General features: G+C 41.5%; 1 protein-coding gene and 1 long non-coding RNA gene across 2 annotated transcripts; both read right to left on the bottom strand.

Annotated features, from left to right (window-relative positions):
* Positions 1-9,146: 9,146 nt before the first annotated feature.
* Positions 9,147-26,816, bottom strand: LOC307119304 (NXPE family member 3-like). Its single transcript, XM_079805509.1, has 8 exons — positions 26,722-26,816; positions 26,577-26,635; positions 16,553-16,918; positions 15,961-16,373; positions 15,772-15,842; positions 13,449-13,652; positions 11,345-11,685; positions 9,147-9,796 (listed from the first exon to the last, which is right to left on the bottom strand). Exons 1-8 carry the CDS (start codon positions 26,756-26,758, stop codon positions 9,599-9,601), a joined length of 1,689 nt encoding a protein of 562 aa, XP_079661635.1. The 5' UTR covers positions 26,759-26,816; the 3' UTR covers positions 9,147-9,598.
* A 13,183-nt stretch (positions 26,817-39,999) lies between these two features.
* LOC307119451 lies at positions 40,000-40,631 on the bottom strand. The gene is made up of 4 exons (XR_013815643.1): positions 40,604-40,631; positions 40,484-40,525; positions 40,240-40,393; positions 40,000-40,073 (listed from the first exon to the last, which is right to left on the bottom strand). It is a non-coding gene; the product is annotated as an uncharacterized lncRNA (long non-coding RNA).
* Between the last annotated feature and the right edge of the window lie 20,317 nt (positions 40,632-60,948).

Raw genomic sequence — 60,948 nt, 5'->3', positions numbered from 1 at the left:
TAATACAAATGAGCAGGGTGTAGCAAGCTTTTCAAAAGTGTGGGGGATGGATGTGGTTTGTTTGTTAACCATAAAAGCGATGAATACAATGACAGAAGGGTACAAAAGATTAACTGTCACGGTTCATTAATTCACAGTCTCATATCATATGTGTGTTTTACTCTTTGTGTGTTTTATCTTACTCTTTGTGTGTTTTATCTTACTCTTTGTGTGTTTTATCTTATGTGACATTTTACTTGCATTTGAATCCTGCCTGTATCATTACAGAACGCTCTGACCAAGATGGATTCAGCGAGTACAGAGGACCTTACTGAGTTTCTGTCACACAGAAGCTCCAGACTAGATCAACAGGAGGAGAACCTCGCCTTCACGGGACGAGCAGTTCAGGCCTTGGTAGCACAGGTGTACGAGCTGACCCAACGGATTCAACATCTCGCTAGTCCAACTGTGCCCAGCCCACCGCCGATTTCCCCCACTCTGTCTACAACGAGCCGCCAGCCCGAACCACGCCTACTGTTGCCAGAGTGTTATGCGGGTGAGATCAACTACTGTAGAGCCTTCTTGACGAAATGTTCCATGTTCTTTGCTCTACAGACTCTGACTTTCAGTACGGAGGCATCTAAGGTGACGTTTGTCCTCACGCTTCTGACGGGGAGAGCGGCTCTGTGGGGGACGGCGGTGTGGGAGAACCAACATCTCTGCTGTTCCTCGTTTCAGGCGCTGGCGGAGGAGATGAGACATGTGTGGGACCGAGCGGTGGCGGGAAGGGAAGCAGCTCGCCAACTTGCCGAACTTTGCCATGGTAACCGCTCTGTCTCTGATTATTACATCGACTTTCGCACCCTGGCTGCCGAGTGCAAATGGAATGAGGAAGCACAGTGGGACATGTTCCTGCATGGGCTGGCTGACCGCATCCAGAAGGAGATTTTCACCCTGGACTTATCAATTACAAAGTATTGCTACTGACCTATAAAGCCCTAAATGGGTTAGCTCCAGTGTATTTAACTGATCTTTTATCGCCCTACAATCCATCGCGCTCTTTAAGATCACTAAACTCGAGGCTTCTGGTCATTCCTAGGATATCTAAGTCCACTAAAGGAGGGAGGGCTTTTTCACATTTAGCTCCTAAACTCTGGAATAGTCTTCCGGATATTGTTCGAGGTTCAGACACGCTGTCCCAGTTTAAAACTAGATTAAAGACGCATCTCTTTAGCCAAGCATTCACATTATAATTAAGTTTTATACTACAGTTAAATCGCACCAACAGCATTAATATTCTGAACAGCAGCTATGCTAATTATTTCCCATCTGCTTTTCTGTTGTTATCTCGGGACACTAGTCCCGAGGTAACTAGTTCGTCAGCTCCAGTTTGTATCCAGCCTCTGATGGAGACTTCAGATGCCCCGACACCTGTGATGAGACGACTCGACGCCTGTGAAGAGACGACTCAACGCCAGCGTTGTTATGGCCTAAAATAATACATGATTGATTAACTTATCCTAACATTTTTTCTTTAACATTCTCTTTTCTAACATTTTTCAATGTACATTTATGAAATGCACTTTCTGTGAAGCTGCTTTGAAACAATGTGTATTGTGAAAAGCGCTATACAAATAAATTTGAATTGAATTGAATTGAACTTACCTGAGAAGATCGATGGCCTCATTGAGCTGGCTTTGAGGGTGGACGCCCGTCTCAGCCGTCTGGAACAACGATCCAGGATGGTTTTTCAGTCTGGGAATGTCGAATGCCCTCAGGCCAGCGGTTGGGATGCGGTCAGCCCTGTCTCGGATCCTGAGCCCATGCAGGTGGGTCGTGCTCGGCTTTCCCGGGAGGAGAGAGAGAGACGGAAATCCCGTGGTCTTTGCATGTACTGTGGCGGAGCCGGCCATTTCCTTAATAGCTGTCCTTTAAAAGACCACGCCCGGCGGTAAGAGGAGGGCTACTGTCTAGCGGGATCTCCGTGGATAAGACCTCATCCTCTACTCTCCTTCCGGTTAGACTGCTGTGGTTGGCCCGGACTCACACCTGTCAAGCTCTTCTGGATTCCAGCGCAGAAGGTAACTTCATGGATTTATGTCTGGCACGAACTCTGGGTTTACCCATCACTCCTCTCAAGAACACCATATCTGTCAGTGCACTTAACGGTCAAGAACCTCCACCCATCACGTTCACCACTAGACCCCTGACACTAGATACCAAGAACTATATTTCTGATTCTCTAGCCTCCAAATTCATCCGCCCTTCCTCTTCTCCAGCGGGGGCGGGGTTCTTTTTTGTGGGGAAGAAGGATGGCACTCTGCGACCTTGCATTGACTACCGAGGGCTGAACAACATCATGGTGAAGAATACCTATCCTTTGCCGCTGATGTCTTCAGCTTTCGAGAGGTTGCAGGGAGCATCTATCTTGACAAAATTGGACTTGCGTAACCCTTATCATTTGGTTCGCATCAGGAAGGGGGATGAGTGTAAAACCGCATTTAACACCCCCAGGGGCCATTTTGAATATTTGGTTTTGCCGTTCGGGCTATCCAACTCCCCAGCGGTTTTCCAAGCACTCGTCAATGATGTGTTGAGAGACTTTGTTGACCAGTTCATATATGTTTACCTGGATGAGATATTGATTTTTTCTTCGTCTGTCCAGGAACACATTCAACACGTCAGACGAGTGCTTCAGAGGTTGCGAGAGAATGGGCTTTTTGTCAAGGCGGAGAAATGCGCTTTTCATGCATAGTCTGTTCCTTTCCTAGGGTACATCGTCTCGTCTGAGGGAGTGTGTATGGACCCTGACAAGGTTAAGGCTGTGGTAGATTGGCCAAGTCCAGATTCCCGTAAGGCCCTACAGAGGTTTCTGGGGTTTGCCAACATCTATCGGCGTTTCATTCACAACTTCAGCCAACTAGCCGCGCCTCTGACCGCCTTGACCTCTCCCAGAACGAAGTTCAGATGGTCTAATACAGCTGAGGCTGTATTTTCTAACCTCAAGAGTCGCTTAGTTTCGGCTCCCATTCTTGTTGCCCCTGATCCCTCACGTCAGTTCGTGGTAGAGGTCGAAGCGTTCAGATAATAAGATGCATCCTTGCGTGTTTTTGTCCCATCTTCTGTCACCTGCCGAATGTAATTATGACATTGGTAACAGAGAATTGTTGGCCGTCAAGTTAGCGTTGGAGGAGTGGCGGCATTGGTTAGAAGGGTCGGGGGTACCTTTTATTGTGTGGACCGATCACAAGAACCTTGAATATATTAGATCTGCCAAAAGACTCAACTCAAGGCAGGCTCGGTGGGCACTTTTTTTCGGACACTTTGACTTTTCTCTCTCGTACCGCCCCGGGTCCAAGAACATCAAACAGCAGCACATTTCATTCCCTTGCCCAAATTACCTTCGGCCAAGGAGACAGCGGTGTCTGTTATAGACCACGTCTTTTGGTTACATGGCCTCCCGATGGACGTGGTCTCTGACAGAGGTTCCCAATTTGTGTCCAAATTCTGGAAGGAGTTCTGTAAATTACTAGAAGCGACAGTCAGTCTGTCTTCGGGTTACCATCCCCAGAGCAATGGTCAAACCGAGCAAGCCAATCAGGATCTGGAGAGGGTGTTGCGATGTTTGATCTCCAAGAATCCTTCATCCTGGAGTCAACAACTTTCTATGGTAGAGTACGCTCATAACTCGTTACCAGTGTCATCAACGGGCCTTTCCCCTTTTGAGTGTAGTCTAGGTTACCAGCCACCTATTTTTCTGAGCCTGGACTCCGAAGTCGCGGTCCCCTCCGCTCACACCTTCGTCCAGAGGTGCCACCGCACGTGGACCAGAGTGGGGGCGCGCACTAAGGCTAAAGCCGATCACCACCGGGCTAAGCCTCCCGTATACGTCGTGGGTCAAAAGGTGTGGCTTTCTACCAAGAATATTCCGCTCCGCTCCGTGTCTAATAAACTTGCTCCCAAATTTATCGGGCTGTTCACTGTCACCAAGATTATTAGTCCGGTGACAGTCCGCCTCAAACTGCCTCCAGCGTACAGGAGAATTCATCCCGCCTTCCATGTGTCCAAATTAAAGCCTGTTTTTCATTCTCACCTTAATCCGCCTGTCCCGGTTCCCCCACCTCCGCGACTCGTAGATGGGGAACCAACATATTCGGTCAATCGTATTCTGGACTCGAGACGGAGGGGACACAGATTCCAGTATCTGGTGGACTGGGAAGGTTACGGTCCGGAGGAGAGAAGTTGGGTACCTGCTAGGGACATTCTGGACCACTCCCTTATTGATGATTACAATCAATAGGTAGGTTCTCCTGGGAGCATCAGGATGCGCTCCTAGGGGGAGGGGTACTGTCATGGTTCATGAATTCACTGTCTCATATATTATGTGTGTGTGTGTTGTGTGTCTGTGGATGGGGCGGAGCCACTTCTTTGCTGCTGATCAAAACACCTGTCGCAGCTGATCAGCGCACCAGCTGCAGTTCATCAGCGCACCATATTTAGTCTTCCTGTATTCTCCTTGTCTTTGTCAGAGCGTTGTTAGATGTTTCCCGTGTTCTCGCCTGTTCCTGTGTGTTTCCTGCCGTTGCCTGTGTCCTGCCTGTTCGTCGTCATTCCTCACCGTCTGCCTTCTCTCGCCGGAGGTCTGGGCTGCCTGCAGTGTCCCTGTGCTGCCAAGTTACATCTTGCCTCCTGTCATCGTCTGTGCTGTTGTCTGAGTAAAGACATTTTACTTGCATTTGAATCCTGCCTTCATCGTATCATTACAATAACATGCAATATATAAAAAGCTTCCCATTTAAATGAGTGATAGGAAAAGTATAAAAACATTCTTGGAACACACAGAAAATTAGTCAAAACTCTGTTGTGAAAATACACAACAGTAGACCTGCTAAACATATAACTATATACATATATAAATTAGGGCTGGGTATCGATTCAGATGTTCCAAATCGATCCGATTTTCGATTCTCGATTCAACTCAATGGATATAGATTTAATACAAATTCTATAGGTATATTCAGTTAAATGACATTAAGTTCAATTTCATGTATCATTAATCAGAACTGTGCGTATGCATTTTAGGCACTTACACAAACGTGTTTGCTCCGTCCATGCAATGCATGTTAGACCATCCTTGAATAAGCAGGTTTTAACTTCAACTGCTCAGGTAGGCCTACTGTATTTCCGTAAAACTTAAATATTTTATTTTATATAAAATAACGGTGACGTTCCCATGCAATGGAAGCGTTTTATTTCAACAGTAGTGACCGCGGTGACTTGGCAGTTGACAATGGCTTGCGGTTGGACTCGGGACAATTCCTGTCTCGATAGAGAGCGGTCATCTGCTCATGTGGTCGCAGTGGCCATCCTGAGGAGAGCTCAAACATGAGCTGCTCAAACATGTGTCAGTGAGCGATGGACGGAGCGCGAGAGCAATCCAGTGAAGGTGGTAAAGCGCGTGTCTGTGAAGGCGGTAAAGCGCGTGTCTGTGAAGGCGAGCTGTGAGGGCGCGGATGACGCAGCACAACGTCTCTATTAATTCACGCATTTAGTAGATATAATCTAAAGTTAATTTTAAAGCACTGAATCACTATTGAATCGAGATTCATTCGATTCTTAGCATTTTAAATCGATTATCGGCCAAAATAAACGATTCACGATTCAAAATGCACGTTTCAAGATCGATGCATATGCATCGTCAGGATTTGTTATCGATGCATCGAGAAAACGAGTGAATCGTTACACCCCTACTATTTTGATATACAGGTGCTGGTCATATAATTAGAATATCATCAAAAAGTTGATTTATTTCACCAATTCCATTCAAAAAGTGAAACTTGTATATTATATTCATTCATTACACACAGACTGATATATTTCAAATGTTTATTTCTTTTCATTTTGATGATTATAACTGACAACTAAGGAAAATCCCAAATTCAGTATCTCAGAAAATTTGAATATTGTGAAAAGGTTCAGTATTGAAGACACCTGGTCCCACACTCTAATCAGCTAATTAACTCAAAACACCTGCAAAGGCCTTTAAATAGTCTCTCATTCTAGTTCTGTAGGCTACACAATCATGGGGAAGACTGCTGTCAAGTCAGTTGTCCAAAAGACGACCATTGACACCTTGCACAAGGAGGGCAAGACACAAAAGGTCATTGCAAAAGAGGCTGGCTGTTCACAGAGCTCTGTGTCCAAGCACATTAATAGAAAGGCAAGGGAAGGAAAATATGTGGTAGAAAAAAGTGTACAAGCAATAGGGATAACCGCACCCTGGAGAGGATTGTGAAACAAAACCCATTCAAAAATGTGGGGGAGATTCACAAAGAGTGGACTGCAGCTGCACTGTCAGAAAAAAAGGTACATTGCTGTCACTGGGGCGGTACCCTAAGGTACAAAACATGTCCTTAGGTACAAAACAGGTACAAAAGGTACAAAACAGGTACTAATATGTACATGAATTCACTGTCTCATATATTATGTGTGTGTGTGTTGTGTGTCTGTGGATGGGGCGGAGCCACTTCTTTGCTGCTGATCAAAACACCTGTCGCAGGTGATCAGCGCACCAGCTGCAGTTCATCAGCGCACCATATTTAGTCTTCCTGTATTCTCCTTGTCTTTGTCAGAGCGTTGTTAGATGTTTCCCGTGTTCTCGCCTGTTCCTGTGTGTTTCCTGCCGTTGCCTGTGTCCTGCCTGTTCGTCGTCATTCCTCACCGTCTGCCTTCTCTCGCCGGAGGTCTGGGCTGCCTGCAGTGTCCCTGTGCTGCCAAGTAAGACAAAACATGTCCTTAGGTACAAAACAGGTACAAAAGGTACAAAACAGGTTCTAATATGTACCTTTAAGGTATTAATATGTACCTTTAAGGTACTAATATGCACTCTTAAAGTACTGATATGTACCTTTTGAGGTACTAATATGTACATGTCAGGGGTGAGTAAGGTACAAAGATGTACCTTTTCACTTTTGTACCTTAGGGTACCGCCCCAGTGACAGCCCTGTACCTTTTTTTCTGAGAGTGTGGGATCAGAGCTTCAAGAACCACTACGCACAGACGTATGCAAGACATGGGTTTCAGCTGTCGCATTCCTTGTGTCAAGCAACTCTTGAACAACAGACAGCGTCAGAAACGTCTCGCCTGGGCTAAAGACAAAAAGGACTGGACCGCTGCTGAGTAGTCCAAAGATATGTTCTCTGATGAAAGTAAATTTTGCATTTCCTCTGGAAATCAGGGTCCCAGAGTCTGGAGGAAGAGAGGAGAGACACACAATCCACGTTGCTTGAGGTCCAGTGTAAAGTTTCCACAGTCAGTGATGGTTTGGAGTGCCATGTCATCTGCTGGTGTTGGTCCACTGTGTTTTCTGAGGTCCAAGGTCAACGCAGCCGTATACCAGGAAGTTTTAGAGCACTTTATGCTTCCTGCTGCTGACAAACTTTATGGAGATGCAGATTTCATTTTCCAACAGGACTTGGCACCTGCACACAGTGCCAAAGCAACCAGTACCTGGTTTAAGGACCATGGTATCCCTGTTCTTAATTGGCCAGCAAACTCGCCTGACCTTAACCCCATAGAAAATATATGGGGTATTGTGAAGAGGAAGATGCGATATGCCAGACCCAACAATGCAGAAGAGCTGAAGGCCACTATCAGAGCAACCTGGGCTCTCATAACACCTGAGCAGTGCCACAGACTGATCGACTCCATGCCACGCCGCATTGCTGCAGTAATTCAGGCAAAAGGAGCCCCAACTAAGTATTGAGTGCTGTACGTGCTCATACTTTTCAGTTGGCCAAGATTTCTAAAAATCCTTTCTTTGTATTGGTCTTAAGTAATATTCAAATTTTCTTGCTTTTCTTGCGATACCATATCCATAAGTTCCTGCCTCTTCAGCACAAGCTGGACAAGGCGGGACTTAAGGCAGAGCAGCCAATCATCAGTCGGTCACACTCAAAGCCGGTGTCATGTTTGAGAGGGAGGGGAGAGGAGGCAGCCGCAGCGAGCGCAGACACAGAGCGGCCAGAGAAATGCAGGAGCGACTGCTGTAAGGAGTCTGTACAAAACTGTGGAAAAACTGCAGAAAAAGTGTGGGTTTTGAACCCTCTCACCGGGAAAAGTGGGGATCCCCCACGTGTGTATGGTCCCTGCATATGATCTAGATCCAGAATATATAGAATTCTCCGGTTCATTCAGTTCTGAAGCTGGTAAATACAACCAGGTGCTCCATCCAATCTAGATTATTCAATAACAGAGTCATTCCAGCTAGATTTGATTCAGATTGTTCTATGCCCCGGTTGAAAATAACAGCGTCTCGACGACAAGGCGACAAACACACTCTACGAACGCAACACTTCCTCTTCTCCACGTGGGAGAGCAACAAGACCACGCCCCCTTTTTTGCGTATTCTTGTGGGCGGAGGTTAGTCAACAAACTGTTCTACTGACGTCATTAAAGCAGGGAATACAGGGATGTAGTCCAAACCGGCCGTTCGCTGTAGGCTTTGAAAGGCAACTTCTGTTAAATAAAATATCTCGCTTGGCATTTAACTTTGAGCTTTATAATTTTACAGGTATTAATTATGCTCTAACAGCAACATTAAACACTAACTAAAGTTTGAAAAATGGGATCACGAAGACCTTTAAACTTGTCAGTGGAATTGCCCGATTTAAAATCAGGATATGGTGTCACATCGGAAGACATGGGTTTCAATGGTTTTCGTATAAAGTTCCTATGCTTTTAGAAATATATGGATGAAAAACATTATTGCCATTCACCTAAATAGATATGTGTAATGTCTGAGGTATTTATTAACATTTTTATGCTTATAAAACTTGTAATTTATTGAACCATGCTTGAGACAGTCACACCATAGGACAATTTTGAGATTTGGCTCTAAAATGTAAAAAAAGTTTTTATGTCAACAGGTCCATAATACAAACATTTTTTTAACCATTTACTGCATTTTAAATAATGACAATACCAATTATATTCATTTTTATCTTGTTGTTGACAGTGTCAACAACCCCTTTCCAAATAAAATGTTAATGTCTTATGACATAGACAGCTTATTATAGTATTGTGGTTAACTTTTCTACTAGTTCAGTAAATTGAACACAGTATCACAGTGACAGCAGTAATGAAAAGACGACGAAAAACATACTTTTGGTGGGTATTTACTGTACAAACTTCATACATTAATTGATACAAAACAGTTATAAAATGATCACTTTACTTACAAATTATTATATTCACATATTTTTATGTTTATGAATTTATGTTATTTTCTAATAGAATTCATGGTTACACTTTACAGTGTCCTTGTTACACGTTATATGTACTATAGTAATGACTATAAACAGTGCATAATAACATGCCCCTAAACCAAATCCTAACCCTAAAGTGTGTACATGTAGGCTAGTTAATTATACTTATTTACTTTTATTTTATTATTATTATTATGTATAATTACACTGTAACACAGACACCTTAAAATAAAGAGTAATACAATTCATTTTCTAAAAAAGTTCTAGAAGTTTGTTTGTATGACCGTGTTGACATTGTCTCACTGTATATACATTGTAGATGATGATGACGAAGCAAGGTTGTGTCTGATGGATCAGACAGGACAGATATATGAGAGCAACATTTGGATCTCATTGGCAATGATAACAGGACCTGGGTGAATACTTTCACGTAGATAGTGACAGGAAGTCATCTGCCAGACATCGAAGTAGATTACTCCATCAATATCTCTGAACATCTCCTGCATCACAGTGTTCAGCTGCATTGCATACCAATCACTTTGAAAAATGTTCTGTAACAACACAGATCAGAATCACGATCATCAAAAAGAGCCTGCACAACCATTTTTTCAAGGTAAATTAAGCTTCCAGTGCACACATACAAATAAAACAAGACACAGAATAATACAATTAAAGACAAAAATATAAACATGTATTAGAAATAGACGGTTTGGAAAAACTACATTAATTCTATTGTTTGAATGTAATGCTACTGTGTGTCTATTGGACGTAGAGCCCTGTACTTTTTTGTACTTTTGTGTGGGTTACACTTTATTTTAAGTTGTAATTATACAATACTGAATAATAATGATTAATTAAAGCTGCAAGCAGCGATGAAAGGGCGCTCGCAACCAGGACCACCGCCATCCGGTGGCCCCAGGAAAACAGTGAATAGTGCATTTAAGCACTATAATATAAGCACAAAAATAGCAAAGTCATTTTGATATGCCACACTTCCTGCTGCCAGCAGGTGGCACTTTGACTAACTGAATATTGGCATGTAAATGTCTTCTGGTCAGGACTATTATCAAACGTGTAGTTTGGGGCAGATTGGACATTGTATGCCTGAGTTACAACAACTTCCTGTTTAGTGGCGTTAATCGCATACATTAGCACTTAGCCAAGGGTTGCATGATTTAACATGTTTTTAACATGTTTGGCACTTGATGGCATATTTGAACTTCATATTTCACCATATTTGAACATGAATATATTTCTGGGAGTGCATTAGATGTCTTCAGGCCAGGACTCTAATAAAACATGTGCAGTTTGGGGCAGATCAGACATTGTATGATCTCAAGATCTTTGCAATTTAACTTCGCCAAGGCCTTTAGATTAGACTGACCAAATAGGAGTTTGTTAAAGTACAATGCATGCAAATGTCAAAAACTGCAAAACGTTTGCATAGAAAATTGAAAATATCTCACTTCCTGTTGGGTTTTCAGGGACTTTTTTTTAGGTATTGGGATGTTACATGTGTCTACCGAATTTCATACTAGTACGTGAAACATAGCGCAAACAACGTTTAATTGAAATTTTGTAGGTAACGCTATCGAGCCATTTTGCCACACCTAATTCTGAAACCCATATCAGATGTAAATTTTCACCACTTCTGACACCTGTGCAAAGTGTTATGAATTTTTGAGCATGTTTAGGCCCCCAAAAATGCGATTCATTTTGAAGAATAATATTAGACTGAGCAATTACAATAGGGTCCCCACACCATCAGTGCTCGGGCCCTAACTACATGTACTTACTATTGGGCAAGGGTTTAGTTTGGGGATAGTTGCATGTAATTATGCACAAAAATAGTAGAATAAAAAAAAGCATACTGCATATTTTTCATAATTTAAATTTTTTGCATACTGTAGTTCACTTTATGTAGGCTTGATAAGGCTAAAATGAAAATGCTTCAGGTGGCATTTAATGATGCATTAAGAATCTTCCAAAGTGGATAAGTGCTTCTATACTTTCATTAAAAAGGCAGCAGAACAAATGCACTATATTTTCTTGTTGAACATAAAATATTATCACAAGAAAACTAAAATGAGCAATTTTACCTTCACTCCTGCAGTGTTTCCAGACTTGATGATGACGGTGGTCTCTGGGGCACGTCTCAGCAGTGCAACAACAGACTGACGGATTTTGGTCACTTCATGCACGTAAAATGTTATTGGGTGAAAAACCAAGTGGGCAAAGAATGTGAAGACAACGACTGCATGAGGACCACCAGCTATTTCATCAATATCATTGCCGATATAATGCAGATCGGTAATGAGCATTTTATAAAATCGCAAAGGAACTCCGTGTGGCCTCCAGTGAACAATGATATTATTTTTCAACTCTACAGCCATTAGGGGTCCACCAGTACGAGGAGTGTGGAGGTCCATTCTTTTTAAGCCTAAACAAGATAAGTGAAGATAACATTAGAATCATTGCTTTATTCATTTATCAAATAGCTTTACAAAGTTGCTTTTTATTGTACACAGCAGCCCCCTAAAACATATGGGCATCATTTTCTCACCCTCATGTCATTCCATACCCGTAAGATTTACGCTCATCTTCAGAACACAAATGAAGATCTTTTAAATGAAAACTGAGAGCGTTCTGTCCCTCCATTGACAGTCCATGCAACTACCACTTTGACACTTCCAAAACTTCATAAAGAGATTGTAAAAAGAATCAACCTCATTTTCGCACATTAAGCATGCTTGAGCTTTCGTTTACCATAACTTATGCGTGCATTGATGAATGTTTATATGTGAATAAAAGTCTAAATCCACTCTGTTCATCATATAAAGCGATCGTGTCACTTCAGAAAATTTGGACTAAACCGCTCAATTCATATGGATTCGTTTTATGATCTCAATTCCCACCTTCATCATTTTATTGCTTCTGCAGAACACAAAAATATATTTTGGCAAATCTTTTAATTGTCTTTGTCCATATAATAAGTGTCAGTGAGGTCCAAAACAAAATTTTCTTAGCTTATTTTTTTCATAACATCTTCATTTGTGTTCCAAAGAAAGAAAGTCACCCAAGTTTGGAACAACATGAGGCTTAGTGATGACAGAATTTCCATTTTTTGTGAACTATATAACTGATTTATGTGTCAATCAATCAATCAATCAATCAAAAATGTATTTATACAGCACATTTAAAACAACACAAGTTGACCAAAGTGCTTTACAGATTCCACAGTTCAGTAGCATTAAACAGACATCCATAGACACAAATCGTTCAAAACCAGATATAACTAAGGACAGTTGAAAGCACGGAAAATAAATGTCTTTAACATAGACTTAAATGCCATGAGCTTTTCTCAGAACTAAGATCACTTTTAAGACATATTTGTAATGGCATTTTGCAAGTTTAAAACCTGATGAATGTCTTTTGTATGTTTTGCTTGAAAGGTGTGTCAATTAGTATTTCATCTAATGCCAAGATATTAATACATCTTTGGATTAAGTGTCCGAATACTTGTGGGGCCTCTGTAGCTCAAGTGTGTCCAACTGTGTCCCGCAGTACTACGAACCACACCCTTACAAATTACACCCCCTACCTCAAGTTACACCCCCTATAACCAAAAGCCATGCGTGATGTCATCAGAGCCCTTCCCTCTGGATTCGCTGATGTCATCACTTTGATCACTTGTACTTCTCTTTTTCTGCTTTACTTTCCACACTTTTTAAGCTTCACTATCACCACCAAGTGATAAGGCATACAGATTGTATAACATAAATCAACCTGTTTGTTTTCCTTAGTTTTTCAATTATTTTTTAAAATAAAACTAAAAAAAAAATTGTTTGTACATTTTTATTTTTATTGAAGGTTAGGTTTTAATCTGGTTGTATAGCTAATTTTATGTTTCAATAATAGCTGTTATTTCATACATCATAAGATTCAAAAGCAATATAAGTTAGTCTTACAAACGTTTCATACATAATTTACTTCAAAAGATTGTTTTAGTCAATGACATCCACGCTTGTTTCTTCACGGGAGGAGTAACTTGTTGTAGTAGGTGTAACTTGGAAGGGTGTGGTTTGTAGTACTCCAGGACGCAGACAGACCCATGTTAATTCCTTATTTAATATTATACATTCATGCTATCAAGTCTTAAATTAAATGACATTGACAACAAAGTCAAATCACTGAATAACTTACCTGGAACTTTTCTTTCTAAATACTCAAACCACTGCCTTGTGGTAGAGTCTCCCATCATGTAGACTATCTTGTTTTTAAGACAATTTCCCATTTGTAAAGAATTTAATTGCTGGGTGTGGCATATAAAAGAATTCCAGATATCTTTCAGATAAAACCCTGCAGGAACGGGTGTTGTCATGCCAGATGTACATCTCTCTTTTGTGCCTAAATCAAATAAACATTTACTGGAAAGACTGTCATAGTTATGCAAATTCAATTCATTCCATTCATTTAATATCAGTTTATATCTGTGATCAGAATATGTTTTGACCATTTCCTATTTGGAAAAAAGAAAGAACAAGTCTATTGTGTCTATTTTTTTTTTTTTTGTTGTCTATTGTGTGTATAAATATGCTCTATGGCCAGCTTCGGCTCCAAAGTGTTACCGACTTTTGATATTTTTCCTATTTAAAACCTGACTCTTCTGGAGTTACATTGTGTACTAAGACGTAAACTGAAAAGTTGTGATTTTCTAGGCCGATATGGCTAGGAACTATACTCTCATTCCTGTGTAATAATCAAGGATCTTTGCTGCCATACCATGGGTGCAGCCGGCGCAATGATATTACGCAGCGCCTGAAAATAGTCCCCAGAACGCTCCCTGTGCAAGCAGGTTGTCACGTTGGTTATGTTGATGGAAGTTATATATTTGCGTAATATCATTGCGCCTCTGCACCCATGGTATGGCAGCAAAGATCCTTGATTATTACGCAAGAAAAATCGCAAATTTTCATTTTCCGTCTGTCTTAGTACATGATGTAACTACAGAAGAGTCAAGTTTTAAATAGGAAAAATGTCAAAAGTCTTTGGTCATTTTTGAGCGAGATGCTAACAGCCTAATCAGATTCAATGATTTATGCTAAACACATTGGCAGTGCTTTACTAACTCTGCCTAACACAATAAAGGCTGTACAGAAGCACTTTGACCAATAAGACAAAAGGCCGCTGTCAGGGTTGCCATGTCTGTGCAACAAAAGTAGACCAATGGCCAGTCAAAAATAGCCCAATGCGATTCTCCATATGTTGGAGCGCTGAAATCATACGTACCGGGGTTTTCGCCTAATGGCAAGTAGTTTATTTTGAAGACTTGCAGTTCAACATGGGGGTGGTACTTCTGCCTACATCTAGCGTGACATTTGAGAGCAGCACAAGATGAGCAATTTAGATTAAAAAGATTAAAACACTTTTTACGGCAGTCATATCAAACGCTCATTGGATCTCACCTGTTTCATCACACTTCATCATATAGGTTTAGAGGTAGGAGTGGGATTAGCAAATCAAAATATCTTTTTAATGTTATATTGTTACTTAAAGGGTTAGTTCACCCAAAAATGAAAATTCTGTCATTAATTACTCAACCTCATGTCGTTCGACACCCGTAAGTCCTCCGTTCATATTCGGAACACAAATGAAGATATTTTTGTTGAAAGCTGATGGCTGAGAAAGGCTTCAGATAGGCCTCCATTGGCATTCAGTACATTTACACTCACAAGACCCATAAAAGGCACTTAAAACGTTGTTACAAAGTCCATCTCACCACAGTGACTCTACAATAATTTTACGATGCGACGACAATAGTTTTTGTGCGCAAAAAAAAATCAAAATAACATCTTTATCCAACTTGTTATTGTCTTCCGTGTGTGCCTCCACGACGCATGTGCGAGAATATGACGTAGCGCCGGGGTTATTAAAAAGAGTAATTAATGACAGAATTTTCATTTTTGGGTGAACTAACCCTTTAAAGTGTAATTTTCCTTCACATTTCTATCCATTAAATGTTATTCTTTTGATATCCTCTATAAAAGGGTTATGTTTGGATTTTGGGCTAGGATTAAGGGATTTACAATTTATCTATAATATGGTAAAAGGGCAATTATACAAATATATTTATGATATAAAAGATTTGTAAATACTTTACACTATGTTTTGCACCTGAACATGTTACATATTTATACCCAAGTATTAACAAAGAGACCAGGCTGAAAAGGGGCATTTCAGTGCCGCCCACTGAATATTAAAACCAATTTAAACAATAAACAAAAAAGCTGAATACTCATTTGTAGCTATATATATATATATATATATATATATATATATATATATATATATATATATATATATATATATATATATATATATATATATATATATATATATATATATATATATATATATATATATATATATATATATATATATATATATATATATATATATATATATATACATTTTCCAAACAGGAAATGAAATGGTCAAAACGTACACGGATTATATGTAAACATACCAATGGTTGTGGTGTTGGGAAGAACATTTATTAATTTTTTGTCTCCAGTAATAGCCACATTTGTTAATTTCCTGTGAAATAATAATATTTTCCTTAGAAATAATAATGATAATAATAACACTAATACTAAATAATAATTTACATTTCTACAATTCTTTTGAAATTCAATTGGAATCCTTTCCCACTTACTTTGACAAAAGTTGCGTCTCAAAATGATTTAATGGGCTTTCCAGACCTCCTCTTGAGTGATGAACCAGGTTGTCACAAGAAAGTTTCTTCGGTCTCTCACACTGCCACACCGTCCCTGTTTTTACATCCTTATACTCACAGCAGCAGTCGCCTCTAATCCAACTTCCATCTGCACCCCACTTCAGATTACATTGTACTATTTCACTGATCGTTTTATTGGGTCCTGGCCCTTCATAGTGGCCATTATAGTGGCTGCGTGGGAATGAGGACTCCCTGTATTTTTTAAGAATCTGCACAACCTCACTGGAGTGCTCTAGACGTACATAAACTTGTGCCTGACCTTCCCAGGGCAGAAGAAGAGCAACAGAATAAGTCCCATTACGGTGATCCACAACCTCCCCGTACACACTCGCCTTCAAGAAGAATGGAGAAGGTTAAAGTGTAATGCAAAAAACTAATGTCTGTAGGTAAAGCAAGCTTATAAATCTAAACATAATATGTATTAGTAATATATTTTAAATAAACCAATTCACAATGTTAACATTTTATACAAATTGAATATAAAATAAAATATGCTATAAAATAAACACACCTTTAGCTTTGAATTGAATAGCTTTGCTTGGAAAAAATCTCCTCCATATCTTTTCAGGTTCTTGTTGTGGTCTCTGGCTGTGATGGTAACGGAGATCTTTTCTCCCACTTTGTAACTCTCCTTGAGTCCCACAATAGAGAATGTTGAGTGGACTGGACTTGTGCTCTGATCCAACTGAGTGATTTCTTGATCTGGACCGGGCCAGTCCAGAACCTTATGTAGCCTTTCCCACTCCACTTCACTGATTCCCATGTCAAGTGCAGATATTGTGGATGAAGAATGATTATTTCGAGGAACTGGTTTAGGTCTGGGGGGTTGAATTATTCTTATTTGGATCCCACCATTCAATCCCCATAGAGATAGAGCCTGGGAAAGGACGAGGATATCAATCACACCAAATTCCACTTTTTCACTTTTTAATGTTCATTGTGGATAAAGATACTTTCTGGATAATACTAAATGTGGATCTGTAGGCAGTTGGTGAAATCATGCACAAAGTGTGAATGGGTTAGGTCCTACTATATACAGTAGCTCAAACAGGAGACGCCAAGGTCATGGATTCAAATGCATCAAGTAAAGAGTTGCCTTAACACAACAAGTCAATATGGAACAGCAAAGTGAACTGAGTTCTCATCAAGATGGCTGTCTGTCAGACATTTAACTCGCTTTCCCGCCACTACTAAAATAATTGAGAATACTTCCACCAATGAGAGAGCAGCGACAAGCAAAACGTGCTAAAAGAGCTCTATCTCCATCCATGAAGCACTGTGAGTGACATAATCGAGTCGGTCTCCTTCTTCTCTCTGTAACCTCCATACACTAATGTGAATAGACAAGAGAGTGTACACAGCCGCCAAACTTCCAGTGAAAACAACTTATAGCATCTAGCACTATATAAAAATTATGTTGCAAACCAGCCAGACATTTAAGAAATCCTGCTTTTTTTCTTCTTGTTGGTTTTTTTTTCCATGGGAAAAATAATAAGAATGTTTCTTGTTTGCTCACTGGCTGCTGATAAGCTGCGTGGTTAAAGTTTGAAAATCTAATTTGTAAAGCGTTTAACACACACATTGGCGTCGGAACTATTGAATGTGGGTGGGACAAGACTCACCCACTTTTTACGATCAATGATATTGGACCCACTCACTTTTATCGTCTCTAACTCAGCACATGTCTGTTTACCTACCCCTAACCGATAAACACTTATTATTAAACACATGTTAGACGCTTTATTTCCACTTTTCTAATATATTCTTCATTTTTATTGAAAATAAATGCCTTTCCGATCTGATATGTGATGGGAAAAGGGAGTAGAGCGAGTTTGGTAAAAGGTGGATTCGAACCTTGGGTCGATTTACGACAAAACTTGATGCCATGCGTCTTACCCCTACACTATTGCTGCTCTCATTGATACAGTGATTTCCATTATTTTGTCTTGCCCAACCAGACATTTAGCAAACAAGGCGGTATATTTGTACTTAATGTAAATGGCATCTACTCCAGTAAAAATTTACCAAATTGAAACAGGGAGAACTAAAGAGGCTTCAAGAGAAAATGAGATGCACAACTGAAAGAAATGATTAACTTAATTAGGTCACTATGGTAAAAAAAAACTCAGGCAGGGAAAACGTGCAAACAGAAAACCAAGTCCAAAGGTGTGTCCCAATTTTGCATACTATCCATCCTAAATAGTATTCGGAAATAGAATTAGTACGTCCCAAATTGTAGTATGTTGAAAAGAGAAGTCCAAAGATACCCGGACGGTCTACTTTTTCCGGTTAGAATCTGAAGTGCAGATCTACACACACTCTAACGGCTGATATTGCCCACAAACCATTGTGAGTTGGACGGGATTCGATTAGAACTACAAACACTGATAAAAAGTGTTAAAAAACTACAAACATGACGGACGTGCAAGTCCAATGGTTAGATGATTAGATAAAGGGGTTTGAGTGATTAAAAATCAGTATCTTTTTGTAACCTGACAAAAAGATAAATATTCAATGTTATCCACATTACATTTTTATCTGCAACAGCATTGTGAACTTTTAAAAAGATACACTATATTGTCAAAAGTATTGGGACACCTGAGATGTGACAAGTAAACAACGCGAGATCACGCGGCGCGTGTCGGACCGGAGTTTTCACGCAAGACTGGAATTGTTATTAAAAATTACAAACTGCAGAAAGTTTGCGATCTAAATTGTCTATGCGCTGATATGCAGCGAAAAGGAGAAGGGGAAAAAAAGATTATGGAGGAGGACATGGTTGGGGAGACACAGGGAGCAAGGAAACTCTGCAAAGAGAGTTTGAGGTAAATAAATAATTTTGAAATGTGCTGTTATTGCGGCTGGTCAAGCAAATGTTTGTGCTTTGTTTCTGTTTGATAGAATTAAAAATATATATATTAAAACACTTATATTCTGGTCTATAACTCCTCCCAGAACTTCCTGCTGCCCTATATTTTTCAGTCAGAAACCATTTCACACAGCAGGATTTTTAATCGATTCATCTGCGAATCTCTCTGATCACGTCTTTGATCATTCACACTACGTGATTGTCACTCACGTGCATGAGCACCGATTTGACTATGATTTAGGGCATTTGTCGAAACCTGTCGGCGAGTCAAAATCGGGCCTAAAATCGGGCAGTGTGAACTCTGCATTAGAAAGTTCATTTTGGCCCAGATTGGCCCAAACGCGTTTGGGACAGAGAGAGTGAAGACCTTTCGTGATTACTATATCTTGTGCAGTATTGTGTGCAATAAGAAATTGACTTAACTAATGTTGTTAAATAATAATGTATCTGTTATCGTTAAGTTCTAACTGCTATAGATGCATGACTCATCACAGCTTCACTACTGCAATAGTGTTCAGTGTGATACTAAACTTATTGCTTATTAAAACTAATTTTGATGTCACTGTATTCTGTTTGCACCTTATTGTGCATATTTAAGACACCGTAAAATATGGCGTTTTAAACAGTATTTACGCCGCAAAATACGCCGTTGCGATTACAAATGCCGTAAAAATCGCGCGAAATACATCAATGATGCCATATTTGACGCGTTTTAGTGTGCCTGAAAAGCGCCGCTTTTTACGCTGTTCAGCTTGTCATATGACGGCTTAAAAAACGCTGTTTTGGTTGCACAGAGCGCATGTTATTTACGGCGATTTGCTTATAGTATAATGAACCACTCCCACTGATTTTCACAGCCAGTAAGTTTGAACTGTTCTCACCCAATCAATGATGAACTGAGTCAGACCAGACAAATTCAGCACGGATCATTTTAGTCAAAGGAGTGCCTATATGAACTAAAGGGTGTATTTATCTACAATAGCCATACTTTTTGGATATTTTAATCTCTACTAACCATATTAAAGATCTCACCTCTTTATCATAGCCTACTTTAATGCAATTGCTAAGATTTCATGTTCAGCAATTATCCTACCTACATTCAACTTATTACACATATACTTTTCACGTTAGTAGCCTAATAACTGGTCAAAAGCTTTGAGTAATGTTTCCAAAACGAGAAATCGTCCCTAATATAACAAAACAGTGTTTAAAAGCGGCGCGGCATGTGGTAGTCGATAGGCAGCTTATTAGTGCCTAACTCCCATACCGAAATGATCGCTGGTTCATGTCCCGCTCTTAGCAGGTCTGGTTTGAAAGAATATTTGCTGAATATGATAGGCCTAGCCTAAGCTATTTTAGTTGACCCTCACTCTTGAACTAATCCTTTAAAATGAATGGTATTCAGAACAAAACAAGAATGAAAAATTTAGCTATAGGCCTAAACAAATTAATTTAAAGCTGAACCAAAACAGAAACCCGCGACCTCTCTCATTTGACACACATCCAAATATTTCCATATTTACGATGTATTTGGATGTATTTATTTATTTATTTATATTTATATAGCGCCTTTAACCAAGGCGCTGAACAATTTTTAAACTAAACGGTACATTGAGAAGAAAAGGTTTAAGGAAGAAGGTACGTTTATTGGGTAAGGGTGAGTAAGTAGAGGGGTGCTACAATGAGAACAGAGGCTAGGACAGGGTTGGGCAAGCAAGCAGGGTCCTGACCGGGGGTTAGGGGCTAGGGGCTAGGGCACACAGTGGGATGGGCTAGGGTGAAAAGATGAGTTTTAAGGGAGGAGCGAAAACTGCGTAGTGTAGGGGACTGTTTTATATGGAGTGGGAGTTTATTCCAATGAAGGGGAGCCAGAAGGGAAAAGGAACGGAAACGGGATTGGGCACAGGGCGAGGGTGGGACCGAGAGGGACAACAGAGATTGAGAGCGTAAGGGACGGGAGGGAACCATCGAACTCCCGCGGATGCTAAACCATTTATTATTTTAGTTTTGTACTTTGTGTTCCCGTAACGGTGATGCATTGCTGCCACACATATTTTTTCCACTCAATTATGTAATAATAACGAGATCTTATGCCGTTAAAACAATATTATTTTCTCCTAATAAGGACGTAAAGTGATGTGGACAAAATATGCCTTTATCCACATTAGAGAATTTATATAGCCTATGTGCCTTTGTCACACTTCCATGTTAAAAAAAACTAAAGCAGAAGCAAGCTCAGCGTAAATCCGCTGCCTGTGTCAGTGGCAGTGCCCATAGCACGAAATGCTAACATGTTTTTCATTTAGTCTTTTCAATATGCACACCTGTAAATAAATTCATTGTCAACCACATTACAGTAGTGAGTGCAGTTGTTAATCCAAACTTTTTTATTTAATATTTAATCATTTATTTAATTCCTTCATAATATGGACTAGGCTAAAAAATGTAATGGCACTGCTCTGATGGTTCACTGGGCAAAACATGGTGAAAAATGATTTCATAGCCTTGAATTAGCTTTTGCCTTGCATTAAACCGAGGCTATTACTTCCCAAATAAGAGACTTAAGAATGGCACAACCACAACAGTGTAAGGTACAAATATTTTATTAGGCAACAGATACAATTATTACGATTAATTCTGTATCCTACTTTACTGTGAATGTCAATGTGTGTAACGTTAATCATTCATGTTTGTAATCAAGACAAACGCACAGAATGAAAAAAAAACGTTGCAAGCAATAAAGTGTTGAACAATAACAGTTGCACTAACGTTAGTTTGTCGCTGAAACCTGATTACCTTTTCTCAATAATTGTTTTCTCAGTAATCCTAAAACGTATGGAGAATGGAGATTTGAGAAGTGTTGACTAAAATTTTCAGTTTCAAGCGCGGCGCGCATGCGGACGAATCTTATGAATATTCATGTAGGCTCCGCCCAGTAAAAACGAAAATCCCAGAAACCGTAAATCTCGTAACACCGGTTACACACTGCAAGCGTCGCGTGAGCGTCTCAGCTGCGTGGCGTGTCCGTTTTTATTTCGGCTCCCTTGTTAACAGGTTCAGGTCAAGCCTGCAGTCAGAAACTGAAGCTTCCGCGCCTCGATCTCCCCCCGGTGGTTGTTCCCAGTATGGCTCCTAAACCCCACCCCTCCATGTATTAGAATGGACTCGAGACACACTAAACAATTCAATTAGACTTCAAAAAAATTTTTCCTAAAGATGGTTTCTGTCATTTTAGGCAGTTTTTATTACGATGATTTCATTTCAAGTGTTCGTTTTTTAAATAAGTTTAGTGTTAGTTCGTTATTTGATGCTATAAAAACGGGGGGTGTGACGTCATGGTTGACAGCTGAGATTGACGGCTTCTCTGAGTGAAGTTGTCACTGAGGCACTAACAGACTTTTTTCGGATTTTGGGGAGGAGATTGGAGCTTTAGCTTTAATTTCTACATTTCTATAACTGTTTATTTCACACCAACATAATTAATTGTTCTGCATCTGTGAGAGTGTGGGCGGGCTTTTGATAATCGCGCCTCTACTTCCTGCTCTCTACTGCGCAACTCCGGTCCCGAGATCGCTAATGCGCAGACTCGGTCCCAAGATGTCAGTGCCGTGTGCGGGCATACGAAAGCTTCAACTATGGTAAGCGGAAGTCAATGAAGTCGCGTCGTCCATATTTTTTTACGGTCTATGGTTCAGGTCGCCGCTAGCTTAGCTTAGCATAATGAATGGAATCCTATGTTGCCAGCTAGCATGTCCCAAGTAAAAGTGATAAACCCCCCCCCCCCCCACCTAATTACTTCTTGTGGCCTGCGTATTCACAACGAGTACAAATAGCGATGCAGATTAAGACTAGGCAAAGTGGGATTTCATGTGTTGTGTGATATCTCTGCGCCCAAGTAGCAGTGCTTTGCCTGTGCATCCCCATAAAATATTCCCAAGTTAATATCTGCCTAGGAAAACGCCTAGTCTTAATCTGCATCGCTATTTGTACTCGTTGTGAATACACAGGCCACAAGAAGTAATTACGTGGGTTTTTTTTTTTGATCACTTTTACACGGGACATGCTAGCTGGCAACATAGGATTCCATTCATTATGCTAAGCCAAGCTAGCGGCGACCCTGCCAAACTAAAACAATGCATGCAATGAGACAAAAATGCATTTGCCCACATATCTAAATGTAGGAAAGAAGTTGAATTAGCCCTATTTCTAAAAACGGTGGAGTGTTCCTTTAAGACGTACTAAAGAAGAATTTTGGCATATAAAATAGCCTACAAAAATAGTGCTCGAAAATAGAGCACTTTAAGTACATAATTGAAGTGTTGTGTACTTTTTTCACCTGAGATCTCATTATCATACTGTTGTTAGCTAGGTAAATGAAAAAAAAAAAATTTCAACAAAAAACTTGATTGCTTTGGTTTGAATAGCGTGACCAAGCAATGCTGAAATAAACTGGATGATGATGATTAACTACAGTACGAACTGAGAATTCATTCTCACCATTTATTACCTTGTTTTAGTAAATCACATCCACGATTTAACTAAATGAAAAAATATGAATTCTTAACTAGTGGCTAGTTTGCCTTAGCCTGGATCCGCCCTCCTACGTACTTCCGCTCATTTTTCATTTTCCTTCAGTACTACGTCTGGGACTGCGGTGTATGCTTAGGTTTTCCCCCGAACTATTTTTTACCGGTCCAATCAGCGAACAGAGGGAGTGGCTGAGAGCGATGACGTTGATGTCGTGCGCTAGTTTGAGTTGTAGTTCAGTAATGGCGTAGGTGAAAGATGCGAGTGTGTGGTACCGCTGACGAATGTCCAGAAGTTAAAACCGGAGTGTGGCGAGGTGGACGAGCGAGCGACACCGGTGTGCGTGATTGAGACACACCGGTCTCGAGTCCTCTCATGAGGGAGCACGGAGGCATATAAGGACGAGCGACACCGGTGAAGGATGAGAGAGGACCAGGCCTGGATTTTAAGTTGTGTTTTGTTATGTTTGTGCGCGGCAGTCCGTGAGGGGCTGCCGCTTTTACTTTCATTTTGTGTTTATTATTTGATTAAAAGTTGTTAAACGTTCGCCGGTTCCCGCCTCCTTCTTCCCTGAACAAACGAACTCCCGTTACACGGAGCAAGAACAATCACTGCTGTACTGCTGATGTTGTGGTCCGGGAAAAGTATTTTTCAGCTCGCTCCGTTAGTGGTGAAGGAGTTGCTGAAGCCGTCCGTCTCCCACCACCCGAGAGAAAAACCCAGGCTGAATTATCGGCTGCTTTTGACAAACACCAAGGTCGAGTGTTTACAAGAGCAAAATATTTCATCACCGCTCAAAAAATAAAAGAAGAAAAGCACGTAAACATTTGAATTGGGCTGTTATTCACGGCAGCATTTATTCTTATCATACCAAGCATATGACATTTTATTGACAGCATACAATCATGTTATGATTGCACGAGATATGCACCACGAGAGCAGCGCGTTCTGATCACAAAACTCTCCTCTCCACCGTGAATAAATAACAATCCGAATGCACGAGGTTTTATCACTGATACTGAAGTGGTGTGCACAGTTAATGTGAGAATCAAAGGCGAACGGCGCGTGACATACGTCACGACCAAACGTCAGCGATTGGTTAGGCAGATCCAGAGTGACTCTTGGCAGATCCAATAGTTTTAAACTTCAACAGAGTGCCCGCCTTCAAGGAAGTAAATGCTTGTCAATGGAGAGTGGCCAGACTCTATGTACAAATGAAATGTACGAGAGTCTGGTAAAACCAGGCTAAGTTTGCCTATAGCAAACTTATATTTTGTCCGCATATCATGAGCTGCTGGGCTGCATACTATGGAAAGCTATGTTGGGATGGCACATTACCATAGACATTGTATACATTTAATGCATTAATGCAGGCTGATAATTTTTTTTTAAAAATCACAGAAAATATCTTCTATAACGTCCTATGTGCTGCGAGACGTCATGAAAGTAATTTATTTTACATCGTCTCCCGCCTCAGGCTGAGATCATAGACTGTAAAAAAATATGGACGTAGTGTCCGTGACGTCACCCATAGGATTCTGATGAGCCGTTCTGAAGCGCAAAGTAGGGACGAGCCATTTTGGCAGCGCGTCATCGCGATGACTAACAGACAGCAGATAAATGGCTATCCACCTGTCACTCTAAATGGCCACGCCCTTAATTATGCAGAATTTTAAGGCTTTATATAATGTAAACGAATGAGTTATAAAAAAATTCACCCCCCTCATAGTTGTCATGAAGGGCAAAATGAGCCGTATAGACCAAAAGCACAATTTGTACCAGGCTGTAAACATGTTTTATTCTGCTCTAAAGTTGGCCATTTTAACATGGGGCTCAATGAGATTCTGCTCCCTTCTGGATCCTGTCTCTAGCGGCCAGTTGATGAATTGCAGTTTGAGGCACTTCCGTATTGGCTTTAAGAGAAACTGCGGGAGGTTGCCGCTTGGCTGAGATGCAGCACAAGCATTGCACTTCTGACGAAGAGCTTTCACGACACGCATGCGCAGAAAAGCAACGAGAATAAAAAAATTTAATAAAAGTTTAAGTATATATTATTATATTATTTACAATACACAGTGTGGTTTTTAATGATATTACACACATAGCCTACATAAACACTCAAACAGCATCCCAAGATTGTATTTAGCCTATCAACTGGATTAAACTTTTGTTTTCTTTGGAAATCTGGAATATGAATATTGCACCTCTTTTTATTGGAAGAACACGATAGGAGGAAGCCAGTGTAACGCACATTATATTAGTCACAGCCTAGGCTATCCTACATGACGAACAATAACATACAAATGATGTCATATCATTTCATTTCAAACGAATGAGGAAAATAAAGTGGGTTTAATCCAAGCAGCTCTAATATATATATATTTTTTAGAATATTAGAATAATCTGGCATCCTTCTGAAGGTTCTCTGCGTGCGATTGAGCTGTTGAATGCTCTGTTAATCATCTAAACGTCAATTAGCTACACAAATAAAATGTTAATTAAGCGAAGCTAACATTTAGCTGAAATATCCACAACATAAAAGAGCACATGGTTTATCCGTCGATCAAATTCGCGTGACAGTTTTGTTCTCCGGGTGCAGTGTGTTTCAGAATCAAACAATCATCTCGGGATCACGAGAAAACAAGACAGAAAAATAATAATCCATGGCCTTTTAGGGCTTCCGTATTGATTACATTTAGTAACAGATAATGGAAGAATGAAGATAAGTAGGCTATATATGAATTACACAATAATAATGAAAGAATATATTGAAGTAGGCATATTGAATTGCAATTTGAGTTGGGATGACAGAAAGTGGAATTTATATTTAATTATTCGATGTTTGTTTTTTTAGTCATATTTCTCTTAAGTAAATTCAACAGTCAAAACAAGCCAATCACAATGTGGTTAGACAACTTCATAAAATGAATGTCAAACATAAAAATCTACTGCTAAAACCACAATAATTTACAGCAGTTAAATTATTACAGCAGTTAAATTCTGTATTTTGTTTGCTAAATTCATATATGCTACCTAAATTCAGATTTATGAATTTATGGATGAAATGCTTGTTTATCTTTACAGTCTGCTTTTACATAAAAAAAAAAAAATATTTTTTTAATAAATGTTCTGAACTTACCAGACAGGATGATGTCAAAAGAAAACATGTCACTAGTACATATTGTCTTAACCTGTAGACTGAAGATACACAAAAAATATCCATTTCCAAATCCTTTTTGACCCATAATATGATAAATGTATTATCTTCATAAACTATTGATTACCCAGTCGATTTGATATATTTGTGGACGGTATGACCATGGCTATGTCTGTTGTTCTACTGGAATAATTGTATGTCCACTTGTGAGTGTAAAATGTCCTGTATAATGTATAATGTCCTGTTAAACTGGCCACACTGCTCTGAAAATGAGACGTTCCCACATGTGACGCTCAGTTGAAATAACACTAAAGGTTTAGGTAGTTTGGCTTGTTTGACTGGATACACATTAGATGCAAACTGTTTTTCAAATAATGAATATATTCTTGCTATGGGATCAACAAAATTCAGCAAATATGTTTTTCCTGTTTAGCAAAAGAAAAGAAAGAAAAAAAAAAAATCCCCCAAGAGCACGGCCGTCGCTAGTTGAGTGAAAGGTGGTGACAATTATAGGGCAATGTCCTGGGGGCCCACTAAATCCAGTAGTTATGTCATATGTTTCCCTACTCTTATGAATCATTATAGTATATTTGTATGCTTGATAGTTCAATGAAAACCACAACAACATGCAATTTAATTAAAGAAGTTTTCCAAATCTCCTCCCTCTCCCCTCCCTAAAAAATGGTTTAGTCCGATGGTTATATTATATATTCAGGGCCGGCCCAAGCCCTTATGGGGCCCTAAGCAGAATTTTATTTGGGGGCCCCTCGGTGCCACCAATACGATTGACTATTGTCAATTCTTGATAATTTGCAAACCCAGTATAAATTGTATTAGTTGTAGTTGTGTTGGTTACATCATGTCTGCCTGTCATGTTTTTATCCTTATACGGTTTTTAATTGTAACAGTAGCAAACCCACAAGAGTGATCAGGCGTTAATATTCAAAGTCACAGTAAGTCTTATGCTGCGTTCTATTATTTATCCGTGTCGGAGCTCCGACTAGGAAGACAGACGTTACCTAGCAACACGCACCAACACGCCTCCTTTCCTCGGATTTTGCCGCTCGGAAGTTTGGACAACCGTGAGGACACCGAGCAAGAATTCCGAATCGGAATACAAGATGGCTGCGACCTGTGTGACTTGTAAGTATGAATTGTTTTCATTGTTTTTGGACCGATTTAGTTGTTTAAATGTTCATTTGGCAAAGATGTTCAGATATCTCTATGCCTAGTAGACCTACAACCAGTGTTGGGCACGTTACTTTAAAAAAGTAATTAGTTATAGTTACTAGTTACTTCTTACAAATAGTAACTGAGTTAGGAACTGAGTTACATCATTATAAAAGTAACTAATTACCAGGGAAAGTAATTACTGCGTTACTTTTTTTTTTTCCCCCAAATGTTCAAATATGTCAAATAACTTGGATGCCCCCAATATTAGATATGTTAAATGAATGAATTGGACACTAAATAGAATAAATTATTATTATAAAACATTGTACATTAATGTACACTATTGTAATGTTACTGTGGGACAATGTAAGAGACACCTATCAAATTCAATGCATTATTGTAAATATTATCAGTAGGCCTACTATAGTGTAAATATTGTGTAAATATTATCAGTACTATACTTTCCTTTGGTAGTGGAGCTAACGTTATCACCTGGGTTTTTAGCCACTAATTTTGTGGCATATGATGATGTGAGGCGCTTCAGAATCACTTGCCACCGGCGTGTAGAGACTCTTTCTTCCTGGGCATAAGTTGCATGTTACATAAATATTCTTACCTTTCACCTCAACGAGGGAAAAGTAGCGCTTATACTTCCAGTTTGCGAAAGCTACCTTTGAAGTCGTTGGACCATCGCTGAATGTGCATATGCGTGTGTTGATTACTCGTTACTGAAAAAAATAATTCAGTTAGTAACGCCGTTTATCTGTAACGCCGTTATTCCCATCACTGCCTACAACAAACGTTCATTAAAAAGGGTACTGTACCCGCCTTTTTCAAACTGGCGCAGCGCTGACTCGCGGTAGGTAACGTTAGAAAATGCATGATTTGATTTGATAACGTTAACCTAGATTATTGTTAGCTATTATTAGGCGCATAACCAAGTGTGTGTGCGGAGTGTGGAGCGCGTACTACATGACGAGGCGCCATCCATGTTTTTCTCCGACTCGGACGCGCAAAACATACCAGAACGCTTGAAGTGTGGAAGTGACGTCATATCCGAGGGCCGAGTCGGATCGTTGACCATAATGGAACGCAGCATTACAGTACTACAGTTCACACTGGGATATGTACTTTTTTTAAAGTAGTCTCTTATGCTGAATATGCTCACTTTTCCCCAGGATTCTTTGATGAATAGAAGGTTCAAAAGAACAGCATTTCTCTGAAATAGAAAGCTTTCAAAAAAATCCTAAAAATATTTTTCAACACTGATAATAATAGATGTTTGTTGAGCATCAAATCATCATAGAATGATTTGTGAAGGATCATGTGACACTGAAGACTGGAGTTATAAATATGTTGATAAATTCAGCTTTGATCACAGGAATAAATTACACTTTACTATATATTCACATGGAGAACAACTGTTCCCTTTCGTTCAGTCACTACGACGTACGTTAGTGACTAACGAATGGGGGTTTCGCTTAGAAGCCAATTATCTTCGAGTATTCAACAGCGCCCAATGGCAGTGCCAATGCCATGGGCATGCGGAATTTGCATGCGTAACTCCGCCCCACCTCGTGGGTATATAAGGAAGTACGCTGGCAACATCGCATTATGTTTCTGCTGCAGGAGCCAAGAGGATCTCTTCACTCCTTCAAGCCTGATCTGAGTCTTCGACAGCTTTTCGAGACGAGCAGCTTTCCAGAGGCGTTGGTGTTACGGCGCGTTCCAGTGATCATCATACTGCCTGCCTGCTGATCTGCGCAGTGGTCCGCTAGACAGCTGGTGTGTGGTCCCTGGGCGCTTCGGCGTTCTCTGCGAGGCTTCCTCTCCTAAAAGAGCTTACACGTGACGCGTCCTTTTCAGGATGTCTCGTCCGTGTACTTCTGGGTGTGGTCGGTCGTTATCTCCCTCTGATGGGCACACACACTGCCTGGTATGTTTGGGCTTTCAACATGCCCAGGCAGCGTTTGTGGATGAGTCATGTTCCCACTGCGGGACCATGACCATCGCGGTGTTGCGGTCAAGACTCCATGACCTTCGTACAGAAGTGAGAGTCCCCTCTACCACACCCCGATCTACTGAGTCCCGGAGGCCCAGTACTTTGGCTGGTGGTCAGGGTGACCTGACGGTTACGGTGTGGAACAAAGCCCAGACGCTCATGCCTCGGGCCACACCCCCGTCTTGCACACTGCAACCCGCGAGTGTTCAGACGCAGATCGCGGGGCCGGCTCCGGCCCCCCCGCGTGTCTCGTTTGGCGCTCCAGAGGAAGATGCGATGTCGATCACCGCATCACAAGGTGGGCTCGAGTCCTCTGAGGATGATGACTCGGCTGTGCTGCCGCCTTCGGGCGCGCCAGCATTGCCCGAGTCGGACCCAGAGCTGACAGCCATGTTGTCTCGGGCAGCCGCGAGCCTAGAGATAGAGTGGAACCCTCCACCCTGTCCCGAACGCTCAAGGCTCGATGATTGGTTTTTGGGAGCCCGCGCTGACAGCAGTCAGTCCCCGCCCCCAATACCTTTCTTTCCCGAGCTGCATGAGGAACTCGCGCGGTCCTGGAAGTCCCCGTTGTCTTCCCGTGACCGTTCGGCGACTTCCTCCGCCTTCTCCGTCCTCGATGGGGTGGCAGCTAAAGGGTACACTGGGGTCCCTCCAGTTGAACGTTCTGTTGCGATGCAACTGTGTCCTCAGAGCGCTTCAACCTGGCGTGGCGATCCTAAGCACCCCTCCAAAGCCTGTCGATTCACATCAACCTTGGTGTCGAAATCGCACAGAGCCGCGGGGCAGGCTGCCGCTTCGCTGCATGCCATGGCGATCCTCCAGGTCTACCAGGCCAGGATCCTCAAGGACATGCACGAGGCCGGAGTTGATCCGGGGCTCTTAAATGAGCTGCGTGCCGCCACCAACCTCGCTCTCCGGGCGACGAAGGTGACCGCACGCTCCCTGGGTCAAGTGATGTCCACAAATGTGGTCCAGGAGCGTCACCTTTGGCTGAACCTGGCTGATATGCGGGACACCGAGCGGACCCGGTTCCTCGATGCCCCCATATCCCAGGCCGGCCTCTTCGGCGGGGCGGTTGAGGACTTTGCCCAACAGTTCTCAATCGCCCAGAAGCAGACTGAGGCTATCAAACACGTACTGCCCCGGCGGCCAGCTGCTGCTTCCACCCAGCCGCCGGCACAGTTGCCTCAGTCTGCTCCACGCCGAGGACGCCCTCCTAAGGCTCCCGCCCCTCCCACCCGGTCCAAGCAGCAGCCTTCACCCGGGCCGGGTCGCGGAGGAAGCCGTAGGAAGGCGTCCAAGTCCCCTCAGGCCGCCCCGCGCCCCGCTAAACGCCAGGCCAAGCGGCGCTCCTGAGACGGACGACTCAGGGATGGGAAATTCTTTCGAGGAGATGGTAGCAGGACCACTCCTTCCCCCGGTGGAGGGCCGGGGGAGAATCCTTTGTTCAGCTGCTGGCCCCCGGGTCAGCAGCACCCTAATTTGGTCAAAGAAAGAATTAACACTCCCATCCCTGAGCCCACAGAGTCCGGTGATGACGGTGCGCGCCACCCACGGGTCCCGCCACTCGCATCCCACTCTGTCGCCAGCCTCCTGGCAGAGCAGACCCCAGTGGAACGTGCGTCCTTCCCTGGTCTCCTCTGTCAGGACGCAGCTGTCAACCGTGCCCCCGCACCGGGACGCCCCACAGCCTCCCTTGTCCGGGCCGGTGACGCTGCATCGCTGCAAGCCCACACCGGGTACGTCTGTACTCCGTATGACCCCGCTGGTGCAGTTTCTGGATGTCTGGCTTCAGCTTCCAGGGCTGTCCCGCTGGGTCGCGCGGACCGTCAGGCGCGGCTACGCGATTCAGTTTGCGCAGGTTCCTCCCTGCTTCCGGGGAGTCCGTTCCACCATGATCGGGGCCAACGCCCCCGTCATGCGAGCGGAGATTGCCACCCTACTGGCGAAGGGTGCGATCGAACCTGTCCCTCCAGCCGAGATGAATTACGGGTTTTACAGCCCGTACTTCATTGTACCCAAAAAGACCGGTGGGCTACGGCCAATCCTGGACCTGTGCGTCTTGAACCGTTACCTTCACTGGTTTCCGTTCAAGATGTTGACAGCGAAACGCCTTTTCGAATGCGTTCGTCCACACGATTGGTTTGCAGCGATCGACCTGAAGGACGCCTACTTCCATGTCTCCATTTTACCTCGACACAGACCGTTCCTACGGTTTGCTTTCGAGGGGCGGGCATATCAGTACGCAGTTCTACCATTCGGGCTATCTCTGTCCCCTCGCGTCTTTACGAAGATTGCCGAGGCAGCCCTTGCGCCCCTTCGGCAGCACGGGGTTCGCATCCTGAATTACCTCGACGACTGGCTCATACTGGGTCACTCTCGAGAGCAGGTTTGCGGACACAGAGATCTGGTGCTCCATCACCTAGCCCGTCTGGGCCTTCGGGTCAACTGGGAGAAGAGCAAACTTTGCCCCGCGCAGAGGATCTCTTTTCTTGGTATGGATATCGACTCGGTCGCCATGTGCGCGCAGCTTTCGAGCGCGCGCGCGCAGTCTCTGCTGACTTCCCTTCGACAAATCGAGGGCAAGAGTGCGGTTCCACTGAAACTATTTCAGAGGCTCCTGGGGCATATGGCATCTGCAGCCGCGGTAACGCCGCTCGGATTGCTTCATATGAGACCGCTTCAGCACTGGCTACGCGATCGAGTCCCGAGATGGGCATGGCGGTCTGGCACGCTCCGGGTACAAGTGACTCGGGCCTGCTTACAGACACTCACCCCGTGGTCGAACCTCAGTTTTCTACGGACCGGAGTGTCCTTAGAACGAGCTTCCAGGCATGTTGTTGTGACAACAGATGCATCATCCACGGGCTGGGGTGCCATGTGCAATGGACAAGCAGCCGCGGGCTCCTGGACAGGACCCCAGCGTCTTCTGCATGTCAATTGCCTCGAGTTACTGGCAGTACGGTTCGCCCTGCACCGTTTCCGAGCGTTGCTGAGGGGTCAACATGTACTAGTCAGGACAGACAACACGGCCGTAGTAGCGTACATCAACCACCAGGGCGGTCTACGCTCCCACCGTATGTCTCAACTCGCCCGCCATCTCGTTTTGTGGAGTCAGAAGCGCCTGAGGTCCCTTCGTGCTGTCCACATCCCGGGAGACCTGAACTGTGCAGCCGACGAGCTCTCACGGATTCAGCCTCTCCCCGGAGAGTGGAGACTCCACCCCCAGACGGTCCAGCTGATATGGGAACGGTTCGACGACGCACAGGTAGATCTGTTTGCCTCCCAGGACTCTTCCCATTGCTCCCTGTATTATTCCCTGACCGAGGGCACCCTCGGCACGGATGCACTGGCGCACAACTGGCCGTCAGGGCTACGCAAGTATGCGTTTCCCCCAGTGAGCCTTCTTGCACGGGTACTGTGCAAGATCAGGGAGGACAAGGAGCAGGTCATGTTGGTCGCCCCGTATTGGCACAGCCAGACCTGGTTCCCAGAACTTTTACTCCTTGCGACAGCCCCTCCCTGGCCTATTCCTCTGAGACCGGACCTCCTCACTCAGAGACGGGGCACCTTTTGGCACCCGCGTCCAGCGCTCTGGAAGCTCCACGTGTGGCTTCTGGACGGGACGCGGCAGGTTTGAGTAGCCTTCCACCTGCGGTGGTCGCTCCCATCACTTCCGCTAGAGCTGAGTCTACGCGACGCCTCTATGCGTTGAAGTGGAACCTCTTCGTCACATGGTGCTCTTCCCGCCAAGAAGACCCCTGGAAATGCCCGATCGGGTCCGTGCTATCGTTTCTCCAGGAGGGGGTGGAGCGAAGGCTGTCTCCCTCCACCCTTAAAGTATATGTGGCCGCAATATCTGCCTACCACGATCTCCTGGGGGACAAAAAGGTAAGTCAGCACGACCTGATCATCAGGTTCCTGAGGGGGGCGAGGAGACTGAATCCTCCTCGCTCTCCTCTCGTTCCCTCTTGGGACCTCTCAGTAGTCTTAAGTGCTCTGCAGAGGCCTCCCTTTGAGCCTTTGCGGTCGGCTGAGATTAAGTTCTTGTCTATGAAGACGGCTCTGCTGACCGCATTGGCCTCGCTTAAGAGGGTCGGGGATCTGCAAGCATTTTCGGTTGACGAAGCGTGCCTTGAGTTCGGGCCGGCTAACTCTCACGTGATCCTGAGACCCCGGCCCGGATATGTGCCCAAGGTTCCTACCACTCCGTTCCGAGATCAGGTGGTGAACCTGCAAGCGCTGCCTTTGGAGGAGGCAGACCCAGCCTTGGCATTGCTCTGTCCAGTACGCGCTCTCCGCGCCTACGTAGACATGACGCAGTGTTTCAGGACCTCAGACCAGCTCTTTGTCTGTTATGGTGGAGAGCGGAAGGGAAGTGCTCTCTCAAAGCAGAGGTTGTCTCACTGGATAGTGGACACCATTGTTTTGGCGTACCAGCAGCAAGGCCGACCATGTCCCCTTGGTGTGAGGGCACACTCCACCCGGAGTGTGGCCTCCTCTTGGGCTCTAGCGCATGGCGCCTCGCTAACAGACATCTGCAGAGCTGCAGGCTGGGCGACACCCAACACATTCGGCAGATTCTACAATCTCCGAGTGGAGCCAGTGTCCGACTATGTATTCGCCCCTACGGGTGGCCGGTAATGGGCCAGGCTCAGGTGTCTTCGCTTGCTCGCCATTCCACTCCCAGGACTGGATACGTGCGATATTTCCTCAGGTGAGCTCCCCGAGAGCCCTGAGCTCCTCCAGCACTGCTTACGCCGACATCAGTTCAGTCTGCCCTTTCGAGCCCAGACCCTCATGTCCGGCCAGGTGCTCCGTGTGCATGGTTCCCCTCCGGCGACCCCCACACGAGTATTTCCACCGTAAGCCTCCTCAGCGAGCAGGTGTCTTTCCCTTGGCAAGTCCCTGCCACCCCTAGGGTTAAAAATCCACCTTCGGCTGGTACCCTAGTGATCTTCCATATGCAGCCCTCAGCGGGTCATATGTGTATTCTCTAAGCCCTCCCTTCGGTAGGCATCTTGGCATTCCCTCACTGGGATATGCTTCCCAGTGTACCTTGGTATTCCTGTGATAAGTGGGAGTCCTTCGTCCGTACTAGTCTTACGACAGGGTACTCACACTTACGCAGGGCACTGGATGACAGCTGAGTGGCGTTGTTGTATTGGAACCCCCATTCGTTAGTCACTAACGTACGTCGTAGTGACTGAACGAAAGGGAACGTCTCGGTTACGTGTGTAACCCTCGTTCCCTGAGGAGGGAACGGAGACGTACGTTTCCTCTGCCACGTCAGCTGTGCTGCCTGGAACGCGGAGTTCAGTCTTGGCTCCTGCAGCAGTAACATAATGCGATGTTGCCAGCGTACTTCCTTATATACCCACGAGGTGGGGCGGAGTTACGCATGCAAATTCCGCATGCCCATGGCATTGGCACTGCCATTGGGCGCTGTTGAATACTCGAAGATAATTGGCTTCTAAGCGAAACCCCCATTCGTTAGTCACTAACGTACGTCTCCGTTCCCTCCTCAGGGAACGAGGGTTACATACGTAACCGAGACGTTTTACATTATAATATTATTTTACAATATTTCTGTTTTTACTGTATTTTTAATCAAATGAATGCAGCCTTGGTGACTTATTTTAAAAACAAGAAATGTTGATTTCTTTCAAACATCAAACAGAGCTTTTATTTTGGCGGAAATAAAATGTTATTTTTTGTATTCCATTCAACTGTGTAGAAAGAACCTTTTTATTTTCTAAATAAAAACCTCCAAAATGTAGACTACACAACTTATCATTTCAAGGGAGAAACTGGAAGCTATGCTGTCTACTCTGTCCAAAACATGCAGCACGTCAGACAAGATATTCGCACTAAACCATATAGCGCATTCTCAAATCCATCCATTCATAAAAAGGTTACCAGGCAACTGACGAGTACGTTTTAGCGCCGATTTTTCTGCACTTTGGACTTTGAACCCTGGCTAACAAGTGAATAGTGTCCAGCCGATGGCGCCGAATCAATCCGTGCATATATTAGAAAACTTTTTGTAATTTATTGCAATAATTGTTTAAGGCCATTTCGCGATTTCAATCTTCATAAAATAACTTTGCCGGAGAGTAATTTATTGTGCTCTTGGGGGCCCTCTGGTGGCCAAGGGGGCCCTAAGCAGCCGCTTAGTTCGCTTATGCCTAGGGCGAGAAGGACCTGGCTGCAGCCTGAAGATTGGGCGGGGTTGCACCTGGGGGGCGGGGTTGCACGTGTCACCCCGCCCATAACGCTTCTCCTTGGTTAGTGGCAAAGTATGACGTCGGTCGAGGCGGGGTCGCACTTGGGGCGGGACTGCACGACTCGTCCCGCCCACAACTCTTCTCATTGGTTAGTGACGTCAGACTTGACACTGATCCCAAAACAGGAAATGTGGTAGAAAGCAATGCTTACAGTTTCTTATATACTTATGAAGTGCGTGCTATCATGTAGAAAACAAAACTGTGAATCCGTTAATTACTTATATCTGATGATAATATATATTATCAAACACATTGTAAGTTTGTTAACATTTGGATAACGTTATTTTTGTTCATGTATATTGTTTATTTACAACTTATTTGTAAGTTATTTCTGTTTTATTACCATTTCATATTGTAAGTGCTTTGGTTGCACATTAATTATTAAAGGGGTGGTAAACCACGATTTCACTATTCTAACTTTAGCTAACGTGTAATGTTGCTGCTTGAGCATAAACAACATCTGCAAAGTTTCAACGTTCAAAGTTTAAAGCAAAGGGAGATATCTGCTTTTAAAGAAATCAGTTTCTAAGAACTACAGCGAACGGCCAGTAGGCGACTACACACATTCCTCCAGGGTTGGTGACATCACCAGGCTCAATATTTACATAAACCCCTCCTCCGAGAATATTAAATAGGGGGGGGTGAGGCCATTTTGTATCGCGGCGCTGTTGTGGTATAGTTAGGCTGGAGTGTTGTTGCCGCGATGCTGAGGAAACGCTGTTATTTTCATCCGGATTGCAGGTCTGGGGTACTTGCTCTGTTCAGCAGTCCTTGGGACGGGGGTGCGTTGCAGAGTGTTTAACATACAGCATGTTATATCCACGTGTGTTTGAGTCAGCGGGGAATCAGGCGCGCGCAGGGCTCCCTGCAGCACATCTAACAGAGGAAAACATCCACCGTCTTCGCGATTTCAATGCCAGATTTGCACAACGTCAGCTGCGTGAAAAAAACACTGCCGGTGCGTGGATGCACGACGCGCGCGCTGCACATTTCACGGAGGACAACACGATCTTCCACAAACTTTGCGAGTTCAATACAGGATATGCACAACGGCTTGTCCTGAAAGCTGGATTTACAAACAGAAGCTGTTCACGGGCCACAACCTGTAAGTCTGATTTATTTTTCATCGATGTGTTTTCCTGTAATAGGTAGTAGCAAGGAAGTAAACAGATGACAACGCTGTTCTGCAAACCAGTCTGTTAAAAGCTCATTCATACTTAACGTTATCCGACGAACACCTAACGTTACAAACATTAACGTTAAAATCTCAACAGCGAACCTGGCATTAGTGTAAATGATTCTTTGAGTAGAGCTTTTATGTATTGTTTATCTACAGGCATGCTAAACATGGTTCTGTGTGTGATTTGGCTAACTTACTAGTTAAAGCCAGTGCTTATGCTGCCTTCACGTGCTATCGGAATTATCGTAAATACGAGTTTCCTAGGTAAAAATTGCACATGAACGCCCTCTGATGTCGTGTTTACCACTGGGAAGTTCGGAAATAATTTTGATACCCCAATTCCCGAGATGGGCGTGTCATAAGCTTTAAACATGGTGGCGGGGAGAACTAGATTGCTGTGGCAGGTGTGGTTTTATTGTTTTTTTTCCAAAACAGCTAGGTCGTCTTGTCTTGACATTAATGCTGTACATATTTACATGTAAGAGTAATCATATGAAGCGTATTGTATGTTTTTGTACACAGCGAAAATAGCCTGCATTTGACTGAAATTACAGAATCAGCAGAAAACGGACTAACTGGAATGTTTACATGGTTGTCGGTGCATGGGACACTACATTTGATGTTGGTTTTAATAAGATTTTCCCAATAAATAGGCAAGAATAACCTGGTGTCCACCATGATTCCACTCCGACAACAAAGCACTTGAATGCAACAAGCTCGTAATCACGACTTCTAAAGTGGGAATTAGGACATTTCCGATAGCACGTGAAGGCAGCATTAGTGTTCGTTTTGGGTTAGTTCTTGCGACAGATATTTGGCTATAATCGTTCTAAAAATACAAAAGTTAAAGTGCCATTCAGTAGCGATCATTATAGATCCGCAGTCTTTACTATCGAGGACTGAACAGGTTCTGCTCGATCATCTTCATTCAAATGTTCTGGGTCTGATTCGGGCTCAGATTGGTGTGGTTTTATTGACGCCGTTGTTTCTAATGCTGCTTTCACGTGCTCTCGGAATTATCGTAAATACGAGTTTCCTAGGTAAACATTGCACATGAACGCCCTCACATTTTGAAACTTGAATGCTATGAGCTCGTAATCACGACTTCAGAAATCGGAATTATCAAATTTCCGATAGCACGTGAAGGCAGCATAATACTGAACAGCCTCCGGTAAGGGGCGTGACGTTTCCGACGTGCACTGCGGTTAGCGAATCACAACACACTGGGCCAGCTAACCAATCTGAGCCCACTGCGTATTTTTGAGGGACTGGCTTCATACAACCCGGAAAGCATCAGACCGTTTTACAAGGAGGGACAGAGCAGTGTAGAATAAAGGTCAAATATATGAAAAATAAGGCAATTTTTTTTTAAACGAAGCATGAACACATGTTACAATGCACCCCACAAACACAGTCAAGCCTTCAAAAGAATGTGTTTTACCACCCCTTTAACATTTAAATAAAAGTGTAATATTCTCAGCAAGAGTGTCAAGTCTTAAAATGGCATTAATAATAATAGATTATGGATTTACTTGATAATGAAAAGGGTTATGGTAAAATGAATAACAAGCCAAGACAAGTAGTTAATTATTTAGGTATGAAACAGTTTAATTAGTTTTGATAAAGACAAACATACACCTCTCTTTTTGTACATATCTCTCGGTGTCTTTCTATACATCCTTCACACACTTACCTCTTTTAAATCACCTTTAATCATTCATTCATCCTTCCTTTCTTCACACACTTTCCTCTTTTAAATCACCTTTAATCATTCATTCATCCTTCCTTCACACACTTTCCTCTTTTAAATCACCTTTAATCATTCATTCATCCTTCCTTCACACACTTTCCTCTTTTAAATCACCTTTAATCATTCATTCATCCTTCCTTCACACACTTTCCTCTTTTAAATCACCTTTAATCATTCATTCATCCTTCCTTCACACACTTTCCTCTTTTAAATCACCTTTAATCATTCATTCATCCTTCATTTCTTCACACACTTTCCTCTTTTAAATCACCTTTAATCATTCATTCATCCTTCCTTCACACACTTTCCTCTTTTAAATCACCTTTAATCATTCATTCATCCTTCCTTTCTTCACACACTTTCCTCTTTTAAATCACCTTTAATCATTCATTCATCCTTCCTTTACACACTTTCCTCTTTTAAATCACATTTAATCATTCATTCATCCTTCCTTCACACACTTTCCTCTTTTAAATCACCTTTAATCATTCATTCATCCTTCCTTCACACACTTTCCTCTTTTAAATCACCTTTAATCATTCATTCATCCTTCCTTTCTTCACACACTTTCCTCTTTTAAATCACCTTTAATCATTCATTCATCCTTCCTTCACACACTTTCCTCTTTTAAATCACCTTTAATCATTCATTCATCCTTCCTTTCTTTACACACTTTCCTCTTTTAAATCACCTTTAATCATTCATTCATCCTTCCTTTACACACTTTCCTCTTTTAAATCACATTTAATCATTCATTCATCCTTCCTTCACACACTTTCCTCTTTTAAATCACCTTTAATCATTCATTCATCCTTCCTTCACACACTTTCCTCTTTTAAATCACCTTTAATCATTCATTCATCCTTCCTTCACACACTTCCCCTGACACTCTACCACTGACACATGAAACAGCAGTCTGGGTCCTCTATGCTGTCGTAGAATCCTCTAAGGCAACCACGCTTCCCGTTTCCATAAAAACCTGAGCAGGTTTTGAAAAAAGTTCCACATGTTCTGCACTCTTTAATTTCAAAAGGCACCCGCAATTCAGCCTTTGATGTTTCACTCCATTTCCCCCAGTCCACAACACCTGTAGCCAAAAACACACACAAAAGAGAAATCTTTCATAATGCACGTCAAAGATTATGTTAGCCTTGGTACTGCTTTAGGAAATGCAAGAAGCATGATTACCTAAAGCCACTCTTATACCCATTAGGCCTTATGCATACTTTATTGCACACATTTAACAAACTTACTGTCAAGCCATGCATAGTGCGCCTTCTGTCTGAACAGGGCCTTGTTTACAATTGCTCTAAAGCAACTGCAAGTAAGAGACAGATTCATGTAGGCAGCATCTCCATCCTCTAGCACTACTTCTAGAAGTATCATCTCCAAGACATTCCAGGGTAGCTGGAAAGTATTTTTAAAAGGATTAATCCTTTATTTGCTTGAATGGAATACGACAGGATTTCAGCACTTAAGAAAAAAAAGGAACCTTACATTCAAAAGTTGCAAGTCAGGAGTCATGTTTGCCTTTTGTGCCTAAAAGGATAGCAAAACAAAAATAAGTCAGTCTATATATGGTAAGAGATTTAAAAAATCTTATGAAATGTCTCGTACATTTTTTTCAATATGCCTCATTTGTCTCTGTCTTGCCCGTCTTTCTTCATCAGACCTATAATAAAAAGGAATACAGGACAGGTATGTGTTAAGCACAAGGTTTGTACCTTTCTACCAATATATATCAATTATTTTCCATTACTTTCCATTTAATTTTTAAAAATAAGATTAATAAAAATCAATGTTCAAATGACAAAAGCACCTCATCTTAACTAATTAATGACTAATAATTTTTTTTGCAGTAAGATGTATTGAATGAACTGTAAGTATTGTAGTTTAACCAATACTATCAGATAAACATTCTATTATATACACAAATTTGAAATGTATGAGACTTCCTAAAACTTTTCCAGCCCTGGAAATAGCCATTTTAGAATTCTATGACTTTTCCAGGTTTTTCTTGGCCGTACAAACCCTGAATGAGAAAAACTAATTGGAGCTTCAATAGTTTGTATAATGTGTAGAGACAAAAAAACAAACCTCAAGGGGAAATTCTCCAAAAGCAACAAACACCACCACCTCCTGATGCAAGGCATGTCAGCCTAAGATAAAAAAAAAGAAATACTCAATTAACTTTTAATAATATTGGGGTTTGCCATTGCATATTTCACTTACCTCTGTAAAATCAAAGGGACCTCCTGTCACAAAGCTCAGTGAATACTGAAATGGTAAAAACATTACAAATACATTTGCTTAGATACATGTACTGGATAAACATCTAGCAAACGCCAGATCAGCATTATTAACTTACCATCAGGACAAAAACAGCACAGCTGTTGCTCAGATGTTGTCGTGGAAGGCCCTGTTGATGTTGACATGCACAGAGTCTAATTACCTTGACAAAAAGTTAAACCATTTACAATGCTTTTACAATTACATATTGATATGAATATTGGTACCGTAATATCATTGACACAGTATTCATGCCAATGCCCTGGAGACAAGATTTGTGCAATGTTTCTGTGATGAAAAAACACAGACCATAACTTTAAAAACAGTTGCAAAAAACAGTTAATAGTGGCCATAGTTTTATTAAAATGTGGTTAGGAACGACCACAATCACAATCTTATCAAAATGATGTTTGGAACGACCACAATTTTATCAAAATGTGGTTTGGAACGACCACAAGCGCATCAGAACGTGGTTTGGAACGACCACAATCTCTGAACTCTGAACAGTGCACTATAAAACCTGTAGATGAGCATGTATTCTTCCTGACTGAATGTTTTGCCATGTAGAGGGTCAAGGAAAAAAATGTCATGCTCCCTTGGCTTCATAATCTGTTGATAAGTCACAATATATACACACACCGAAAGACAACAACGGCAATTTATCGACAATATTATGCTGACATAAGTTATCCCAGATAAAGACTACAGATTAAGAATGACTTACACAAACCATCCAATGTCTTGGTATCCATGTTGGGAAGATAAACCAGTCAATGTTTTCATCCAGCTTGAAAACAAATAATATTGGTCAATCTAAAAAATTTGGAAACTGTGTGACTAGGTTTCATATTAAACTTATATACATACCGGCAGGTGCAGAAGTTGCTCTTCAAGTGTGCTGTCTGGCCATGTTGAAATCACATATGAATTAGCCGAAAATACATTCACATTCTGTATGGAAACATTCAACATACTTTAACATTCTCGATTTTGCCTTGGTGTTACATTTAAATTCTAAATTCACCAACAGCTGAGAGTATTAACATTCTGACCACTGTAAGCACATCTACAAAAGTATGTATATTTCAGCTAAGGAGTTGCTTAGAGGGGTAGTTCAACCAAGAATTTAAATTTTGGTGTATGATTGTACCTGTACATACTTCCATTGAATTGGGAAAAAAAAACAATGGGGAACTGTTTGGTTACCAATTGTCTTCATCTTTTATGTGCAACAGAAGAAATAAACTCATACTGGTTTGGAAGAACTTGAGGGTGACTAAATGAATGACAATTTTCATTTTTGGGTTGAACTATCCCTGTAAGCAGCTTAAGTAATAGGAGCACAAAATATTTCACCTGTGATTTCGCTATGGCCTCTACCACTTTCAGGCAACAGTTGAGAACCTGCGTTTAAATAAAACAGTAATTAATGATGAGTGTTTATTGAGTTTCTATCTTCAAATGAGTCTTTGAACTGTGTACCGTTCCCTCAACATATTTCTCGAGTCCCAGAGAGCACAGGTCTGATCGTTGCAGTGTTGTGTTATATACGGTTGCCAATCGCTCATATTTGCTTTTTCTGACATCCAAAGCATTGTTTAGCTAAAATTCAGATAAAGATAAATAAATGCACAGGTTGATGAACAGCATCTTGTTAAGAAAATTTTGCAAAGATTATCTTACCAGCTGCTGTTGCCCCTCATTTGGCATCGTTCCCCAAAATGCTTTGTTTGCTTTGATCATGTTTAGGCTTGTTGTTACCACATGATTTGGACATTTAGGGTCACACTGCAACTGGGAAGCTGTACATAAAGAAAAAGATCAAACAAATCACTTAAAAGTTAAGCAAACCAAACTTCAAGAGTTGAAGAACAACCTCAACCTGTATGCATTTCTGTCTCATTCAGAGTTGTATCCAATGTTTGGGTTGTCTTTGAATAATTTGGCCCCACATTTGGTTCTGCTCCTATGCATGTGTTATAAAGATATAGTTAGTACAATAAATCAATTTGAACGGACCTACTCAAATGCAGCACATTAATAAAATATGTATAAATTACCAAGTATGACCTTTCCATTGGAATCTAATAGCAAATTATGATTGCCACTGAACAATTTCTTGAATTGTTCCAACTTCTTCCCATTCCGTGCGAGGTTCCGGTGGTGAAGAATGTTTCGAGCAAGAAATATGTGCGCAGATGGTCTTAACATATTCATGAAGTAATTGTTTCTCTTTACTTCAGAAAACAGCTGTTCTGCACACTGACTGTTGATCTTTCCAGCCAGCTCTGGTACAAGACCAATAGTACGCAGCACATCTCTCTTATCTTTGCTATTATTTTGGTGGAAAACATCACATAGGCAGTAGTGTTCGGACGAACCGGTCAATGGGTGGCAGTCAGGATCCACAGTTTGTTTCCTGTGAGCAAGCCAGGGAAGATGAACCTTTAGCTTCCCTTCTTTTGCTTTTTGGATGTTTTCAGTGGATGGGTCTTGGACTCTGCCCTCAAAGGGATGGAAAGGTGGGTGAATTGGTTGTCGCTTATTTGTGTGCGCCACTAACCCTCTAGGGTAGTCATAAATTGTAATGTTGGGAAAGTGCTTCCAAGACAACAGAAGGTCCGCAAAGTCACGAGGACTCTCTGCTCTCAAGTTAAATTTAATTGAATATACAATACCACAAGGACACATTATCACACCCAGGCCACCTAAAACACACACAAAACATTTAAATGAAAACAAAATCATGAAATATAAGTGAACCCATTCCAACAATACATATCAAATTATAGAGGTACAATAATTGCAGTTTCATTAATGTTTATTTTGTTTACTTTGTTTGTTACTAAGTAACAAAAAAACAAAAACGTCACTCACCAGAAGCACCCCACACCTGTTGAAACACTTTGTTGTACGTCACTCTATTTGACATTTTATTACGAAGTCTGAGGATGAGATCCATTTTGGAGCCAGCAACATCAACCCCACACTGTCGACACAGCTTTTTCAAATCTGCTATCTGGTAAAATATGCAATTTGTGAGCAGGTACAGCAAAATTAATAACTATGAAATATAAATATTTATGAAGCAACCCTATACATACCAATGTGCCATGCAGTCAACAGTGTAAAAACCAAAACCCTTCTGAACAATTCAAACAACCATTTACCTTGAGGTGCAGCAGCTCATCACCAAGCCTTTCCTCAGTAAAAGGCACATCAATGTCACTCTCATCATTTGAGGATTGAACCTTTGCACTCTCTGTGTTTAATACCATGGCTGATTTCCTTGTTTTTGGACCTATCCATGGGGACCAGTTGTGGTAACTAGGTGAAACAGTAAATGGGTTTTCTTTGCCACCTTGAGGAGAAAATACAGCCATTTACTGCAACACGCGAACAACACAAAATTATACAAGATATAGATGATATTGGAAAAAAATCTGAAGTTGCATGCTCACACACAAGTAGCATATTTTTTATCTTATTGTCCAGTTTAAATGTTAAACATTCTTACATCACGACGCCTTTGGTAGAAAAGCAAAGTGACAAGTCTTGTTTTCTAAACAAAATACCAACATTGGATGTTTATGCTTAAAATTTGTCAGTGGGATAAGAGAAAACATTTTGCTACTTTAGTTAAATGCATCCTCATGTGAGGATTTTTGTATATTTGGGACTTTTGTAAATATGAAAAGTTGTTGCAAATAATGCAAGTGCAAGTTTGGAAATAATAATTTAATTAATAAATAACACTAAACCCTATCACAATATCATGCAGCTCTACGTGACACAAATCAGAATCAAAACTTACTTGCGTAAAACCCTCTGCTTATCATGTCCATTGCCACTGCATCCCAAAATTCCTCTATGTCAACGTGACCATCATAAGTCGCAGGTGGAGACTGAATTTCACTCACTGTGACATAAACAAACTTAATTCAAAGCTAAATATATGAATTATTCAATTTAAACTGAAAAACAAGAAAACTATAATAGGAACCAATTCAACTACAATAACTCAATACTTACCTGGGATGCTGAACACTCCTTTTTTATGAAGGTCCATAATCACGGTACATGGATTGTATCCACAGGAAACACAAGAGTAAATGTAGTCCAGATCACATAGGGCTTCAAAGTGAAGATAAGCCTGCATGATTAGGTCACCTTTGGGCAAGGACTCTCCCTCTGTTCCTTCAATTATCTGCACAACCCTACCTACAGCTGTGTGATTCTGGAAGGACAAGTGGGGGAAGGGGGTTATAGTAATTTAAACCAGTGTAGTTTAGTAATACAAACCAGTATAAATGCATGTCTAAGTCATTATATAGTAAAATAGCAGGTATAATTTTTTAATGTTGTACCTGTAGAGAATTTCGCAAAACCACACACAAATGTAGCGAGAGGATTACATGATCATTGAAGTTGTGCAAACCGTCACTCCATTCCTGGTATCTGTATGTGAGGTTGCATTTATGGCAAAGTTTGTAGTAAGCAGATACACCTGAGAAAAGATAATACATTTATCCGTAAAAAATATTTTATCAAAGCAATATCAAAAATATTTATCAAAGCAATACAAATGAATTGTCATACCCTGAATCACTCCATTGAACGTAACAATCTTCGCCCGGCAAGTTATCATGATCGGTTCACTCAAAACTCCCTTGCATACTGCACATTCAACTTCGTCAGGCACAAGATGTTTTGGGAAATTATTGAAAGCCTTTCCATGTTTTGATTTAAAGAGAATGGTCTGTGGAATTTCCACTGGAATTCTCTTATTTTCCAGCATGTACTTCATCATATTTTTAACAATAGCAGAGTTGGGGGGATATGAAACATCTTGACAGCTGGCATCATCATTGCATGCATCGGTAGTGTTGAAAAGCTCTTCTGAACTTTTGACCCTTTTGAAGAGTTGTGGCATCATCTGGAAAAGATGCCACTTTGCTGTGGCTTTGTGGATGCATGATTGCCGAGGTCGGGCACAAGGACAATGCCAGTTATTTTTTTTCTTATCATAAGCCACCATGACTCTACCCATCCTGCTGTAATAGGACACTGTTGGTTCAAACACAGAAATGAAGTTCTTGGTTGAAGGACCTCCAACAGTGACATGAAAAGACAACGGTGTCTCTGCAGCATTTGCCTCTTGCTGCAACTTTAACAGCTGGGCTTTCCTTGCCTCACCAAACCATTTCTGCTGCACCAGCTGAGTGAGACTTTCCTCTGTCAGTGCAACATTGGAGTTGGCAACTTTCTGACAAAAAGACAGTGATTTGATATGATCACACTCGAAAGGCAGTATCCCAGTGTTATGGGCAAAGTCCGAATTTAAAATACATTGGTCAAGTTCACATGCTGAGCGGTAGTTTGGGCCCCAAGTATTTTTTATAACATGAATGGGTATTGCTTGACCATGAAAAGCCTTTTCAACAGCAAAAATGCCAATTTTCTCATCAATGCACTGAGACAGAAAGTGTCTCTCAGGAGTAATTGCATTTTCCTTTTGAGTGTGATGCCGTCTGATGTGAGTTCGTAGATTTTTGGCCAGCAAGGTCAAATCACATTGGCTGCAAGTGACAGTCCTCTTTGCCAAGGATTTTGGGAGGATGGCTGGTGACTGGACAGAGGATGACTGAGCTCCCGACTGCTGGACAGAGGATGACTGAGCGCCCGACTGCTGGACAGAGGATGACTGAGCCCCCGACTGCTGGACAGAGGATGACTGAGCCCCCGACTGCTGGACAGAGGATGACTGAGCGCCCGACTGCTGGACAGAGGATGACTGAGCCCCCGACTGCTGGACAGAGGATGACTGAGCCCCCGACTGCTGGACAGAGGATGACTGAGCCCCCGACTGCTGGACAGAGGATGACTGAGCGCCCGACTGCTGGACAGAGGATGACTGAGCGCCCGACTGCTGGACAGAGGATGACTGAGCCCCCGACTGCTGGACAGAGGATGACTGAGCCCCCGACTGCTGGACAGAGGATGACTGAGCGCCCGACTGCTGGACAGAGGATGACTGAGCCCCCGACTGCTGGACAGAGGATGACTGAGCCCCCGACTGCTGGACAGAGGATGACTGAGCCCCCGACTGCTGGACAGAGGATGACTGAGCCCCCGACTGCTGGACAGAGGATGACTGAGCGCCCGACTGCTGGACAGAGGATGACTGAGCGCCCGACTGCTGGACAGAGGATGACTGAGCCCCCGACTGCTGGACAGAGGATGACTGAGCCCCCGACTGCTGGACAGAGGATGACTGAGCGCCCGACTGCTGGACAGAGGATGACTGAGCGCCCGACTGCTGGACAGAGGATGACTGAGCCCCCGACTGCTGGACAGAGGATGACTGAGCCCCCGACTGCTGGACAGAGGATGACTGAGCCCCCGACTGCTGGACAGAGGATGACTGAGCGCCCGACTGCTGGACAGAGGATGACTGAGCGCCCGACTGCTGGACAGAGGATGACTGAGCGCCCGACTGCTGGACAGAGGATGACTGAGCGCCCGACTGCTGGACAGAGGATGACTGAGCGCCCGACTGCTGGACAGAGGATGACTGAGCGCCCGACTGCTGGACAGAGGATGACTGAGCGCCCGACTGCTGGACAGAGGATGACTGAGCGCCCGACTGCTGGACAGAGGATGACTGAGGCTGGGTTGGTGGTGAAGGATGGCTGGCAATATGCTTCAACAAATTTGCCCGAGTTATCAGCGTCACTGAACAATAGCAGCAGTGAAAGTGGGATTTTGCCCGACATTTCAAACTGCATTTTAAAATGGTGAAATCTGAAAAGGCCAAAAAAAAGAGGTATTAAAAATAATCTAAAATTAAACTTCACTTCACAAGACAGTGACAAATTGTCATCACCCATTTTTGTGATTTGAGCAACAAAGACTATACTTTGGATATTTGCACAATAAGGTTTACCTGAGCCTTAAAATTAAGCATTCTATTACAAATTCAAACGCAATGAAATCAGAAGCATGCAGAGTGTATTATTGACTGGTTTGTCACCATATTTTACTTGATCTAAAGTGACAAGCAAAAGTCTGTAAACTCACCCTGATGCTGCACTGCCCGCTGAAAGTGGTTTTGAATGTGGTAATACATCAGCTGTGGCATGCTGGTGTACTGGCAGAACGGGCACTTGCTAGTGCAGTCTTTTAAACACCGCTCACACTCCTCCTTGCTTAACACAGTTTTGTGCATTTTTGCACAAGGGGGAATGGCTCTTAAAAGAGCCTTTGAGTTATAAAATGAACAATGACAAAAAGAGGAGAGAAATGGAGGTGTAAGGATTAAGAAGAGTAAGGATTGGAGAATAATCAACAGAGCAAAACAAAGAATACAGATAACAGGGTACACAGGGAATGTAAATGGGGGTGACAGTGCCAAGGATCTGCAAACAGAAGGAAAGAGATCATCAGTATTACCATAAAATGCTTCATTATTTTATATGGGGTGTCCAAAGTCGGACTTAGAGGGTCACTGTACTGCAGAGTTTAGCTCCAACTTGCCTCAACACACCTGTCTGGTTTTCTGTTCATTTTAATATAATTAATTAATTAATTAATTAATAATAATATAGATATTTAACATTTAGGCTTATCATTGTATTCATGGGAAAAAAAGTCCTACAATATAATTTTGTATACTTTTAATATGAACTTGTCCAATATCTATCCTCCTGGTGTAGTTTTACCACTGCATTTCTTTTTAAGGGGCTTATTTTAGAACACACGCATATATAAACGCATATACACATATATAAACGTTATACGCGTAACGTTAGGCCTAACAATGCTTTTGAGAAACGCAACCCTGGTAATTATTCGTGTGATATGGTTGAGTGAGTAAAGTTACACAATCTTCTTTTTTCACATTTCCTTTTAACAACACCTCACACGCCACTTTAAAATTAAAAATTGCAAACAAACTGCGTTGCTCGCCTGTACTCACCATACAGCGATAAACAGCGGAAATGAGATCCTAGAATGACGTCATTACTTAACGCCACTAACCAATAAAAAAGTCGTGGGTGGGACGAGTTATGCAGTCCCGCCCAAGAAGCGACCCCGCCTCGACCGACGTCATTATTTACCACTAACCAATGAGAAGCGTTATGGGCGGGGTGACCATGCAACCCAGCCCCCCAGGTGCAACCCCGCCCAATCTGCAGGCTGCAGCCAGGTGTACTTGCCTAGGGCCGGTGTCCTGACATTTCATCCTACCCGTCAGATTATCCTACCAAGGTTTACTGCGCATGCCCACATCAATATTTTTTATTTTTATTTTTTATATTTACATTTTAAGGGTAGGTTTAGGGTAGGGATAGTGGATATTAATGGATATTAATAAAGCAAATCACATTAATATGATTCTTGTAGCACAATCTGATAGGTAGCATTTTACATCCATATTTAATATTTATTTATTTGAAATATTTAGATAGTTTTAAGGGTAGGTTCAGGGTAAGGGTAGGTATGGATATTAATAAAGCCTCAAATCAGATGAATATGATGCTGGTAGCACAATCTGATAGGCAGCATTTTTTGCTGTCGAATTGTGCTACCTACTGTTTTAATGGGAGGTAGCAAAATCTGACAAGGTAGGACAAATCGACAGAACACCGGCTCTGTATATTTCAGCTCAATGAGCAGCAAACAGCAGACGGACAGACCCAGAAAGTCCCACCCCAGCTAGTAATAAGAACCAATCATAGTTAAGGCTGCTCCGAGAACAGTAGATGAAGTTATAAGTAATGTTACAGTGGAAGTGAGACTGACTGAAAATATCAGGGGGAAAAAATCTGGATACCAGTAATGTCATGAAAAACACGCTGTAAATAGATGCATTTGGCGCTTTCCAGAGCTCAGACACAAATATGCAAAGCTGCCCAATCAGTTTCGCCAATATTATTACAGTATCCACTGAGGGTGCTTTTGCTTGCGTTTGAGGGTGCTTATAGCACCTTCATTTTTAAAAAAAAATTTGTTAGTTTGAGTTTATTTGATAGGAACAATGTACAAGTACAGCAAATACTTCTCTGATAAGTCCCAGAAGATGCTTTATCATATCTTTCCACCTGTAGTCCCTCATGACCTAACTTGTAAGTGCAGAAAAACTACCATGCCAAGAACCTTTTGACTAAAATGTTTATTAGTTTCAATGATATTCATTCATTTATTCTAATTCAGTTTTTATTTTGTTTAATTAGTATTAAGTTTTACTCAACAAACTCTGTTTAGCCTGTTTTTTGAGAAGGTTACAACCTGGTGTTTTGTTTCAGAAATGCAAACAATTAAAGATATAGACATTTCAACTTCATTTGGTTGGTTTTATGTTGTTTAAGTTAGCTTTAAGAAAATAAATATGACTTTGTAAAAGGAAATTTGATTATTAGAGGTGTTTTTAAAAGAGGTAAATAAAAAATCTTCGGAGTGTAGCCTATATTTTTCACACCAAGTGCAAATAGTGTGCCTTGTTGGCAAGTGCTATCTGCACTAGCTCCGCCTAACAATGCCTTGTTGACTGGATAAACATTAGATGCTAACTGTTTTTCAAATAGTGAATATATTCTTGCCTTGGGAACAACAAAATGCACTTGGTGTAAATAGCATCTATCACTATTTTCACTTAGTGCAAATAGCCACTGCCAGTTATCTTTACAATTTCACATGGGTTTGATTCAGATTTAATCCGATGGTCCGTTTACGCAGATGATGCAATTTACCCACTGACTCGGATCAACTTACCCTTATTACTTATTAATTGGGGTAATTTGAGCCAAATGATCACTTTATTATAAGAAGCCATATTTTTAGAACCTTTTGTCACGGATGTATTCTGATCACTTACAATAATAGCAAACATTTTTAATTTACTTTAGAAAATTACTTAAGATACTTTCATTGTACTTCTGCCTTTTTTCTCTTATCTTGAGGATCACATACGTAAAAATGGCTCATCTTACCCCACTCTCCTCTATGTGAAGTTTTAGCTGAAAATACCCCACAGATCATTTTTATAGCATGTTAAAATGACCATTTTTGGGGGCTGTGAAAAAATTGTTCCATTTGCTGTGTGTTCCTTTAAATGCAAATTATGCTCCTGGTGTTAGGAGATTTTTGGTTTTTGAGATTTTCTGTTTTAGTGGGCAGAGCATACATTAATATTCATGAGTTTCTCGGGAATTGTAGTGAATTGTAGTGCTTTTTGTGCCGAGATTGTGAACGGAATCTTGGGAGATGTGATTTTCACCTCAGAGCCCAACGCTATCTCACGACCTCAATCGTACGAATTTGTACGAATCTGGCAACTTGTCAAATACGTACGATTTAACAAAAATTAGACACCTCGTAAAATATGAATTGCCGTGAGATCGGGTTGCACAGCTGGTAGAAAAGAATCGGGATGGGACATGGGCAGAAGTCTTCATGAATGAGATTATTAAAGTTACTGTAGTATGAAGCAGAGCACGGCCTAGTGCTGTGGGAGCTGAAAGAGGTCGCTGAAGCGATTGCTAATGAGAGATGACGAGACATGTGAGCGGAGCTTTTATTATGCCACAGTCGCCGCTTCCTCTTCTTCCGCTCATGTGTATGTGGGTAATGCAGCGCTGTTTTATCATATTAGATATATTTGAGTGTGTTGAAAATGATGTTATAACGTTACTCTGCGTTCGCTCTGCGGCTGCTATGAGACACTTGTTGCACACTGCAGTAAACTAGATTGATATTAGAATATCATATTAATAAATGCTGGATGGCTTATGTTGCTAAATGGCATTTAATTAATTTTAAAACGTATGACGGAGAAAATGCTGTTTTACTGTAGAATAATTCGTTTTCTGTCGATTAATTTATCCAAACAGTTGTTCCCTTGTCTAATAAAACACAAAATATATTAAAGCGTCTTTGGTGTTTCCATGGTTTCTCCAAAATAAAAATCGAGGGTAACGCAGGTATGATGTCATTAATAGGCGACGCATGGACACGGTCTGTGTCCTGGTTAAATTGCTGATTTCTCTGGATTTAAACATTCTCGGAAACATTTGGGATAATGTAAGTACACAAGTCAACAAAATATATAACACTATTCTAGTGGTTTTTGGATTTTTGAATCATATTGTGCTTTTAATGGATTATTTAAAAAAAGGTAAATATCGTTTCTGCATGAATTTATGCCTAAACTAGGCTAAAAATATTTATTGTTTCATAACAGTTTATAATGTTTTTATTTCCCTGACTGAATGCAGGCATTCACTTTGTGTAATGTTAGGATAAAGCACAGAAAACTTTAACTAGTTGTATATATCGATTTCATTTTGTATTTAAATTTGCTATTTCTTTTGTTCCTTGTGATGCTCTAAAACTCTTTTATTAGTTGTTTTCATTTGTTTAATACATCACTGCCCATAAAACTTAAACAAACCTGTATAAATGTATTTGTGGACATTTCTTTTTGTAACCATACTGGTGTCATGATCCAAAATGATTGTGATTTTAACGGTAAAAGATTGTAAAAATGCTATTGGTGAATAACTGTAATTGATCTAACCTTACATTTAATTTAATTTTACAGTAAAATACCGTTAAATGTGCAGTTTTCCTGGATGACATCTTGGTGACCTTGGTGATCGTAATGATGAGGAGCATCTCCAAATGTTTGCCAGGAGTTTGAAAAGTAGTAAATGTACCTTCGTGGAAAGAGAGGTAATGTTCTATGGCCATAAAGTAGACGAGGCTGGCTTACAACCAGTACCAGAGAAGGTGACTACTATTCAAAATGCTCCCTCGCCAAAGAATGTGACAGAGTTGAAGGCCTATTTGGGACTGCGAAACTACTACAATAAGTTGCCTAACCTGTCTACTGTGTTAGTTCCTGTGCACAAGTTAAAAGCTGTTCCCCAAATGTCATCTCCTAGGATCCAGGGATAGGCTGTGACACTAAGAGCATATGAATACACCATCATCTACAAGCCTGGCAAGGATCATGGAAATGCAGATGCTCTAAGTTGGTTACCATTGTCAACGGAATCTGGTCCTGAACAGGAGGAGTCCTCATGCTGGAGAATGCAGACATAACCTTAATTACAACAGAACAGGTGAGAGGATGGACACAAAAAAAGCCAGTATTATCCAGGGTGAGAATTTAAAAAATGGTACAAAGTGAATTCCTGCAGGAATTAATTGGAGCAGAGTTTGATCCATATACATCAAGGAAGGATGAATTAAGTGTACAGGATGGTGGTGTGCTCTGGGGGGCCAGAGTAATCATTCCCAGTGTGGGTAGATCGGAAGTTCTGAAACAACTGCATCAGTGCCACTCAGGAGTGTCGAGGTTGAAAGCTTTGTCCCGAAGTTACAGTATGTGTGGTGGCCCAAATTAGATCAAGATTGTAATGAACACTGTTTTGTTTATGGTTTGTTATTTGTGGTCTTTATTATTATTGTTGTATGTTTACATGTATATGATTTAATTTTGTTCAATGTATTTGGGTGTGGTTTGAGGACTTTTATTTTGGTAGCGTATCCGCTATACCTAATGGATATAATGGCGCACACACCTTATGGTGATTAGATACAAACGCTTGCGCTGTGTAAGGCACGGTAACCAAGGCAAGGTCTTACGGATTCTACAAACTTAAGCTTAGATCCTGGTGTAAAGGGAAACAAGGTAACTGTTTTCTGTATGTGGTTTTGTTATGAGATTGTTTGACCTATTTCTCGTCTTGTTTGAATCTTTCAATGTTTATAAATTTTTTTTTTCTCTAGCTCTTACGGTGATTCATGTGTGTTGTTGTGGCTACCGAATGAGAACAATAAACAAGTGAATCATCAGTGGAAAGAGTCACCCAGTTTATTAGCCAGGATGCTACAAAGATGTTGAAAGGTTTGTTTAAACCTGTCTTTTGTGACAAGAGCATAGGAATGTTCCGGCTGTTGCTCCACTGCATCCTTGGAATTGCATGTGATTGCATGATTGCATGTGGAATATGCAAGTCCATTCATGGCAAAAATTTTCTTTGTCTTGATTGATGCACATTCAAAATGGATGGATGAGTATCCAGTGAACTCAACCACATCTGCTGTCACCATTGAATGTTTGCGTAATAGCTTCAGTAACCATGGACTATCTGAACTGATTGTATCCGATAATGCTACTTGGTTTGTTAGTGCTGAATTCAAAGAGTTCCTGAATTAGTTCCTGAAGTACGACATGTCACTTATGCACCTTATCATGCTTCCAGTCATGGTTTAGTAGAACGGGACATGCAAATTATAAAAGGCATGCTGAAGAAATGTGTTGAAGGAACGATTGCCACTAAATTGGCCCGAGTGTTATTCAGTTATAGAATTACTCCTCAGACCACTACAGGGCTCTCCCCAGCTGAAATGTTACATGGACGGAAATTGTGATGTTCTTTGGACTTTGTGTATCCTGATTTAACTAGAAAGATTCAGGAGCAACAACAAAAGCAAAAAGTCCATCATGATAAAAAGGCCCATGAACGTAGTTTTGGTGTTGGAGATCTAGTACTTGTTCGGAATTTTAGATATGGATTGGAAATGGATTCCGGGGCACACAGAGAATGTGACTGGACCACTTTCTTATAAAGTGATGCTGGGCGATGGGAGAGTGGTCCGAAGACATGTAGACCTTCATGGCCGGCAGAAATTGCTTGTGAACCTTTCAGAGGACATGGACTGTAAGTACCCTGATTTTGACTTCTCTGATGCCTCTGCTCCGATAGTTGCTAAAGAGACAGAGGAAAAAGGGGCTGAGGAGATTCCTTGTGAAACAAATCCCTTTGAAACAGCTGGGGATTCCTCTCAAACTTCTGAGATGACCACTGAAATGAACAAATCCGTTAGCCCTGTTGTGAGACGGTCACAGAGAACCAGGAAATTGCCTGGTCATTTGAAAGATTATGAACTGAAATAAGAAAAAAAAAAAGTGAACACGTATTGGAAGATTTGGAAGATTGAAAAAAAAAAAAAAAAAAATCTGTGAACTGTGATGGGTTTTGGGTGTGTAAGTAGGTTTCCACTTCATGATGGTGATGTTATTTTTTTGTGGGTAACTATTGTGGTTACATAATTATGCATATTATTGTGATTATTATGGAGAAAATATTGTCAACTTGGGGGGGAAGGGGATGTTATAGAGTGAGCGGTTGTGGATTAACCTGTAGGGGGCAATCTAATGCTGTTCGATTTGACTTAAAAGTAGCAAAGAACAACTTATTAGACCCCGATAAGATAGAACACGTTTTTCAGGTTCGAAAATGCGAGGTGCACTGCAATGCCTTTTATTGGTCAACGTTTTTTAATTTAGAAAATAGCAGTGCGCTGCGTTTTGTTTTTTATGTTGCAAGAAAACCCCTGAATCAGCTGTCCTGTCCGTCTCATCAAGGTAACGGTCACCACAACGGAAGGCACGCCTCTCCATTCATTCGATTGGACAATAGAAAAAAAAACTCTATGACGTAGTTGATTTATTTTCATCTCCAGGCGCTCAGAGCGCTCCTTCTAGGAGGAGGCGCCCGGGGCACATAAGCAGTGCGCATAACGCTCTCTGCCAACAGAAATCTATTAAAAAAAAGGCGCCTCTCGCTGCAAAACGCGTTCTGTCTGATCGGGGCCTTAGGCTGTGATCACACTTGTCGTCTTTTTTGACAAGAAAAAGTTGACCAGAGCACTCTTTTAGTAAAAAAAAGAAAAAAAGCTGGCAGCGCTTGGTTCCAAATAGCAGCCAAGGGCGTCTTTTGTTAACAACACAGTTAATGTGGGACGAAATGTAGTTTTTCAGGCAATAATGTACTTGTGCAAAGCTCAAATCTGTGGTTTATTTATAAAGAGAGCGCCTATTTGAATATTTTATCTGCCGTTTTCTGAGTTGTGAGATCCAGTCGATCAGCAGGTGCTCAGCGCTCGTTAACCCCGCAAAGAGCAGCCTTTCCTCGGCTAGTCCTTCTTACATTTGCCGCTGGTTCTGATGTCCTGTGGTGGTTAAACACGAGATATAATTCGTCTTGTGTATATGTAACGGGCGATCGTTGGTCTCATGGATCTATAATTTGTTCCCTGGCAAATCGTTTAGGCTGAGGGCAAACTGAAGTTTCATTACTTTATATTTTTAGGCTATTTAACTTTACGTTACCATTGTAGCCTACTAGCGCTGACTTTGTATGTTTGACTGAATTGTTTGCTTTATTTCTTGTATAGCTTCTTATACCTTTTCTACATATACTTTTATAATGGCTGTTATTGATCATACATACACATACAGTTAACAAAAAGAGACTGGGTTGTGTTTTATGTCATATTTAATTTTATTACAGTGATAATCATATATGCACACTTGTCTGAACCCCATATTAATATGTTTAATAATGTTTTAAATGTAAACGAAAAGAGGCAGGGTTGTGTTTTATAACATATTTTGTTTTATTGTAGACTAAAATATGCATACAGAGATAACCGGCACCTTCTCCACTTTGAGGTCTTGCTACTCGCTTGTCATTGGTCAGCTGTCAAAAAGGTGCTTAACGTAGGGCGTTTTTATCAGAAAAGTCAAACTTTTTTCAACTTTGAAAAGACGTGCTGAGCTGCAGAAAAAGGCGTCGGCGTTGGCGTTTAAAAAAACGCTCATGACTTTTTTGAAACAGGATGGAGATGTCCAAATTTTTCTTTTCTTAGTACGGCCCTTTGGAAGCAACAGAAGATACTTACATGTTTCCCGGAAGACAAATTAAGTACAATTTATTAAAAAATTGTTATCTTAAAATTCAAAAAATGTTCACCCTCTACTCTTAAAGCCTTGTTTATACTTTATAAATACAGTGACATAATACGTTTTTTAGCCATATCAAAACCGTATTCATGTGCATGGGTAAATTTTACCCGCTGGTGGTTTTAGGTATACAACGACCACTGGAGGTTCTAGTGTTAATTATGGTTATAATGTTGTCATCTTGCTTTTATGACATTCTATTGCATTTGTTTTACGTTTGTATTGCAATAGAGGGGAAAAGATGTGTTCTCTTCAGAACGCATGTAACATTTATCGAGCCGACTATGGTCCCTTGCGGATACATGGAATTGCACAATAAGTATTGCTGAATACTAAATGAAAATCTAATTTCTCATTTATTTTTTATTTTCTTTTTGGTAGAAAATTTAAATGCAGGCCTCACAGTCCTCTATTTGAATCTATAATCAACTTTGAATAAAGAAATCCATACCTGTATTCACAATGGCAATCATGAAATTCACAACTTGTTTAGCAAAAGACAGTATTTTTGAATGTCATTAAAATATAATCTACAAATACAAGAAAACATTTGACATTCTGTATATAAAAATAAGAAAGAACTTCAGAAATTATAGATTGTGATTGTACAACTTTAGCTGCTACAGTAAGAATCTACCTGCGTGAACATTTATGGAACCAGGTTATTACGTTTTTTCTTTGTCTGGCCATGAGGGTAGGACAACCTGTCACTCACGTCACATGAGAAGTCTCGCCCTAAATTCTTTCTTGTGTGAAATGTGGTTTCACTCATACATACATACATCACAATAGGGAAGAAAAGACTAGTGCAACTTCCATTTCATACTAACTTTAAAAGTTTCTATTTTGTTGGTTTCAATAAATCACATAAAAAAAACCTACATCAACAAAAAACAAAACAAAACTGACAAATATATCAAAAGTGCATTGTGTACATTGCCTTTGCATGTGTCATGATCTCTAGTCACCATGCCTGTCCCCTCAGCACTACGGCCCAGTCCCAAATGGCACACTTCATATGCACTTTCGCTCTTGTGGACTTACAATGGCTGCCGCATGCGCATATCCGTTAAGTCCACGAAACCATGGGGTGTCCCATTTGTCATTTGACACAGGTCTCAGAAGGGTGCTCGCTAGTGCCCTCTTTGTGGTCGATATAAGCCTTCTATACGCACTTCTGCTGATCTTCCCGACAGTCAAAGCGCCGTTACGTCATGAAAGTGCAGACTCATAGGAAGAGCACAAGGGTTTAGGGTGCCATTTGGGACAGGGCCTGACTCTTCCAGAACCCTTCCTGGTCTACCATCTGCACACGTTTCACAATCAACCACACCTGCCTGCTATCACCGTCATGAGCAGCACCGCTCTACATAAGCATGCACCACACACACAATCGTTGTCTGGTCTCGTCTATGACTAGCCCTGCATACCAATGTACCAATACCAATTATAGTCTGAATATGAGTCTGATACGGCTCCATTGTGATTATGAGGCATGTTTCAACCGAACCAGTAAAGAAAATGCCTCTGCACTCAATTGGATAGACCTACAACCAATCATAGCAACGGAGTTAGTGATGTATGTTGAGCAACACATAGTTGTCCACAGAACTGCACGCACGCTGGAAGAAGTAGAAGAAGATGAGTGTAAACGATCTTTGCCGGTGTTGTAAAAAGAATTTAAGGTTGCATGTACTTACACGTTGAGTACTTACCAACACGATCCTCATTTTTTAGAGAAATAGTAAAGGTGAATGCATAAACGAACAAGTTCTCCGTTTAGTAAAATAATTCAACCCAAGCGCTCTTTGGTGATGTGGATGATTGTGTTACTGTTGATCATCTGTCCATCATCGTTTAAAGCCCGCCCTGACAAGTTGATTGGTCCGAACAGCTCTGGTTCGAGCATAGTTGCGCCACAACGGATCAAGTCCAGACCGAACTTCCCGACCTCAAAGGTTTGGCTGGCATCCAGGCTAAATGTCCATACTAACAATCCTAAATAGTATGTGAGATTAGAATAAGTGAGTCCCAAAGCATAGTATGTTGAAAAGAGTATGTCAAAAGTTTCTGGATGGTACTATTACTACTATTTCTGGTAGAGTTTTGAAATGTGGATCTGTGCGCTGCACACTCTAAGCCTTGTTTATACGAGCCTCCGCTGACTGCACGTGCTCCTCTCCAAACAGATGAGGGGTTTATACTTGACGCGCTCGCTGTTGTGCTATTCGTTGAAAGGACAGAGGGCGACTCTCAGTAATTTTTCTATAAATCATCAGGAAACAGAGGTGAGAAGTAATGTACACAGGTGACGATATTTATTTTTGTACACTTCACCAAAAACCACACTAAAGAATCGTGTAAAACTCAGTAAACCTTGATATTATTACTTGTGACATTAGAAAAAAATGTATGTAGGCTACACATGTATAGCTACAACTAAATTAACGATCTCTTAAATATTTCCTAATTTCTCTAAAAATTTTCATTTAGTTTCGTGATTTTTTTTTATTTTTATACATGGATCTTTATTTTTAAAAAAGGGGCTAATTTTTTTCTCATTTTGTAAATATAAACAACTGATTTGTAAATGCTAACTGGGTACCAGTGTGATGAGACGTCATGTTCGGCTAGATTCGCCTTCAACCTTCAGGCTCGTGTGGACGCGGCGAGTATAAACCAAGCTTAAACCAAGCTTAAAGGCTAATTTTGCCCACAACCCATTGCAGTTTGGCTCACTATTTGGCAGGTATTGAGTTAAGTATTGCGCCCTTTTTATTCATGTAGTTATAACTGCTTATCAATGATTTATAATGCATTTGTAAATTACTTATTAGTCATTAAACACCTTTATAAACCCCTTACAAAGGGAACCTTAATGTAAAGTGTTACCATTAATGGTTTCATATTGGCCTGTTTAGCTGAGCCATCCATGGAACAATCAAAACAGGCCCTAAAAATTGATAAAAGAACACATATTATACAGACACTTGGTACTTAATCTTATTGGGTGATTAGTTAATTGCATTTGATAGATTTTACTTTCAATAACACATTTGTTTGTAAAAGGTGTTTTTATTGCATGTTTAACCTGAGTTTTTGTTGCATTTACACTGTTTTGATCAGCAGGGGTCACCAGCCTGTGGAGTTTCTAACGCTTCGATACTGAATCATATTGCAAATCAATTGGTTAAATTGATCTGAAGCTTCGAAAAGCTTTGTTTCTCCCATCAAGTCACTCTCTCTCTCTCTCTCTCTCTCTCTCTCTCTCTCTCTCTCTCTCTCTCTCTCTCTCTCTCTCTCTCTCTCTCTCTCTCTCTCTCTCTGTGTGGATTGCATGCTGGGAGCGGAAGTGTAGTGTGGGGTTTGAGAGGTTAATTTTTTGTTTGTTTGTTTGTTTGTTTTCTTTCTATTTCAATTTTTTTTTGTTTTGTAGTTATTTTTAAACACTGGTGTGGTTAATTATTTGATAAAGGCCATGGCGTCTCTCTCAGGTGAGGGAACGCCGGGGCTCTCTATCAAAAATGGGTGTAAAGTGTTCTCGGATCCCGCGTTTACCGTAGAAGACGTGCTTCTAGCAATGGGCGAGATTGTAGGGCATGAAAAAATAGCATCGGCCTCCAGAATGAATAAGGCGGTGGTGGTATTTCTTAAAGATGAAAAACTCGTAAACACCCTAGTTGAAGAAGGAATCGTAATTTTTGAAACGCTGGTGCAAGTAATGCCATTGCGCGCACCTGCTACTAGAGTTACAATTTCGAATGCGCCGCCATTCATTTCCAATGAGCAAATTATAAAAGAACTGAGTCGATTTGGAAAGTTTGCTGGATCCATTAAAATGGTTCCGCTCGGCTGT

Source organism: Gobio gobio (assembly GCF_949357685.1).
Source record: "Gobio gobio genome assembly, chromosome: 23".
In the NCBI taxonomy this organism is placed as follows: domain Eukaryota; kingdom Metazoa; phylum Chordata; class Actinopteri; order Cypriniformes; family Gobionidae; genus Gobio; species Gobio gobio.
Note: the sequence above shows the minus strand (reverse complement) of the source record. Positions and strands in the feature narration are given on the sequence as shown.

Coding starts and splice junctions, on each gene's coding strand:
- LOC307119304 (XM_079805509.1), bottom strand. CDS start 26,758: ATGGTCATACCGTCCACAAATATATCAAATCGACTGG. Junction 26,636..26,721: donor AAATATATCAAATCGACTGG/GTAATCAATAGT, acceptor GTGTATCTTCAG/TCTACAGGTTAAGACAATAT. Junction 16,919..26,576: donor TTTTGACATCATCCTGTCTG/GTAAGTTCAGAA, acceptor GTCCTTTCCCAG/GCTCTATCTCTATGGGGATT.